This window comes from Ictalurus furcatus, chromosome 5 (assembly GCF_023375685.1).
Source record: "Ictalurus furcatus strain D&B chromosome 5, Billie_1.0, whole genome shotgun sequence".
NCBI classification, from domain to species: domain Eukaryota; kingdom Metazoa; phylum Chordata; class Actinopteri; order Siluriformes; family Ictaluridae; genus Ictalurus; species Ictalurus furcatus.
In genome coordinates, this window is record NC_071259.1 from 21,395,568 (window position 1) to 21,458,414 (window position 62,847).

At 38.3% G+C, this 62,847-nt stretch overlaps 3 protein-coding genes across 4 annotated transcripts in view; 2 read left to right on the plus strand and 1 right to left on the minus strand.

Annotated features, from left to right (window-relative positions):
- Nucleotides 1-2,562: 2,562 nt before the first annotated feature.
- gnai3 (guanine nucleotide binding protein (G protein), alpha inhibiting activity polypeptide 3) lies at nucleotides 2,563-35,582 on the plus strand. Of its 2 annotated transcripts, XM_053625192.1 has the most exons (9): nucleotides 2,567-3,314; nucleotides 17,274-17,316; nucleotides 19,442-19,583; nucleotides 19,662-19,819; nucleotides 25,980-26,108; nucleotides 26,230-26,359; nucleotides 26,826-26,979; nucleotides 28,865-29,077; nucleotides 30,818-35,581. In XM_053625192.1, exons 1-8 carry the CDS (start codon nucleotides 3,197-3,199, stop codon nucleotides 29,053-29,055), a joined length of 1,065 nt encoding a protein of 354 aa, XP_053481167.1. In that variant the 5' UTR covers nucleotides 2,567-3,196; the 3' UTR covers nucleotides 29,056-29,077; nucleotides 30,818-35,581. The 2 variants fall into 2 exon arrangements, with proteins under 2 accessions (XP_053481166.1, XP_053481167.1); XM_053625191.1 differs by having other exon boundaries at nucleotides 2,563-3,314; nucleotides 19,442-19,819; nucleotides 30,818-35,582.
- On the minus strand, nucleotides 34,393-40,754 carry gnat2 (guanine nucleotide binding protein (G protein), alpha transducing activity polypeptide 2). The gene is given in 8 exon segments (XM_053625193.1): nucleotides 34,393-34,583; nucleotides 34,876-35,029; nucleotides 36,482-36,631; nucleotides 36,634-36,871; nucleotides 37,445-37,602; nucleotides 37,834-37,975; nucleotides 38,136-38,178; nucleotides 40,581-40,754. Coding segments are annotated over 8 exon segments (1,194 nt in total). The 5' UTR covers nucleotides 40,699-40,754.
- Nucleotides 40,755-56,798: 16,044 nt separating this feature from the next.
- Nucleotides 56,799-62,847, plus strand: part of ampd2b (adenosine monophosphate deaminase 2b) — a 21,859-nt gene continuing 15,810 nt past the window's right edge. Inside the window, exon 1 of the mRNA XM_053625194.1 lies at nucleotides 56,799-56,884. Within this exon, the coding sequence (XP_053481169.1) occupies nucleotides 56,875-56,884 (10 nt within the window). The 5' untranslated portion in view covers nucleotides 56,799-56,874. The remainder of the gene's footprint in view (nucleotides 56,885-62,847) is intronic.

Genomic DNA, 62,847 nt, shown 5'->3' on the forward strand with positions numbered 1-62,847 from the left:
GGGCAATGCCCTGTGTTTAAAAAGAGGTGCTGTGCCACTGTTAGATAGCTAACTGTCTATCTAACGCAGAACACGTATTCACGTAAATTAACAACAAAACGGTTTAAATAAATATGGCAGTGTGTAGCTACAAATGCATTCATGTGACAGTGCATTATCAGACCCCTTCATTAAATATGTTATTCACTGCAATAATATTTCAAGCATGGACACATCCTTATGAAACAACACAATGTCCCTCATAGAATGTGCCAGGTATCACTCACTAAGGGTAACTAGTTTGAAATTCAGCTGGCTAACTACTTGCACATGTGCATTTCAACAACGGGACTCAGTTAGTGAGCAAAAATGATAAATGTTTGGGTTATCCTTTTAAAAAGTATTCACAAATATTCACTCAACCCAAAAGACGCTGACACGGCAACCAGCCAATGACTAGTAGAATGTGTTTTGGTTTTTCTTAGAATTGTGCAACAGTCAGTTAAGTAAGGAATACAATGGGGTGGTGTGATGCGGACCAATGTGAAGCTGATGTTGAACGATTTTCCAACTGTTACAAATTTGTTTATTTATTAATGAATGGCATGCCATACGTTTTAACCAGTTACATTTAATGTTGTGGAACTTCTGCAAAGAAAAGTTAGTTCCAGTAATCATTTATGTTATAGCATCTATGAACTCACCAGGCTCAGTTTTTTCCCCTCTCTCTTAAGTTTAACAAGACAAATGAAGCAGCTTTTCATATTACCAAGAAACCAGACAGTATGATGACGTGAGAAGACTCTCCTGTACTGGAAAATTTGTGTAAAATAGATGCCAACAAACTTGGCCATATTAAGGATTATATGTTTTATTTTGTTAAATAACATGTTTTTAATCCATTTATTATTAGACTTAGATTATGTAGATTGTCTTCCATGTACATCACTGTCAAAGTTACTGCTGAAATGATCATGTATTACTGAGCACATTAATATAAACCTGTGATTTGAATTATAACTGGCACTATTGTATAAGCTACTGTTATAGAAAATTAATCAACACCTTCTGACCAATCAAAATCAAGACTTCAAGAGTGTGTGGTATAAATTTTCACAAGAATATGAATACATTTAAATCAATATATACAAAAAAAATATTTTATTGTGAAGACTTGTGATAGTAAGGGTTATTCATAAACTGTAGTCATGAAAGAAGTTTTAATTTGGACCTTGATAACATTTCTATAGTCAACATCCATCCATCTATTTTCCATACTGGTTATCCTACACAGGGTCACGGGGGAGCCTGGAGCCTATTGAAGGGATCTCGGGGAACAAGATGTGGAACATCCAGGATGGGGTACCAACCCATCACAAAGCACAATTGCACACATATTCACACGCTACGGACAATTTGGAAATGCCAATCAGCCTACAACACATGTGTTTGGACTAACCCCGATGGTGTGAGGGAAATGTGCTAACAAATAAGCCACATGTTTATAATTAAAATAATATATATTTGTGTTATTTTTCTGTGTGATTTGGTGTTTCAGTATGTAAATGACCGAGAAAACATTTTATTGGGAAAAAAAATCAATTTTAGTCCTGGGTGACTTCTCCAAGCTCTGAGGTTTCCTCCCACAAAAACAAACTAACAAACAAGCATGCGTGGGTGTATTGGTGGCTCTAAATTGCCTAAATTGTGGTAAATGGTCTGCACTTATTTAGTACTTTTTTAACCTTAGCGGTTCTACAAAGCACAGTGTACATTCAACTTTACAATGTTTCTAATTCACCCATTCACACACACTCACACATAGCTGAGAGTTGCCACTGGAGCAACTTGGGGTTGTGTCTTGAACACTTCGGGATGTGGAGACATGTGGGGCACCGAGAATCGAACCATCAACCCTACGATTTGTGGACAAGCTGCTCTACCACCTGAGCCACAGCCACCCCAAAAGTAAGTGTGTGTGTGTGTGTGTGTGTGTGTGTGTGTGTGTAATTAAAAGATCTTTTAATTAAAAGATCTTGTATGGTAACACTACTTGTATTGTTCTCCGCTTGATATATCACGATGCTTATATTCCCTCATTTGTAAGTCACTTTGGATAAAAATTGTCTGCTAAATAAATAAATGTAAATGTAAAATGTAAATGTAAGTGTGTGTGTGTGTGTAGGACTGGCGTTCCATCCAGGATATACAGTATTTCCTCCTTATGCTCAGTGTTCCTAGGAGAGACTCCAGATTCACCACAGGATTAAATGGTTACTCAAGATGACTGAATGAATGGATGAATGAATGCTTGGATGAATTAATGAATTTGAATCTCTACAGTAGAGGGTGCAAATGCACCAATCGCACCGCTTATTAAATCCTATGACCGTTATCATCACCAAGCACACTCTGTCAGCTCCCAAACTGCCATTATGTGGACTTATTCAGACACGTTCATCAGTAAGTCTAATGAGATTAAACGAACAGAAAACGTCTGGCAAATACTTTTTTATTTTTATTTTAAAAAGGCGCTTGACCGCAGGGTAACTACATTTCCCAGCATTCATGTAAAACAGCTACCCTCTCTCATACAGAGCTGCATTTCCCCCAATTCACCACGGCTGAGGACCGAGCGCGCGCTCTCCAGCTTTTCACAATCCTGCCACTAACTTTGCGGAATGTCATTTTACTTATTGCGTATTTTTTCGGCGAGTTGTTTTTAAAGAATACATTTGAAGGATATCCTCACCGTGTGTTTATACTACAGCTCTTTACCGACAGGGTATAACTACTTGTACGCGTTGAACGCTATCAGTGGTCACTTTTTAGTCAAAGAAACCTCTAAACTGAGCTGCTTTCTTTCTCCGAGCACAGCACATGCTATTTAGTCGGAACGCTTGGTCTTGTATATCATTTATAACTAAGCTGTGTGTGTTTTTACAGAGCACTTTTTAGGGGGGCAAGAGTTTGTTGTTTTTAAACGAAGTCGTTTTTCTTTCTCTGGATGGCAATTCGTCTGTTTTCCATGTGAGAATCTGTAGCGATAACCAACGCCTTTGCTGTGAGCCGTAAAGCGTGTGGTGTTGAGCACAAACACCATCAAGCAGAGACAGCTCTGTGCGCCATCACTTCTGGGGTTTGTTTGTTTTTTTTTTTGGTCCAGCGTCGTTTCGGTTGTTTGTTGTTTAAAACAACAAACGGTTTATAGGTGAAGATGGGTTGCACACTAAGCGCTGAGGACAAAGCCGCGATAGAGAGGAGCAAAATAATCGATAGGAACCTGCGGGAAGACGGAGAGAAAGCGTCCAGAGAAGTCAAACTGCTGCTGCTGGGTAAGCGTGTGCGTTTAGGCACAGTGAACGCACGATTTATTTACATATATATATATATATATATATATATATATATATATATATATATATATATATATATATATAAAAATGCGCCTTAAAGAATGGCTGTGTACAGATAACATGTTGGGGCTCTGGCTATTAGTCAGGAAATCCTGTGACTGCTGAGTTTGTGAAGATTTGCATGAGCGGACTGTTGGAGATATAAAGCTTTAACTCGAGGTTTTGGTTTTCAAAACACGTACAGTCTTTCATCTAAATAAAAAGCTAAGCCACTAAAGTACACTGCAATGTGAACACAATGAACCGAAAAAGCATTAGCTGCTTCTGTTGGTTCCTGGTTGGTGGTAACAGTATATTGTTTCCCAAGGTGTTGATTACAGTGTGAAGGGAGCTGATGGTTTAACAGTGACTGGGAGGCATTTGATGGTTATTTTAATGGTGTCTGGAGGGCTGTAATGGTGACTTTTTTTTTAGTATCAGTCCTTTACGAGTCAAAACGACACGTTTTTATTTCTACTTTAGGTAGACATTTTATGTGCTAGACTCATTTTCTCTATTGAACATCAAACAGGATAAATTTACTTGTGGTGCATCTGCTATAACCCCCTTTCATATTTATATTACACATGTTATGTTCAGGTCACTCTAAATGAGAATAAAACACATTATAAGAGTTGTGAGGCAGTGGACTCCAACAACTTTTTACAAAAAAAACAAAGCAAAAACAAAAGGGTGAATTCGCACTATAGCATTACCATTACATTACTATTACACATTTTATATATATAAATATATAAAATCTGTCTCGGCTGTCCAACATCAGTATGACTCGTGAACAGTACATCATTTGCCAAGTAGCGAACAGAAAACAAGGGTTAATGCTGATTTAATGGACCTATTGGACTTCTGTGATATGATCGTGTATCTTTTATGGGCTTTCTGTAAGTAAGTAATAAAATGGTATTCATGGTTATCTGGTGAGAATATACGAGATTGATACGAGTTGATGCTATGACACTGAATATTGAATTAATTTGTAACTAAATCAATAACGAGTCTACATTAAAACAAGTTGATCCCTTTCGAAAACGGATCCCCTTTCTCATTAGGAAGTGTGACAGTATTCCTAATGTTTCTTTTTCAGCAGGGCGTTTGGAAGAATTAAAAATGCCAACTGGACAACTTGCTTGCTTTGATGAGGTGTGCAAGTGAACGAACCTGGTCGTTTTCCAGTTCAAAACAAACAAACAAAAAAAAATTAATGTCAGCTATATGTAATGTTCACAAATGAGTTACACATGGAAAGAAGTAGCTTGCTAAGCCCCAAATTACAACGGAGGACTATTTTGTAGGTCACTCTCCAACACAGACCATCATTTGGAAAACCACAAAGTGGCCTTTGAGTTAAAGCTTAGGAGAAGGAAGATGAAGCCTCTCTCTTAAATCAAGGCCGAAAGCCTGTGAAAACATCCAGAGTTCATTATGTGCATTTTCATTTTAACCATAGGTTCTATGTACATACAGTATGAGATGCATGCAGCACATGGCTTGTGACGCGTTTCTTGTGGTGTCTCTCAACAGTTTCAGCTGTTGTAGGACCTGCAGTGCTTGTTAAACATTCATTCGTTCAGACTTAATGAATCCCATTTAGATCATGTTTAAAATAATAATTTAAACCAAATCCAAGTGGTGGACAAATGATCAGTTTATTAGCTAGAACACCAGGCAAGTGGAAGCTCCAGTGTGCTGTCCGGTCCCATGTTTTGGTTATCCAGAAACCTAACTGGCTTAAACGTTATATCTAACATAACATACCATATGGCCAGCTAGTTGGTTAGTAGAGGGCATTAATATCATTTAAGGGAAGTTAATAAGTATACAAATTCCTGTGGAGAGATCAACTGTGCAGCCATAGTCCTAATTCTCTGCTGATAAAGTTTCGTGTTTGTGTCCACAGCAAAAAGTTGAACGTTTCAGCCATGAGAAGTGGTGCTCTCTCTTTGCATTGCATGTAAAATATATTATTTGAGCAGTGTTTTTCTTATCACATTCACCTGCGAAGTGACTGCATCTAGTAAGCAGCATTTGTGCTGCACTTTATTTTGTTCAGCTTCATCAGTGATTCCTCATACATGCATGTTCCTGCTTCTGAAAAGTTTGTCTGTCATCCATGTAAGCTAGTAAATTTAGTAAAAATCATTCTTAAGTCAACCAGCTTCTCGGCTTATGCGTGAGATTTGAAAGCACATGTTATAATTACAGCATCGGTGTGCGATGCTGTAATTATAAGCTAAAAAGGAAGTTTTTCTTTCTCTGGTTGTTGAAGATACTTGTCCATCTGGCAGCTACTAATAAAAATATTTGGCAGCTACTAATAATAAAAAAATTTTTAAAGGCTTGGCGGTTAAGGCTCTGGGTTACTGATCAGAAGGTCGGCGGTTCAAGCTGCCACTGTTGGGCCCTTGAGCAAGGCCCTTAACCCTCTCTGCTCCAGGGTCGCCGTATCAGGCCTGACCCTGGACTCTGACCCCAAACTCCTAACATGCTGGGATATGCTAAGAAAAAGAGTTTCACTGTGCTGTAATGTATATGTGACCAATAAATAGCTCGTACATAAAATCCTATTTGTCCTCTGCTAAAATCCCTTCAGTATTAGCACCTAAATGCCAACACACACGGGTACAAACCCCCAAAAGCATGTTGTTCAGAGTTAGGCAAACACGCTAACCTACCCTCTACTGCCTGTTGCACACACTGCTGTATTTTATTTATTTATGTATTTATTTATTTATTTAAAACCATTTTCTATTCTTATTAATGAATTATGACATTCTCTGTTACTTTTCTTTCGAATCAAAATGCACTTTTATGAGATCAAGAGTTCCAACGAGTTCAGATTTCTGGAACAGCCTTTAACAGCTCTTAAAATTCCGTAGCTCCAAATTCCCACCTGGTCTGAAAACAGGCTTTTCTTTCTGGATCCTTGTGCTCTTGGCTAAACAGTGCAGCTTACTGGAGCATGGAAGTGCGCTTGGTTTATACTCTGAATGCATAAAGTGGAGTGAGCTATTCAGTGAGGCCAATTTTGCACAGGCTGTTTAGCCCAGTATGCGGTGCATAAAATAAAAGCTTGCACCAAAAGCACAAACATTTATCCTGGGGAAATGGAGGTTTAGCTGGACTAAGATCAGTTCTGTTTCGGTTGAAGTGAGGGGTTTGGATTTGGGAGGCATCCCATTAGCACATTAATTCTTCATTTAGCTCTGGTGTGTTGTTTGAACACTGTTAACACTAGCTAATCTCTACTGACAACAGCACTGAGATGCAAATCAAAGCAGCAGTGATGTTTGTGCAAACTAAATGGATCGAAGCTTGGCCGTTTTTTTGGACTGCATCCATTTGTACAACTTATGGGGGAATGTTTTTGTTCTTTTGTGCAATGCACAGCTCTCCTGACATCAGCAGTTTCAGGATTGCTGCTGCTCCACTATCACCACTGGACTGGAATAAATGCACTATTCTCTGATTGTGTGGCTTTGTACAGCTACGTCCAGCTTTTCAGAAAAACAAAATTAGGAGCCTAAATCAATGACTGCATTCTTAAGAGTTTATTGTTGCTCTTGTGGGTACACAGTAATATTTGCAGAATTTCCAAAACCTACATGTACTTTAACAGAATTTATTCATCTTAAATGTAAACCGCTGTGTCCTTATCTTGAGTAAAACCTGTGGAGGTTTTGCCCACACCAATGACAGGGCAGTTTAAACGCTTGCGGCAGCTTCATCAACGATCGCAAAGCAGATATAGCTTGCCATTCCCACATAGCTGTTCTTACTATAGGTGCTTGCTAAAACAGAGTCTTGGCAACATAGTGAGTAAGCACAAACTAGAAAGTTTAGTCTTCTGTAATAACTTACATGCTTGTACATGTACCATTGTTCTCCTCACTTCCACTTCTCAAACGGAATTTGAATCATCCTTGCTCGTTTAAAATATTAGGAACACATCCCCATTTTAGTTTGATGCACAAATTCTGGTTGTCATTGCTGGATGTTTTAATACAACACTCTGTTTGGTCTCATGCAGCCATTTATTTTTTTGCTATTTTCACTTTAATCATTATCACAGTGTCAACCTGAATTTTTGTCACGTTGAACTGCATCTGCATATAGTACGGTGTGTATATATTGTTCAGCCATAACGTTAAAACCGCTTTCCTAATATTGTGTAGGTCCCCATTGTGCCACCAAAACAGCTCTGACCCACCGAGGCATGGACTCCACAAGACCTCTGAAGGTGTGTTGTGGTATCTGGCACCAAGACATTAACAACAGGTCCCTTAAGTCCTGTAAATTGTGAGGTGAGGCCTCAATGGATCGGATTTGTTTGTCCAGCACATCCCACAGATGCTCGATCGGATTGAGGTCTGGGGAATTTGTAGTCGAAGTCAACACCTTGAACTCTTTGTCATGTTCCTCAAACCATTCCTGAACAATTTTTGCAGTATGCCAGGGCTCATTATCCTGCTGAAAGAGGCACTGTCATTAGAGAATATTGTTGCCAGGAAGGGGTGTATTTGGTCTGCAATAATGTTTAGGTGGGTTGTACATGTCAAAGTAACAGCCACATGAATGCGAGGACACAACGTTTCCCAGCAGAACATTTCTCAGAGCATCATACTGCTTCAGCTGGCTTGCGTTCTTCCCATAGTGCACCCTGGTGAAGAAAACGTGATTCATCAGACCAGGCCACCTTCTTCCATTCCTCCATGGTCCAGTTCTGATGCTCATGTGCTCATTGTAGGCACTTTCAGCAGTGGACTGAGGTCAGCATGGGCACTGTGACTGCTCTGTGGTTATGCAGCCCCATACACAGCAAGCTGTGATGCACTGTTAGTTCTGACACCTTTCTGTCATGGCCAGCATGAACTTTTTCAGCAATTTGTACAACAGTAACTCTTCTGTGGGATCGGAGCAGACGGGATAGACTTCGCTCCCTGTTTGCATCAGTGAGCCTTGGATGCCCATAACCCTGTCACCGGTTCACTGGTTGTCCTTCCTTGGACCACTTTTGGCAGGTACTAACCACTGCATACCAGGAACACCTCACAACACTTGCTGTTTTGGAGATGCTCTGACCCAGTCGTCATTTGGCCCTTGTCAAAGTCACTCATCCTTAAGCTTGCCCATGTTTTCTGCTTTCGACACAACAACTTTGAGAACTGGCTGTTCACTTGCTGCCTAATATATCCCATCCCTTGACAGATGCCATTGTAATGAGATAATCAATGTTATTCACGTCACCTGTCAGTGGTTTTAATTTTATGGCTGATCGGTCTGTGTTGTCCTACTGATCTACCCTGAGCCATTTGTTTTATTTCTTTAAAAGGCTGGAGGAATTGGGCCTGCTTTGCTCCAACATCATCCTCTATCACTGATTTTAAAGAGCATATTAAGGTTTAGTTCCTCTTTTTGGTGAGGTTTTCTTATTATCTCTCTGTTTTGGCTAGTCCATGTGATATGTCTGCCATAAACAGGGCCTGTTTAACACCTGCATTAAACAGACAAACAAAAAAAAAAACACTAAACATCTCATAATACTGCTTTCCCACAGAAGTCTGTTTAGATTTAACAACAGTAACGTGATTAGCCTCTGTGGCTGATGGGAGGTTATTGCACTATCAAGGATGCAGGCTTAAGGCTGTGCTAGGCTGCATTGTGTAATGCTGCAATGTAATAAGTCTCTGTAAATCAAACAGAGCTGAAATCCTCAGCTGATCCTTATAATAGCAGGGACCAGAACCACAATACAAATGCCACCACTGCTAGGCATGTAATTACATGAGCTATGCAGCTATTCACATGCCCATGCAAACCATTTACAGATGTTTATAGAAATTGATATGCAGTGACCACTGTGCTCATTTACAGTAAGGGGACTCTGATTCCTTCCAGGTGTGCCGTGAGCAGGATTTATCTGTCTGTTATTAGCGTCTGTCTGTTATAGACTGCGTTTTAGTCAGTAAAATCTCCAAGTGTTATATTTCGATGATGATGATATTTCTTCAGCATTCAAAGATCATCCTTTATATATGTTACTAAATAAGCTTATTATTATAAATTGGTATGTCATTTATTTCTTTAATGATATTGATGCCAGTTGTCGAAACTACTAATGCTATATATTTGAATATGTAATGCAGGAGCAGGAGCCAGAGACCTTTTGATTCAATCCTCCAATCACATTTGCTTGCTTATGTTTGTTTTCTTCTTGTTACCCCCCAGTATTAGGATCTGATATTGCAGTTTTTTGTTTATCTGAAAACAAGCACATGGGTGTTTTTTGGGATTTGGAAAACAACCGAAAAAGAAAAACGGTCGTCCGCCCACCTCTGGTATCCCAGATACTGCTATGATTGGATTTAACATATTTAAAAAAAAAAATTGTAATTTGTTCCACTGATGTATTTTATGTAATGATGTTAGCTGACATAAGACATAAGATTTTGGACGTTAACGTAAGGTGCAAGTAAAGAATAAAACACGATAGGGTGTGCCGTAATAGGAAAAAAATACACTGGTGGTGTGCAGGTGTAAAGTTTCATCATGTTCTATAGTAATTAAACTTTCCCTGTAGCACCACTATGCTCAAAAACTAGCTTGTCTAGAAGCGGGAAGGAAAACGCTAAACTTTACAGGGCAGTGGGAATCTAGGGCTAAAGTTAAGAACAGCTGTTTTAAGCAATTATTGATACATAACTACTAATGGCATGATGATTGGTGTTTTAGAAGCAGATAGAATATCTAAAATGTCCTCTGTCATCATATAACTGTACTGGCAAGAGAGTTATTTCTCCCCACATTCGTAATATAGTTTGGAATGCCATTTGGGCACCATGGGTATATGCATAGATACAGTGCTCTTCAACTCAATCCTGGGAAGTGTTTATATAACTTGTCTAACTCCTATTTCTGGCATGTGATGCCCTGATGTGGTTCTTTTCCATGACTTGGGACAAAAATGCCTTATGCTTTGGGTTAAACTTAGGGCTAAATGTAATTCCACATTGAAGTAGTGATGGAAAACTTCTGCAGTGTAATAACCTAGTCATTGTGGTTTCGGTTCAGTAGAATTCAAATTTTCCTTAGTGTAGAAAACATATTGACTAGGGTATTTCCCTGCAAGTCTTAATTTCCAGCTGGTTTGAATTTCACAAAAACCATTGCCTTTAGGGATGAGGGGGAAAAATCAATTCTTAAAAATGCATCTTTATTTTATATTCTGCACTGATGCGCAGATCTCCATAATCAATTTTTCAATGTAGTTAAAAAATGGTGTACATCACTAATTGTTTTTTTTTTTAAAACAATACAAATTATTTTGGGCCCATCTAAGTCATGAAATGCAAAAGATAGCAAGTGTGTTATACATAGGGACATGTGAAAAAATAAGTCCACCCCATGGAAATTGGCTTTTTTGACATATTTGGACAAGCAAACATTTGATCCTCTTTGAAATAGTGCCTGTTAATAAAGGTGAAACACTATCATATGATACACAACATTGATTTTTTTGTTTAAATTTTCACAATTTAAATGAGCAAGAAACAGTACAGTCACATGGGAACCCCTACACATACCCCTACATTTATCACTCCTTCAAATCCATAACATTTTAATCAGGTGTTCAAGATTGGGTGCCAGTGATTAGAACTTGTTTAGGGAGTGCACGTGGAACCTGTCTGATTTAAACTCCTCTCATATCTAGTGTCTGGTTTTCCCTTTGCTATTGAGGTGTGTGGTGTCATCATGCCAAGATTTAAAGAGTTCTATAAGGCCTTCAGAAACAAGGTTGTGGATGTCTGTGAGTCAGGCAAGGGATTTTAAAAGATCTCCAAATTATTTGAAATGCATCATTCTACTGTAAGGAAAATAATCTACAAATGGCACAGATTTCAAATGACTACTAATTTGTCCAGGACTGGCTGTCCCAGCAAATTCAGACCAAGAGCAGACAGTCTGGTGCAAAAAGAAGTCTCAGAGAACCCCAAAAATCACAGGATCTGCTAGTAAGTCTTGCAACTGTTGGAGTCAAAGTGCATGCTTCTTCAATCAGAAAAAAGGTTGCACAAATGTGACCTGCATGGGAGACATGCAGGGAAAAAGCCTTTGCAAGACTACAGTTTATCAATGAGCATATAGGCACAGACCAGGCCTTTTGGAATAATGTGCTCTGGACAGACGAATCAAACATAGAGTTGTTTGGCCACAGTAAAAGCAGACATGTTTGGTGCAGACCAAAGACAGCTTTTCAGGAGAAGCACCCCATACCAACTGTGAAGTACGGTGGTGGAAATGTTATGGTTTTGGGTTGCTTTTCTGCCTCAGGGAATGGACACTAATTAATGAATTAAATCATATCAAAGAGTGCTTGAAGATAATGTGAGGCCATCTGTCCAGATATTTAAGTTGAACCGAAAGGGGATAATGATCCAAAGCACACTAGCAAATCCACCAAGGAATTGGTCAAAAAGAAGAAATGGAGGGTTATGGAGTGGCCTAGTTAAATCCTGGATTGAATCCTATTGAAATGGGGGATTTGAAGCAGGCAGTACATACAAGAAAAGCCTCAAACATTTTGCAACTGAAAGAATGTTGCGTGGAAGGCTGGTCAAGAATTCCAACAAGCCTGGTGGACAATAATGCAAAACACCTACAAGAAGTTTAAGGGGACAATACTAGCTTCAAAGGCCAAGGATGTAGTTACTTTTTCCATAGACAAATATCATATCTATTGATATTTCTGTTGAATAAATTATTGATAAAGCTACTTTTCCTTGTGGTTTTCTTCAAGTAATAACTTCATTAATAGGAACGGTTTCAAAGATGATCAAATGTTTGCTTGTCCAAAAAATAAATAAAAAGGCAACCATATCCATGGGGTGTACTTATTTTTTCACATGACTGTATGTTTACACATTGCATTGCCTTTTTGTCACTATTTATTTTACTGTTGCATGTAAGTGAAGCATAAACGGCAAATAAATCCATTAGAATCACACTTTATATACACTGAACTTTATTTAAAGTCATAATCTATAAAGATGCCATGATTGTGCAACCTGTAGTTATTACAAAAAGCTCATTATCATGCACCTTGCAACTATTCATTACAAGTTTGTTAATGTTTTATTTTGGATTTATTATTATTGTTAGTAGAAAGGTATTATTTATTAGAATTATAATAATAAGAATATTTTATTTGTATTTTTTAAAAACTATGACCAGAGGTCCACATTTACATTTTGAGACAAAATGGGCACGGCCCGCGCTGTGCAATATTGTTTTGTTCTGCAAAAAAAATGGGTGACTTGTAGTAGGTCATAGGTCTTAAAATAATTGTTAAAATGTAACGTAAATATAATTATACTTAACCATATAATTAAATCTAACAATTAATTAACTAAAAACCTCGGTTAGGGATGAACACATGACAGACCAGTCTTATGTAATCAAACTGAAGGAGGCTGTCTCTTTTAATGACTAATGCTGTTTACAGGATGCTTGTTGCTTGTGTTCATACATAGTGCTGTTATGTTAACCCTTATATTATGGTTATTTTAAAAAATATATCCATGTTCCTTTGGGGGTTGGGTATTTAAAATTTATTTCAGGATTTACTGTTCTTGACTATTCAAGCAACAGTAAACTTAACACAATTGCACAGTGGTTTTGTAAACATGGTCTGTTTTTTCCCTGATGAAATATATTACTGAGAATAAGCAGTCTATCAACAGCACACACATTCTCACACTATAGATGAAATAAGACATAAGACAGAATATAAACTACTGTGAAAGTGGTTTATTGTCCTTGGTTTATATGTTTGTGAGATATATATATATATATATATATATATATATATATATATATATATATATATATATATATATATAAGGGCTGCAACTAACGATTGTTTTCATAATCGATTATTTTTTCGATTGATCAGATTGGGGGAGCAAACTTCCAGTACCCTTTTTTTCATTTATTTAAAATGAAATATAAACAAATATAAACTTACGACTAAAACTTTACACAACTGTTTGTCCAATTATATGACTGAACGGAACCCAATACACACAGATACACACCAGAATATATATTATTCATTTAGGATTGTAGTTTTTTGCATCTATAAAAAGTAATACATAAATTATATATATATATATATATATATATATATATATATATATATATATATATATATATATATATATATATATATATATATATATATATAATTATAGTATTTATGCATTACTTTTTATGTATGCACAAAAAGCACTAAATTCTACAGTCCTAGCAATCCCTGGTAGACCCTGTAATTCCCCAGGGATCGGTTCAGATACCATTGGTACAATTACCAGGCTCAATTACATTTTATTGTTGGTGTGACATTTAATTTGACTCTCTGAATTATCTTTTGTTTATTTTATATATATATATATATATATATATATATATATATATATATATATATATATATATAAAAAATTATAAACATTTTAAAAACTTTCCTATGGACTTCCTGCAATTACACCACTGACCACTAGGGGTCCGCGGGAACGCTGCACTAGATGGTGGACTACATAGTGCATAGTGTAAGTGTGTAGTACGTTATTTGGGACACAACTTTAGTATTTACTCTCCGAAGCGTGTTTTTGGAACAGAAGTAACGTAATGAGTAAATGTACCACGCGCAGACCAACTAATTGATAATGAAATTCGTTGAGAATGATTTTCATAATTGGTTATTATCGATTTTATCGATTAGTTGTTGCAGCTCTAATCAATATATATAATATATATTAGGTTGCTATGCTGATGATGTGAACAGCTTTTTATTTAAAAATCTTTTTAATTTATTTTAAACATCTAGTTGATTTACTGTTGAGTATGGACTATTAGCGAAATGTAATCATGCAATGCATGATTTTGAAAGAAGCCCTTCATGAGAGCAACCCACAAAATTTTGCACCCAAACTTTGGCAGGTGTCACTGGGACTACAGTTGAAATTTCAAAGTTGGACTTTTGTCACACCCACAATCAGCATGTTTGGCAAAAAAAGGGGACTGCATGCAAAGAGAAGCACCTGAGACCTACTGTAACATACAGCGGCAGAATATTGATGCTTTGTGGCTGTTTTTTGGCTAGTGGATTTAGGTCTCTTATGAAGTCTGACTGCATCATGAACTCGGCTTTAGTTTTAACAAAAACTTTAGTTTTTGGTATCGGATGTTGTTTATTGTCTAGTACCCTGTTGTTTGCATGCTCTTAGCAATTATACTTATTTTTATAAAGAAAACTAATTCCAAAATGTACACTGTATAACAGATGTGTCAATGATACACATGGGACATACATGAGGGTGTACTGGCGCATTGTCCAAGGCACTTTGCTTTGAATAAAAAAGCAGTCTCCCTACATGTGCTTAGTGTCTAAGATTGAACACCAGAGGTCCTAATCTGTACAACCCATAACATAGAGCACGCTGGGCCCGATAGCTCCAGATTACAACTAGCAACATGCGTTATAAGTTACACGGTTGCACAGCCACATTATATCGGCTAAAAAGAGCTCTTCGGTACCTTTTAAACAACACCAGCTCTGCGCTGCTGCGATCTAGAGTGCCCGAGAATGAGACCACTTAACTTTGGCATTTTAGTCAACTTCGAAGCTCTATTTCTGGTTAAAAGGGCACCTCAGGTGCTGCTATGGAGCTCATAATGTTTCAGTTGATCATTTTCCCCTGGTCAGAGACATTGTTTATTGATTCCTTCAATCAAATCTTTGGGAGAATTTATACATTTATTTTTAAGATATGATGAACCTGTAGTACATTTTATTTACAATATTACACCTTTGTAGCAATTTGATTTATTTAGTTTTTTATATTTTTTTACTCGGGTAAAAAGTGGGCAACATGACATCATATCATGATACTTGTAAATGATACACATTATGTATCACAATGTATTAGAGGTGCAACAACTAATTGATAATAATCTATTATGAAAATCGTTGTCAACGAATCTCATTATCGATTAATTTGTCTGCGTGTGGCACGGGGCACATTTACTCTCTACATTATTTCTGTTCCAAAAACACGTTTCAGAGAGTAAATACTAAAGTTCTGTCCCAAATGACGTACTGTACACTTACACTATGTACTATGTACTCTACCGTCTAGTGTATGAATTTTAGAAGGGAAGTATCATCTCAAATGGATAATGAGCGTTTTTTTTACTAACCAGAAGTATAAGCCGTTTCCTAGTCGACGGCGCATGATACGCACGTAATGCGACGCAGCTATCTAGAGTCAACGACAATGACTTTCTTCAGTTTACTGTTTATATACTTAGTTATGTACTTAGTTTATAAATAATATAGTATTTATGCATTTTTTAATGGATGCACAATAAGCACTGAAATTAAACTACAGTCCTAAATGAATAATATATATTCTGGTGTGTGTCTGTGTGTATTGGGTCCTTTTCAGTCTTATATAATTGGACAAACAGTTGTGTAAAGTTTTAATCTGAAGTTTACGTTTGTAACACATTTAATTTTATTTTAAATAAACGGGAAAAAAAGGGTACTGAAAGTTTGCCCCCCAATCCGATTAATCGAAAAAATAATCGACCAACTAATCAATTATGAATATACACTACAATGTATAAGCAACCAGCAAAACAGTGGTTTTGACTTTTAAAAAAAACAGAAAAACTGACAATAATACTTTTAATGTACTACACAAATTGGGCAGTAAATATAAGGGAACATCAAAAAATCTGAACAAAATGTGAACATATTACAATCATAAAGAGTCAATACAAGACCTAATCAGTTGCTTCTAATAAGTGATTTCAATTGTGATAGTAATACTAGTGATGTCTGTAATATCTCAGAAAAGTGTACTGTTGGATTAATAGATCCATTACCATTAACGCTAAAATTCACCTAAGCCTCCAAGTATGTATTGAATGAATGATGACACATTTCAAATTTGCTTTTAATCCATCAATTTAACACTCGGGTGAATGGGGGAGGAAATCTGTAATTACATTTTAGCTTTTCGCAATTTTAAGATTCAATACAAAATTTTATCTTCAGATCTAAGTTTGTAAAAATTGGTATTAAAAGATATAGCAAAACCTGTATTATTTTAAAACAGTGTATTGTGACACATCAATGGTACATCATAGCATTACCCAGTCTTGGTTTGCTGTGCAATGTATTGTACAATGTATTGTAATCTTTATCACAGCATGGAGTTCATGCCATCATGGGGTTTGTATACTCTGCTAAAGGCAGTCAAAGTGTTAAGAAAAAGTAAAATTAAATGACTCTGTTATTTACCAGTGGATGCTCTGTTTATACCTCGATAATGGTAGTTCTACAAATAATCACAGCATGAAGTTGCACATGCCTCCGAGGCTTACAGAATGCCAGGGCACTAAGTCAAAAACACCAGCACATCACCAATTTGCTAAAAGCTTGTTTGTCAAATATAGCCCATCGTCCTCCAGAGAAAATGTGAAATTGGCATTCAGAGTGAGTCATTAGACCTGGTTTCTAAAAAGCATCACTCTATCGCCGGCATATCCTCAGGAACAGCAGGGTTCAGGATCCGAACATCAGAAGAACGTTTCATGTGCCTGGCATTTAATCTTAGTGAATGGCAATCACCCCTTAAAATAGAGCTCCTGCTCATGCTGGGTTTGTGATGTTGCGGGTTGAGCTCAAAGATCATATTCATTCGTGGCAGACCTTATCCTGAGCATGTGATCCATGCCTCTTGGAATTTATCATTTATTGAGCTAGATTTCAAAAACCTTTGCGTGACTTTTTTTCTCTCTCTCTTTCTTATTTTTCAGGTGCTGGTGAATCAGGAAAAAGCACGATAGTTAAGCAGATGAAGTGAGTCCTTTGTTCATGATCAAATATTTATGAATTAGATTTGTGCGATGTAGGGTTTTAATCATCTCTTCACAGTATTACACTGCCACAAAATCCAGTGACATTTACACCAATTATATTATATTAATTTACCAGACCTGCCAACCTTTACACATTTAGCATAGGAGCTCAGCAATTTAGCATTGAAGGATTATATAGAAAGTGTTTTACTGTTTATTCATCTGAGGATTCATCTAAGAGTCACTATCAAGCACCATGTCGATTGTGCCTTCGTCAGTGGATGTTTGTGGACATCAGCTTCTGTTGGTACACAACACTTCCAGTATTTTTGAAATCGTTAATAAGTTTGGCAACTTCCTGTCCATTGCGACAGCCTTGTGACAGCTTCACGATCCAGCCACGAGAATGATTGTTTTTTTATATATATGTATATATATGTATGTATATAATGAAAGTTTTGGAAGTGTCATGTGGAATTTTTCCCATCTCCCAAGTAGGTTCAAGGATAAGCAAGGAAACCAGACTTCTTAGAATCATCAAGAACTTTATTACAAAGTCTCGAGAGCAAACACTGAAGCGTTGATCAGAGTGCATGATCTTAAAAACCCCAAGTGCATGACACATTTTGCCCCTCTAATTGGCTAATTCCAATTTGTCTTACTCACTATAACTCTCTTTATTGCCACCAAATAAGTAATTAATAATAATAATAAAAATAATAATAATAGTCAAATAGGTGATAAGAGAATATATTTCTGATTGTTTTCCACAGAAGACATGTAGCCAAAAAGTACTAATTTCCCTTATATATGGAGACTTTTGTGACACCCTGTATTATTACCAGACAGACTACTACTAGACAGAATTACAGTTTTGATTAGAGTGGAGCAAGAATTTGGTTTTCAACATGAAACTTGACATCTTTGGTTTGGCACCTTTAATAATTTTTTTTCCAGAGTGTTGTCATTTTGAACACCACAAAAGAAATGACTGTTAAAATTACTCAAAAAATGACTGTAAACCTAGTACCAAAAGGTTAGTTTAGTCCCTGTTGCCACCATCATTTCCTCCATCTCTTATACACTCAGTTCTCTGTCTGTTTGCAGAAATATTGTTTATATTGCTACTCATTGCACTGAAAAGAATTCTAATGATATATATGGTAAGACATGTTACAGTTACATTGCTGTAACTCTCAGCTGTAGATCCAAAGTTAAATAAGGACAATATTATAGGGATTGAATCCTTGCTTAAACGTAATGTAAATGGTTTCCAATGACGCTGCGGTGGTGCGGTGTATTAGAGATGGGCAGGAGTGAAGTGTTGTAAAGTGGTGCAGCAGAAATCATCTGCTCCAAAATCTAAACAAGACCAAGGTGATGGTGGTGGATTTTAGAAGGATGAGAACTGCAACCAAGCCCATAAATATCATGGGAGAGGAGGATGGAATTGTCGAGCACTAGAAGAACTTGGGTGCCCACTTGAACAACCGACTGGACTGGAGGGCTGACACTGACAGTGACCAAGAAGTGGATGAGCAGGCTATTTTATGAGGAAGCTCAGATCTTTCAATATATGCACCTGCAGTCTGCTGGGGGAGCAGCATCAGTGTCCGATATGCCAGCAGGATCAATAAACTCATTCGCAAGGCCGAAACCTGGAATCGTTTGAGTCAGTGATGAGTAGGAGGTCACTTAACAAACTTCTGTCCATTGTGGTCAATCCATCTCACCCCCTTCATGACACGCTGCAAAGACAGCAGAGCTCATTTTCCAACGGATTCATTCATCTCTGTTGCCATAGAGAACGGTTTAGGAAATCATTCTTAACTTTCACCATAACACAGTACAACAGCTCATCTCCGTGTGATCGGTGAACACACTACTGCACAGCCATCTGTTGTCACACATATGTTTTTATATGTTATTCATTGCCATTTTTGCACACTTGTTTTTATCACTCCTTTTTTCTTTTATTTATTACTATTACTTTTTGAGGTTGTACATATTTTTATTTAATATTCAGTGTGTGTTTTGTAGATCTGCAATTCTGCTTTTAATTTTGTTATTTTTTTATGCTGCTGTAACAAGTATCTATAAAGTCTATCTATCTATCTATCTATCAGGATCATCCATGAAGATGGCTACTCAGAAGAGGAGTGCAAGCAGTACAAGGTCGTGGTGTACAGCAACACGATCCAGTCAATCATTGCCATCATCAGAGCTATGGGCCGTTTAAAGATTGACTTTGGTGACCCAGCAAGAGCTGTGAGTGTCTCTTCTATTCATAAAAAATTGTTGGCCGCACAGGGTGTATTGCTTTTTGACAACGTGTTTGGTTTCCAGGACGATGCCCGGCAGTTGTTTGTGCTGGCTGGGACAGCGGAAGAAGGGGTTATGACCCCTGAGTTGGCTGGGGTCATCTGCAGGCTGTGGAGGGACAACGGAGTCCAGAGCTGCTTTGTCAGGTCCAGAGAGTATCAGCTCAATGACTCGGCTTCCTAGTAAGAGCACACTCTTAAAGACAGGACAAGCACAAGCACTGCTGTGGTGATCAGTTATATGACTGTGTCAGTTTCTTATCCTGCTATCCTACAGAGCAGGAGTATTCAAGTAAAATGTCTGATGGTCTACCTATATAAAATTGCTAACATAACTGGAAAGAGTTAACTTTTAATGCTTGCCCATGAGCGATTCGTTTGTGGCTGTTAATAAGACGCCTCACTTTGAAGTGGATGTATTTTGTTTCACAGTGGAGCTTCAAATTACCACTTTTGACTAATGCCACAAGCTATGAACATCTGTTTTACACCTGAAGTGGAGAATAAACACACAGTTCTCTGTCCAGTCATCTTTAAACATGGTTTTAAAAACAATGTAATCTCTTCACTGGTTAGACCAGAGAGGTTAAGGAAATATCATATCTATGAATGTCTATGTGAGCTCTTCCCTTTATCAGTGAGCTGACGTTACATACATGCATGTGATTGGCCACAACACAGGATCTGCACAGGAGCTTCATGTTTAGAAAACTGGAATGTCTGAACTGCAGCAGGTTATTTGCGTATGTCAATCAGTTCTCCTTTGGTATTTCTCAGAGTGTTTGGTTTGTCTTAAAGAACGAAACTATTCTTTCTAGCGATGCACCGAAAGGAAAATTCTGGGCCAACACTGAGAATTCAGGATGCACTTCGCCGAAAACCGAAACAAAATGAGCTTTGTATGAATATTTGACTTTTTAATTCATTTCATGAATTTAATGAATCTGAATAGAAAAACTACAAACCAATCAAGTGATCACACTTTTTTATTGAAATTAACCAACCAAAACATAAACAATATTAAATGTTATTCTCCATTCAGTTCTGTATCAATCAAATTTAACAGATTTATTAATCTATTCTGTTTATGTAAACATATTTCCGCATTAATTGAAAATAATTGTGCAAAACAGCAGCAATAGAACTAAAACCAACTGTAAACAATAAGTCTAGCCTCAAGTCAAGAACAGCGTTTGGCAGGGCTACACGAAGGTTAATGTAATCGTGTAGCTGAGCTTGTTGTGGCACTGCTGTGGATCGGGCAATTTCCTGTAGAATCTTGTCAAACGTGTCAGAAAGTGATGGAGTTTGCGCCTCATCACGTGTACACACCTGTTTCTCTGGCACACTTTTCTCGGTGGTGCGCGTCGATCCTTTAGCAGATGCATTCATCACCTCCAGCTCTGCCTGCATCATTTCCCGTGCACGCTGCTTTTTCTCCACGGCAAGGTAATGTTCTTTAAATCGCGCATCTAGTAATGTTGCAGTGCAGCGATAACCGCTGGCGAAACACCGAAACAGGCTATAAACCAGGCTTGGGACGATTTCCGACAGTATTGGGAATCGGAGATGGATCAAGTCAGACGATTTAAATGTCTGTCAGAAAACATGGTGTCTGCAGCTTTAAGATGACAAAGTAAATTGTGTTGTGTCTCGCAATTTCCTTTTCACCCATTTTGTCTCCTGTGTGAACCTTAATAACCTGCTAAGTATCTTTGGAGCAGAGTAACAAAACGTCTTACTTAGTTACAGCTAATGACTCATTGTTTATTTCCAGTTCTGATTTAAATTTTGCAGCATTCCTGACGTTGTTAGTGGCTAAATGAACAACAAAAAAAAAGAGACTAAATGCTAGTGATTGCAACTACAGCTGACTTGTAACCAGCTTCCAGTATTTTTTACTTAACGACACACGTTACATATGTCTGACCACACCCCTTTCTTCCCCCCTCAGAGCCACAGGTGATACTATCGGCAATCAGCAGTAGTTAAGAGGCACAATAGGACTATGGCATATTGCACACGACATTACAAGCGTGATTGGGGCACACAGTTCAAATGCATCCCCACATAGAAGGGGGGACGAAACAGGAAGTCTCAATACACATTCCTTAAGAGTATCAAGGTGTTTTTAAGGTGTATGGCGTTGTAACAGAGTATTAGCGGGGAAATATGCTTTTTTTTTTTTTTCAGAGAGCTTATGTTCACATCCATTTTGGTGCATTAAATTCAGATTTTTCACATGTCCATACTAGTTAACCTTTTTTTTTTTCTTCTGTCTCTAATCTTCAGCCTTGTATAAAGATAACTGTACCTAGAATTTTGATTTGTGTTGCAGTGAACTGTTATCGTGATGTGCTCTTTTTTTTGGTGCATTGTCAGATATAAGATGAAACCTAACCCTTCTCTGTTTTTCTTCCCACCTCGTTCTCTCTTAATTTTTTCCTTTTTCTGCCTCTCACTCGTATGAACCTAGAAAACACTTGACCTTTATTGCTTTTGAAAATGTCAGCATTATGTAGCATTATCATTTAGGTGTGGTTTGTTAATGGTGGACTTGGTTTAGTTAATGAGTGGCTCTCTGTAAAAATGGAAGAATTACAGTGTGTTATATTATGGATTTCTCACTCGAAGAAGGACTTGATGACACTTGGGTGGTTTTGATTGACTGAAATGAGAATCTGGAAGTTTGACTTGTTTACTTGTCGAGACAGGACCCTGTAGTAAGGAGTTCCTCGAGTTGTCTGGGACAAGCTCTGTCTTGCACCTCTGATTCCTGAGTGTATGTTCCTGCATGAATGTCTAAGCTCAGGAAGCTCCAGCTAACTGCTCTGAACTTTCCGAGCTGCATTTCAGGCCTGTTTTCTTTCCCTATCCAGAGTGCTTGTGTGACTCATACTGGTTTGTTCTTCTGGTTTGAAAGTTTCAGTAGTTTCCAGTGATGGTAATTAGAGGAGATCAGGTCTAACCACCAGCTACATTTGATATATTTCTTTATATTTCCAAGCCAAGTTCATCTCAGAAACGTTATTGAAAGTGGATTGTAAAAGCAGGAGCTGTTTTGCACAGCACATTCTTTGCTCTGGCCTCATATCAGCTGTGCTTTGGTCTGTGGTGGCTGGTGAAATGAGGCGTATTGCACTTATGTTATTGCCCAAAGACAAGCAGCCACCTTTCTCTTTTCTGTTTTACATATCAGCCTGGGAATATTTGGACTTTTTTTGGGGTATAGATTTTTACCCATTTGCACCCATTTTGGCTCCCCCCCCCAGTAAATTTTCAAATGACTTTTTCTGGGTTTTTATATGTCGTCTTAGATACTGAGTAAATAATTTTTATCATGGGAAAATGTATTGTTGTATTTATTATTATTATGATTTAATTAATATTTGACAGATATACAGATACTTGAGTAACCTGTCTATGTAGTTGTGAATAAAAGAAGCACTTTAATACTAGGGCTGCAGTGTTTATTCTCAAGATGTCAACTATTGTTTATGGCAGGTATGAAAAACATGGTTTTTATATTTGACTCAGAAATGAGTTACACTAAGACATTTTTGCTTCTTTCTGATGAACACACAGCATGGACCAGCTGATTACACTTGCTTAGATAATAGCAAGCCAGAAACTGTTATGGTTTAGTGTTGTTTGGTGCCAAGTTGATGTAAACATGAACATAAATTTGCATTGGGCATTCTTTACATGCACACATACAAAACCTCTGAAGGAACCGCATATCACAGCAACAAGAGTAGTAGTCGTACTCATAACACTGATAGTTCCACTGAAGAAAGTAAAAGCATGGTACAGTACAATAAAGGCAAAGAGGAGATTTTTTTTTTCTTTCTTCTTCTTAACCAATTCTTTATCAGCTTTCATATTTGTCATTTTAAATTGGCTATTGTTATTGGACACAAGGAATAATCATTAGATTAGTCATAGAGGAGGAAGTCAGTACATGATAAGTTATTCTTTATTTATTTATTTATTATTATTATAGCTATTATTTATTATTAGTTATTATTTATTTTCTTACAGAAAAGAATGAACAGAAATGTAATTCAAGTTACATTTTTATATTCAAGTAAATACTCAACTATGAATCTGAATCTAAGACTTGCACATGCATTGTTTAAAATTGGAAACGGATGCCTTTATTCAATTTAGCGATAACCGCTTTATCTCTTCACTTAACCACATCCTCAGTGTAGATGTTTTCCACTACATGATCTCTCTGAAAGTTTAACTATGAGAGTAAGGAGAGGTACTCAGCATTGGACGTTGAAATGGATGAAGTGATGATTGGGTTTGTAGATACACCTGATTTGTTATACCAGATGCTCTTTCAGTGTAGCTTTTCTTGTCTGAATAAAATGTGTTTCTCGGAATCTCTGAAGTTGTGTAGAGTAGTTTTTGGACCAAGAAAATATGTGCGAGTAAATACAAGATACTGCAATCTTTCTGGGAGCCTTTTGGAATCAGTCCACTACTAGGTGACGTGTGTTATTGTGGTTGTTTGAGCTTGTTGATGGTTGTGCAAGAGCTCCAACAGGCTTTAGCATGAGCAGTGGAATTCCTCTGGACCTGATATTCCATGCGTGATGCGTATTACCCGGCCTGAATAAAATGCTGTATGCTTGTGTGTGGTAATTTTTCCATAGGAAACTTTGTTGCTATATGGCACCATTGTTAAGTGGTCTCAATGCTGCTTGAAGTGTGATGTGAGGTGCCTGTGCTCCAGTTGCATGCCTCTTTGTGGATTGGTGAATTGATGATGTAGTTTTAGGAATAGTGGCACTGTGGCCATGCAGACTGTGTGGGCTGTAAGAGCTTTGATGCACAACAACTTTTGACACACTGTTCTTTCACTGTGTGTTTTTCTTTTTGTTTTTTTGACTTGTAAAGCAACCTTAATTATGAGAAATGCACTATATGAGAGCAATCATAATCATGGGTGGACACATCACTAACTCGGACACCTGAAACAAGCAGATTTTTTGCCTGGGTCGTTAGGTTTTTATTTATAGGTGCCCACCACTACAGAAGCCCTAAGAGGCCATGCATTATTATTTATTCATTTATTTTTTACATAACAATATGTTTTTATTGTTCTGGAGGCAGCAAAAGCTTAGCGCAGTCCCGCAGCATCATGGGTGAACAAATTCGTTTTTGATTTGCGAGCTAAAATAGCTCTATGTCTGTCAGTGATCGACAACTTCCACATTAGTGTCTGACACTTGAGAAGGAGGCTGTCAGTTATTAAATTTATGATTGCCATGGCGGCGACGCCAACATGTATGCAACACCAGTCCCTTGGCGCAAGATTTTCTCGTGATAAAATTCTGTCGTTTCTGTTATGTCAAGATCACAAGAAAACAAGAAAGAAAAAATAATAATAAAAGATACACCGAAAAGACAAACATAAGCACTGCTTCCTCTTAACAAACAAAAGCTTTGATTTAACACGTAAGTTTTATGTTTGTCCATTTCATTGATGTGACGTACCTTGATGTTGTAACTATAGCATGAGCTACTCATTCAGTATCCCACCACCTGCTGCGCTAAACACATCCTCATATAACTCTCCTTCTTAGTACATTTATGGCATTTGACAGATGCCCTTATCCAGGCGACTTACATTTATACATCTGAGCAGTTGAAGGTTAAGGGGCTTGCTCAAGGGCCCAGTAGTGGCAGCTTGGCAGTGCTGGGGTTTGAAATCGCGACCTTCCAATCAGTAGCCCAATGTCTTAAGCACTGCCCAAGCACTGCCCAAGCACTGCCCAAGCACTGCCCAAGCACTGCCCAAGCACTGCCCAAGCACTGCCCAAGCAGTTGTAGTACCTTGTAGTTAAGCAAGTCAAGAGAAAATAAAGACAGTAGCCAGGCTCAAATAATGTCTCTTACATGCAATGCGACGATAAAGAAAAACATTACTCATAGCTGAGATATTCTCAGAAGACTTGCTGACATTTTATTAAGGGCACAAACACAGTGTACTACATTTAAAAACTTTGTTAGAAGAGAGTAATAACGATAAACTTGTTAGTTCCCGTTAACCCGTATTACTTCACTAGCTAACGGTCTCACTTTTACATTATCTGCCATTTTTAACCTAGCCTGTTTCCAAGCAACCAAAACATGGGACTTGCCACATCTTGGGGTAGCTAATAGATTTATGATTTATCCATCCCTGATGATTGTGATGATATAATTGCAGTAGTGCGTAGCTGCGACTTTAAATTTAATGTTATATTTGAATGCATTCCTTTGCTGTCTGACTTTTATATAATGTTTTTTCCTTTTTTTGGAATAAACATGCTTGCTTTGTCTGTCTTAGTTATCTGAATGATCTGGAGAGGATATCCCAACAGAGCTACATGCCCACACAGCAAGATGTGCTAAGGACTCGCGTCAAGACCACAGGCATTGTGGAAACTCACTTTACCTTTAAAGAGCTCTACTTCAAGTTAGTTAATCCTTCCAACCGCTTCTCATAGCTTTTCACTGTAGTGATCACACAAATAGTAACCCTTTTGCAACTTGTATTGCACGTTAACTGATATCTGTACTCGTGTGTTTGTGAACAGGATGTTTGATGTGGGAGGCCAGCGCTCCGAGAGGAAGAAATGGATTCACTGCTTCGAGGGTGTCACAGCTATTATCTTCTGCGTAGCGCTGAGTGATTACGACTTAGTGCTGGCTGAGGATGAAGAGATGGTGCGCTTGCTTCAAACTGTCCTTGTTGTACTTTATACCCACATGATCTAAACTATATACACAAATAACTTTATGCACAAATGGTCTAAAGTACTCTAATTATAACTTCTCATGTGCTTTTAACTTCAAGTAAAGAGCCACCCCATCGGAGTCGATCGATCCCTGATGTTGAATTTAAAATTGATGTGGGAATTAAATCTTGCTCGGTCTTGCACACATGAACTACTCTATGTTGATATGCTCCCTTTGTGGATGTTTTACATAATAATATTTTGTTGCTTCCACAACTAATTGGTCTCTTGAAGATTAGTTTCATCAGTAAAGATTCTACCCTGTTATTCATTTGGCAGCCAAAAAAAAACAGTCTGAACTTAAAGTGGTGCATAATGCAATCATAAATTGTGTAAGAAATTCTTGCAGGAGTTCTTAGCTTGAGTTGTGCAACATCCTGCGTTTGTGTCCGCAGAACCGCATGCATGAGAGCATGAAGCTGTTTGACAGCATCTGCAACAACAAGTGGTTCACCGACACCTCCATCATCCTCTTCCTCAATAAGAAGGACCTGTTTGAGGAGAAGATCAAGAAGAGTCCTCTCACTATCTGTTACCCTGAATACTCTGGTGAGACGAGACATCGGAAACATTTTTATGTTTGTGGGCAGTCATATGAACCAATGTACGAAAACTAATATTAAAACCATTGTAAGTCATAACGGCAAGGTTCAAGTTGGACACAAAACATGGCTGGGAGTGCTGTTGTAGGAAAATAGTCAATGACAGTTGATTGTTTTCACATAACACATCCTGAAGTGTTTTGTTCTTATACTCCAGCAATTTGTTTATTAAAGATTGACATTTTCATTTGACATCTCTTTATAGACGTATTTAATGTCTGTGAAATAGGTTAGTTCCTGCTATCACTATAGCAGTTATAGTTCTAGTTTTTCCTCTCACCAGCCTCCTATATTCTCTGTCTTGAAGGTAAAAAAAAAAAAAACACCCAAAAACAAACAAAATTCGCAGCTTTCCATGTCACAGAGTAACCAGAAAGTACAAAGTCCTCAGTCCTGAAGACTCTTTCGAGCTTGAAAACCCTAGAATCCTTCCATTAATTTTTTTAATAAACGTCTGCTTACAGGCAACTTCACCATCAACAATTATGTTTTTCTTTGTGAATAGCAAAACCTTTTTAATCTGTTCATTATTAGACTTACATGATGTAGTTTGGCTTCCACACAAGTCTCTGTGAATGAGCTGTTGCCATAGAAATGATAACATATTGGAACAAGTGCATTAAAATAAACCTGCCTTTTGAATTATAGCCAGAACTACTGTCAGAGCTGGTGCTGTAGAAAAAAAAGAACATGATGCTTTCTGGCTTAATCAGAATCGAGAATTTAAAAGTGCTGTGGTACAGTGGTGTGTGGTATTGACTTACAAAGGCTCTCAGCAGGTCTCTCCGAGACGATTTTCCTTTTACATGTGCATATTCTTTTGTAATGCAATATATTGTCATGTTTATAATACATTACATTACAAGAGTTTAGGCTCAATTTAAATTTTATACATTTTTTCAGTGGTTTAATCTTTGGTTAATAGTAACTTTTAGTAGACCACCTTCTGTTTAGTTTATAGTTTATATGCCAGATAACCAGTGATACTGGGACTGCATACCTGTGTGTGTGTGTGTGTGTGTGTGTGTGTGTGGGTTGCAGATCAAAGTTTCATAAAGCAAGCTACATTCCAAGTAATCATTTCTGAACTCAAACGGCCACTAGTGGCTGTCTCCAACGATCCTGTCAGAATCCTCATTCTTTTCGCTTTACTGTAATGAACCATTTTAAAAACACTGCTTTTCTGTCAGGAGAGAAGAAATGAAGATTTATAGCTTGCTAGATTTAATAAAACAGAGGGTGGCTATCCATGGTCATGTTTCAACAGTGCGCGTCATTAAATGGTACCGGGGCTTTCACTGTGCTGTGGAAAAATTGCCGTATCTGATACTCATCATCCTTCACCCTAGATTGGAAGTGTGTAAGGGAGATCTTTTAACCTTTCATTTTGTCTTTGTAAACATCGGCGATTTGTTGTAGTTCATTGTAGTCTTGAGTGCATTTTTAAATACACTGTCAAGTTTGGGAAGAGTGACATCATTTAGATAGCTGCCTAAACTTGACTGAGAAAAACATTTGCTTGTGCAAACTAAACATGTTTTGAAATATTTGATTTTGTAATTGTTTCAAACGTTCCATGGTCAGTTTAGCTCAGCATTGGAGTTGTTGTTGGAATAGTAATTAGAGGAATGTTGACGGAAGGAAAGCCAAGACAAACTAAAATATAAACCAGCTGTATTCTACTTGATTCACAAACGTGGCGTTTCTTTGCTCTGCTTCTTCGGTGAAATTATATTCTCTGCAAATATTCCATGCCATTACCCATTGCACCCATTTGCATTATGATGCATTGTCTCTCTCACCATGACACTGACTGGGAACCTATTGTTCAGGTTCTAACACGTATGAAGAGGCCGCGGCTTACATCCAGTGCCAGTTTGAGGATTTAAACAAGCGAAAGGACACCAAGGAGATATATACACACTTCACCTGCGCCACCGACACCAAGAATGTGCAGTTTGTCTTTGATGCAGTCACTGACGTCATCATCAAGAACAACCTGATCGAGTGTGGACTCTACTGAAGCAGCATGTTTGTTTGCCAAGGTAGGCTCAACAGTTAGCTTCAAAGGTGTATGTTTACCACTAATGTGAGTAAATTAATATTAGTAATGTAGTCTATAAACAAAATAAATTGCAACCACAGTTATTTTTTATGCAAAATGAAGTCTGACAATGTTTGGACCTAAACATGCGTTTAAAAAAAAAAAATATATATATATAAAAATATATTTATATATATATATATATATATATATATATATATATATATATATATATATATATATATATATATATATATATATATAATATGTGTGTGTGTGTGTGTGTATATATGTATATATATATATATATGTATGTGTATATATATATATATATATATATATATATATATATATATAAAAATGATTACTTATAAAATAAACTGACATTTTGTTATTGGAACTTTTTCTCTCAAATGTGGCAAAATTATTGCCATCTCTGAAGAATGTTTTAAAAAATCTGCATAGTGGCATAATTTAAAATGCTGCTTTCAGGAACTCTGGAGTTGCACATATTAATATTAGTAGTAATATATTTATTAAAATATTAATATTAGTAATACATATTGCAAAAAGTTCGACTACATATGAAAAGGTTCTGTGTCTGAATAATATTGTGTTTACATAACACTCCTTATTGGTTTAAAGTCAAAATATTGCTTACTGCTAATGTCTTTTATTTTGGCACAGGTTCTTCAAGGGTGCCAATAATTCTGGAGTTGTCTAATTAGAAGCAAAAAGTACAAGCTCAAAGCCAGCAAAATGCAGTTAGCATCTAATCAGAAGTTCAAAATAGCAAGTCGCATATAGCGACCTTGGCGAGGACAAAGCATAAACTAAAAATTACTCTCCCACCTGCTTAAGAATTCTCTCCCATCTGCATACGAGCAAAAACCGCTCTCTCCCACCTGCTTGAGAGTAAAAACCACTCTCTCCCACCTGCATGAGAGTAAAAACCGCTCTCTCCCACCTGCATGAGAGTAAAAACCGCTCTCTCCCACCTGCATGAGAGTAAAAACCGCTCTCTCCCACCTGCATGAGAGTAAAAACCGCTCTCTCCCACCTGCATGAGAGTAAAAACCGCTCTCTCCCACCTGCATGAGAGGTAAAAAACCATTCTCTCCTACCTGCATGAGGTTAAAACCGCGCTCTCCCACCTGCGTGAGAGGTAAAAACCACTCTCTCCCACCTGCGTGAGAGTAAAAACCGCTCTCTCCCACCTGCGTGAGAGGTAAAAAACCGCTATCTCCCACCTGCGTGAGAGGTAAAAACCGCTTTCTCCCACCTGCGTGAGAGGTAAAAACCGCTATCTCCCACCTGCGTGAGGTAAAAACCGCTCTCTCCCACCTGCGTGAGAGGTAAAAAACGCTCTCTCCCACCTGCGTGAGAGTAAAAACTGATCTCTCCCACCTGCGTGAGAGTAAAATTGCTCATTGCTGCCACTATTTGTTTGTTTTTTTGTACACATCTAGCTCAAGATTCTTCTTGCAGTACTTCCAACATTAAATGAGGCTGTTCTACATGATGAACTGTTAAAATGTTAAACAACTTGTAGATTTTACTCTATCTCTGTACTTTATTGCAGTACATGAAGCGTCATCTGAGAATCAGTTACACTGTCTATAGTTTCAGTATAGCTCTCCTAGCCCTGTTGGGACTATACATCTCTACAGGGATATAGAGCTCTTCATCACAGAATTTAAATGACTCTCTCTCCTGTCCTCATTTCTGTCAATCAATGTAGTGGGACTAAGGAGCAATGCCTCTTGGGATGGATCTCATTGTCACTGCCTGTATTGGATTCCAGTCAGTGGGGGAAAATGACGAGACTCACAGTGCTGCTACCACACGCTGTACACCGTAGTTCTTACTGTGCATTTTGGAGAAACTCTTTAACCTTCTTTATTGGCGGTATTATTGTCTGTCTGTCTTTACTTCTCAGACACATTAGAGAGAGGTCAAGATGGATGAATGTTTTCTGTCCATGTTGAAATTACTGTTCATTCTAGTTGCCGAATGACTGATTGGTCATTCTTTTGGCTGTTACAGTAAATAAAGTAGTTCTATGCACACACCAGAATCCTAAAAGGTTGAGATGCATCTTGCCAAAAGGGGAATTTCTGACTATCATCCGCTACATAACTGTGATTTCTTCGGTTTCTCTCATTAGGTTTATAGGTAAGTTATTGATATTCAGTTTCTTTTGAGTTCTTTATCTTTATTTCGGGACCACGGTTTAATGGAAACAAGACAAATGAAGGTGTTCACATAAGTAGAGCATTTTCACTCAACACACCTGTAGCGGTTTAGTTTCAGAGGTATAACATAGATTGTAGTTGTTTTTATAACCAAAAAAGTAAATAGTAGCTAAATACTTCTGCTTATTTCTTCTATCCTTCTCTCGCTCTTTTTTTTTTTAATGTGAACCACTACATAACACACTTTTTGATCATTACACTTGTGTATGAATTATTATTGATTAAATAAATTCATGACTGCATGCTAATGGAACTAATGAGTGGGTCAAGAACATTTTTGTAATAAATGTTGTAGAAATTGTGAAGTTCCTGCATGGAGGCTGAATTTACATTCACTGCTTGATATTCTGAAGGTTTCATTGCTGGGACAAAAAAACCCAAAAAAAAACAACAACAAAAAAAGAACTCGATGGGCGTTAATCTTTATGGCAGGTGTACTTACAGTGTGTAAATATACATGTTTATTTTTTACATAAATCTTTAACTTTTTGAATTAAATGCTCGTTTTCAAAAAATAACCTAGAGTGTCTGAAAACTGCATTAGTGATCTGTGCTTTTAACAGTGACAGACAAACAAAACAGCTGTTTGTCAGGTTGATCTGCTTTAGGTCACACATTTCTACTCTTTATTTGCATTTTAAAACATTTGGAAATGTTGAACTTTTTGAAGTAGTTTTAACTGTTAACTTACAGATAAAGTCTAAAATTTTAATGTAGCCCAGACTGTAATATGTGTAATTCTTGTTAAGATCTTAAGGGCTGTTGGATGTACTATGTTAATCCTGTGGATTTTTGTTTTATAAAACAAACCAACATCATGGAGTGCTTTGTAATTAGTACTGGTTTAATTATCTAACATGTTTCATCATGTTACCCAATTGAGCTTGACTTTTGCATTGCTACAACACAGTGTTATGCAGTGTATAAAAGTATTATTATCCATATCCAGCAATATGGCTCATTTTGTACAGGTCGATTGATGCCTCTCCTCCTTATACAACACTATTTTGTTTCTTGCTTGAAAACAGTTTTTTTTTTAAATCTTTTTTTTTTTTGTCTTCTATTTTCTGTACTGGTTCACTAATATCTATTAAAACACACACAAACTGAATCATAAGCTTGTTTCGAGATTTGTATACCTGTTAGACAAAATACGAAATATATATGTAATTGACCTACCTTGTGGATGATATTAAAATGGAGAGTCATATGCGTGGTAAATGCTGTACTGCTGTAAACTTTGGATGTACATGAAATTTCTAGACACGCTTAATTGTGGAAAATTCTCTCGCATCGTGACCGAATACAAAAGATGGCAAAAGTAGCAATTGATATAAAATAATATACAAATTCTGTCAACTGTATTGGAATACGTAGTAATTGAGGTTTTGATTTCCTGTTGATAAATATAAGATCACACAATATTGCAATGAATTCAAAGTGTTTTAATGTTAAAAGTAATGTTTCATGTACAATGCACTCTTTTCTACCTTGGGAGTTTTTGTCCTCGTTTTTAAACAAATTGATGGTTACTTAAAGACGTTCAATAACCTTATTCTGTGTTTACGAAGATGAGACCAAAAGCCAGTGGAATTGATGCACATCTTTATTTCATGTTCCTACATTTTAGTCCAGAACATCTTCACAGAATTATCAGATCCCAAACCACAAACTGCTAGAGTATCTTGGTATTAATTTTCATAATTAGACATTTGGTTATTTCTTTAAAACATAATATAGAAGCTTCTCTGAAATAGAAATTTACTTGCCTACTCTTATTTACAAAATCAACCGCATACTATATTTTAAACTAGAGGGGAAAAGGGGTTCACATGTTATACAGCATGCTGCTCCCATTGAAAATTAGCTTTTACGAGAAAGTCCTCAACACTGTACATCAAACAAATTAATTACATTCCTAACCAAAGTGTCATGGCTGTCTAACATATTAGCAGAAGAAAAAACAGAAAAACATCTATTCCCAGTCTGTACCAGCAGCTTCAACCTGAAAATAAAATGCCTTCTTTTCAAATGCCAGTTAGAAAGAGAAGTTTGAACTTGAAAGAATAATGTTTAGCTTTATACTGGATAGATTGGAGTCTTGACTGCTTGGATGGAGCCTTCAATGTCCAGTATGTTGATTATTTATGAAGGGCATCTGACCACTCTTTACTTCTTGCAGTAGTGATTACCATCATGCCATCTGCGAGTCTTCAGAATCATTTACAGGGGATAGGGCAAAAGTACTGGACAGAACAGAAGTTTATAATATTGATGTACATTTTCAGTTAGAAGTTGTTTTTATTCTTTATACCACTGTGCTGTAAAATTCTTGATTCTAATTAATCAGAAAGTGTTCATTAATTTTGTATAACAGCAACACACTGACAATAGTGCCACTTATCATGCAAATCACAGGATTATATGCCAATCTGCGCTAGGATGGCTGCTTGTATGGAGAACACTCCACATTAACAGGTTCAAATAAAAAAAAAAAGTGTAATAGTTGATATGGTGAAGTTTTAGGTGAGGTGATGTTTATTTAGTATTTTTCTCCAATGGCAGCACTTTGTAATAGTCAGAGGTAAAGCTGTTCCCTTAAGTTTTCCAAAACAAGAAAGTCTTCAGATCAGAGGAATTTTTCTTCAATATTTTTCAATTTTGTTTTATTAAATTCTTATTTCTAGAGAAAGAAATAAAGAGTGTCTGGTGTTTCATTACAAAAAAAACTAACTTGTATAATGATGTTCATTAAACAATAAACATAACTATAAATGGATAATTATTGTATGTATGATGCACCATTTTTAATTGCTTAAAAATGTCATTGTTGGCAAATTGCTGTGGTATAAATGGATTAAAACACTTTGGCTTGCTAATATTAAAAAAATAATCAACTTTGTGGTGGTAACAGTAACTCTGCTTAGTGATGTTCTACAACTCCATTGTTGATTATTTTCCTGTAACAGCACATCCTATCATGTTTTATTCCTTAAGTATCACAACCACCTACCTGAAAAACGTGGCCTTTTTTTTTTTTTTTTTTTTTTTTTTTTTTTTTTTAGAACAGACCACAATCCTTAAGGTTTTCCTTGATGATGATGTCTGTCACAGCATTGAACACGATTTCCACGTTTTTTGTGTCAGTGGCACAGGTCAGGTGTGAGTAGATTTCTTTTTCACCTTTCTTCATGTTCAGCTCCTCAAACTGCTTCCTGATATAAAGGCTGGCGTCGTCATACGTGTTTGGACCTACAGTGGAAATGAAACGTTGTGACTCAGGAGCTCAGGTGTTTGATTTGGTTGATTGCGGTCACTGTGTTTTTAAGCGAGACGCTAGACTCCAGAAACTCTTGGCCAGACTTGGCTGATGTATGGTGTCTTGTCCAAAACTATTATCTTAATGACAAAATATAAAAAGATCAGTTATATTGCCTATTCCCTAGTATCTGAAATATCTCTGGGTTAAAATGCTGATCAAGCCGAGAACAACAGAGAACGTCACTAATAGAAACCAGCATAGTGCTGAATGGCCTAAACTTACCATTATATTCAGGGAAGCAGATGCTGAGGTGAACTTTCTGGATCTTCTGCTCAAAGAGATCTTTCTTATTGAGGAAAAGCACAATAGAAGTTTTTGCAAAGAACCTGTGGTTGCAGATGCTGTTGAATAGATGAAGACTCTCATGCATGCGATTCTGAAATTTAAGTAATGCAAGAGAAGTTAGTGACATACACTCTCAGTCCACTTTATCAGGGACACCTGTAATCTGCCAATCATCTGGCAGCAGCACAAGGCAAAAACTTATGCAGATACACGTCAAGAGCTTCAGTTAATGTTCACATCAGAATGAAGAAATAGTGTGATCTTTGTGATTTTGATCATGTCATGGATGTTTGTACTAGAAGGGCTGGTTCGAGTATTATATAAATTGCTGATCTCCCACACAGCAGTCTCTAGAGCAGGGGTGTCCAATCTTATCCGCAAAGGGCCGGTGTGGGTGCAGGTTTTCATTCCAACCAAGCAGGAGCCACACCTGATTCCACCTGATTAATCCGATGATCTTGGCTTTCAATAGACTCAGGTGTGACGTCTGCTAGGCTGGAATAAAAACCTGAACCCACACCGGCCCTTTGCAGATAAGATTGGACACCTCTGCTCTAGAGTTTAAACAGAATGGTGCTCAGCATGCACAAAACATCGAACCTTCAGGTGGATAGGCTACAACAGCAGAAGACCACATTGGGTTCCACTCCTGTTAGACAAGAACACTAATCTGAAGCCATCATTAGCACAGACTCATTGAAACTGAACAGTTGAAGATTAAAAAAAAATGGTCTTTTTCCAGTCTTCAACTGTCCAGTTTCTGTGAGTCTGTGCTAATGATAGCTTCAGATTTTTATTCTTGGCTGACAGGAGTGGAACCTGATGTGGTCTTCTGCTGTTGTAAGTCATCCATCTCAAGGTTTGATGTGCTGTGTGTTCTGAGATGCTTTTCTGCTCGCCACAGCTACTATAGACTTCCTGTTAGCTCAAACCCGTCTTGTCATTATCCGCTGGTCTCTCTCATCGACAAGGTTTTTCAGCCTGCAGACCCTCTCCACACAGGATGTTTTGTTTTGTTTTTTTGCACCATTCTGTCTAAAGTCTAGAGACTGTGAAAATCCCAGGAGATCAGTAAGCCAGCCCATCTGGTACCAGCAACCATTCCACGGTTAAAGTCACTGAGATCACACTTATTCTTCATTCTGATGGTTGATGTGAACATTACCTGAAGCTCTTGACCTGTATCTGCATAATTTTATGCATTTTGCTGCTGCCACATGATTGGTTGATTAGATAACTGCATAAATGAGCAGGTGTACATGTGTTCCTAATAAAGTGGACGTTGGGTGTAAGTGATATTTTTCCCCGTAAACCTTTTTCAGGTGGAAACTTTTCACTTGCACAGGTTGTCCACTGTGTGAGCACATGTGACAGTGATGGCTGCCTAAAGTGTGATGAGGGACTGAATCGGCCCAGCTTAATCAACTCCCTGAAATAGGTTGCTTTGGGCTGCTTCCGAGCTAATTTTACTTTACTTATAGTGTGTAATAATTGATGCATTCACTAACACCCTGTCCTGAGATATGGAGCAAAATGTACTCACCACTTCATCATCCTCTACCAACACCATGTCATAAGCACTCAGAGCTCCACAAAAGATAATGCAGGTCACACCCTCAAAACAATGGATCCATTTCTTCCTCTCTGACCTTTGGCCCCCCACATCGAACATCCTGAAGTGGAAAGAAGACAGGTGTTGAATTCACTAGCAGAAAGATTTTTGGAACTTGACAATCTGTGTCTTAAAAATGGTGGTCTTAAGAACATGAAGTAGGAATCGCTGATCAGGAGTTGACTGGCTTACCTAAAGTGCAGCTCTTTGCAGCCAAACTGTTCTTCAATGATACCAGTGGTTTTGACTCGAGACCTCAGCACATCCTGCTCTGTTGGGATGTAATCAGCACCACAGATTCTGTCCATGTCACTCAGGTAACTGTGAAATGTACATCTGGGTTAAATGAAAAAGCAATTTATTCTACCCTATTCATCACTGCCATCTTGTGAATTCTTCTACATATTAGATTACGTTCTGTGTTGCCAAATAAAGAGGGTGGTGATGGTGATCCCTATCCCCACTATAAAGTCTCAAAAATCCACTTGACTTGATCCACAGTGTTGACCCTAGTGAACAAGGAGAAATGAAGCATTCATGTCACACAGCTCAGTGCTCGCCAAACTGATCTTATGTATGGAAGCTTTTCTGACATTTCATGGCAACATGCTCTCTATTTTATCCACCTGGCTTGGTTATACTGGTCTGTGTCCTCACATCTGCCATCGTTATGCTCACTATGTTATTGCATGGGTCATGTTTACACCCTTTGTGAGGATGATTGTTGATGAATGTTTCAGTACAGTCTTATAAAATATCAATAATAGATGCACTAATGTGACTAGGCATTAGTTTGAACTGGATTGACAATAACATAAATCTTAACCAACAGTTTTAAATGCATTTGATCTAAATAAGGATATATGACTGAAAACCACAATGTATTGTACTTACTAGCCAGCAGAGTCGTTGAGCTGATACTCGGCTGCTCTCTCATAGGCGGCCTGCACGCCCGAGTCCTTCCACAATCTTTTAATGATATCTGCCAGCTCCTTGGGCAACGTGCCATCCTCGGTTGAGTCCGCTAGGTTCTGCAGCTTCTGACCGTCTTCCTGTATGGTGCGAGGAAAGAGGGAAGTACAGTTTCATGAAGTCATTTTATGCAGAATCAGTACCATAAGGTTATGCATTGTTTGACCTTTTAAACCTTTTCTTATTAAACTTTGATTCATTTAGGAGACAACTGAAACAGGATACAATTCAAGCATAAAGTTGTGATCATTTGAGGGTTAAGAGTCTTGCTTAACAGCGCTCTATCTGCATGTTTGGGTTGAGATGCAAACCTGTGCTGCTGGTGCTCCGTAGGTAATACCAAGCATTTCCATGCCTCTGATGAGGGCCAGTGCAGACTGTAGGATGTTACCATAGATGATGCTTTTAAATGCAATTTGTTCTTCCTTAGTGTAACCACCTTGATGGAGAATTCTGTGGAAGATCAAATACGAGCATGACCTTGCTGTCAAGTGGAAAGTGGCATCAGACTGTTATGTGTCTGACACAAGCCTAGTCTTACTGCCGTCTGATGGTCACAACTATATTATTCAGGCTCTGCATGCAAATACAATGTCTCGGTGTTTGTACTTACTTCATTTGCTTTACAATAGTGCTCTTCCCTGATTCACCAGCACCTACAAGCAGAAAAACACATTTATTTAAAAAAAAAAAAAAACACACACACCTTTAGTACATTTATACATATATTATGTCTTGTAATGAAGCATAAGTCGTGACTTTTTAAAGCTCATAAACAATATATTATGATTTGACTTTCGTGTCAATGATAGCGTTTCTTTTTGTCATGAAATATTTTTTTAAAAAGAAGTCATAATAGACAATGACAGTTTGAAGGTCACCATTAACTTAAGCATTAAATCTGTAAATGAAGTGCCTATAGTTTGCTAATAGTGTTTTGGTCAGGAGGAAGTCTTGCTAACCTGCTTTAATAATTGACCTAATTGGATTTGTGCTCTGAAAATCTGCTCAGGAGAGACCACTGACATTTTGATTCTTTTGCGTTCAGTTCAGGTTAGTGACAGCATTTGCTGTCAAACGGTAAACAAAAGTCATGACCTGAAAACCTGCGTCATTGCTGGTACCGATCAAATTGCTCCAAATGGCTCATTGGCTTGGTTTACTATACAGTTTAGCAAGGGAATAGCTTCCAAATACCTGATTTGCACGCACAATTTCTTAACAAGGAATGCAAAAATAATCAAATCGTTTATCTTTATGGCTAAAATGCCAAGCAATTATTTACCTAATGTGGCCAATTATTAGTTATTGCAACTTGCTGAAAAGGCCTAGTTGAATACAGCCAATCCATTGGTCCAGTTTGACCGAAAGAAAACAATGACTTGCACACAAATACTGTAGAAATTTTTAGTTTAAATTCATGTCACTTGTACTGGGACAGTTCAATCATATTGGTGCTTTCCTCTTTGTGCATCAAGGGTTTGACATCTACAAGCCATAGTCATAACCACAGACAGTCAAATGGACCTTAAAGTGGAACCCAGGTAAATAATTTCAGACCAATAAAAATAACCATTGGACATTGTGTTAATGAACTAACAAGCAGTTTATATTTGTCAGTTTTTCAGAAAGACATTTAATTCTGGGTCATAATGCAAAATATATTTAACATTTGTTTCTTGCTTTATACAAGATTCTTAAGAGAAAGGCTAACCAAAAGCTTAAGAAGATCTTGGCTTAAATCATCAGAGTAATTGGATTCTGTTCTTACTGCTAGCATGCCTAGGGCCTTCAGGATGTGATCTCTTAAGCTGAGCTCCATATACAGCACTTAGAAAGACCAAAAAGAAACGACAGCACCACATTTTCTAACTACAGTCAACCGATTACAATCCTTAAAATCATAGGACAAATACATAAATAGTTCAAAATACTCTTAAATAACTGTTGGTGCAGTTTTATGGACTTAAGGAGGACAACCATAATTTGACTATATCATACTAAAACTAACTAAATCTTTAATTATGATCATTTTTACGCTCTTACTTTAACAGTTGCCGCTTTCCCTCAGAGCGATAGATAAAAGATCATACATATTTCAGAAGTATAGAACCATAATGTTCAAAATAATTATAATAATGTATAAAATAAAATAAACTAACTAACATATGGTTGTTATTTAAACCTCACTGAAAGCAGATTGGATTGCTTACAAATCATTTAAGCCCCAATCTGTGTCAGTGGAGCATCATTTGGCCAGGTTTCAAGAAGGCAAAAATGGCAAGTATGCTTGTTTTTAGTTGTTCTTCATTGAAACTCTTACATAAACCAGGACTGAAGATGAGGCTTGTACGAAGAATAATGACATACTCTTTATGGAAGAGTAAAGTTTTTCTGAACAATTAATTCCATGTTTTGTAAAAGGTGATGTGTTCTTTTTAATTTAATCAGGCTAAACCAGGGATGTCCAGTCTCATCGGCAAAGGGCCGGTGTGGGTGCAGGTTTTCATTCCAACAAAGCAGGAGCTACACCTGATTCCACCTCTTTAATCAGTTGATCTTGGCTTTCAATAGACTCAGGTCTGGCTTCTGCTTGGTTGGAATGAAAACCTGCATTCACACCAGCCCTTTCCGGATAAGATTTGACACCCCTGGGCTAAACCATTAAGTTCGTCATAGAACTGTTCTCCTTGTAAATATTTCAGTTTATCAATTATTAGGTTCAACACAACACTGGCTTCACAGTTCAGCTTTTACTTCATTGCTTCATTGCTCTTATGTGGAAATGTTACATGATGTTAGATAGTGTCTCAACAATGTCATGTTTCAAAGTCTCGCTGAGAAGATATCGAGCTAATTTTTTTTACAAGCGTGAAAATGACTTGAGCTTCCTGTCAGTGTGGATTATTTTTTAAATCTTAAAATCTGTTAGCGACTGTGAAGTAAAGTTTCTGATCTCTTACAGCAGTGGCTTCCCGAGGGATTTTCTAATCACAGACTTAATGGAAATTAAAGTGACATAGTCTTGTTGTTTACTACCCAAGTGTAAAGCCCTTACCAAGCAGCAGCAGCTTGACTGTCCTCGATTCCTTATCTGCATCTTCCTGTAGCTGCTTTTCCAGCTCTTTGGACCTTTTGGCCATTTCCTTGTCCTCAGCACTTGCTCCACTGCCCATGTCTCTTCCTCTTTCCCTTCCCTGTCAAACTCCTGAAGGTGAGAAATTTTGCCAAATTCTTCTGTGTTTTGTGGACAGCGAAATGGATAAAAATCCTCTTGATCACCTGTCAAAGAGAAGATCCTGCAAAGTGTTTGTAACCTGCTGTAGGTGTGGTTGACTGTCCCTGACTGTCCTAAGGGTAGATGATCAGCTGACAAGTGCTGAAAGCCCAAAGAGAACTGGAGGTCTATACGTGCTAATTCTTCTCTGTCGGGCCTAATGCTTTAGTTCAGGATTGGGGAGGGTTTTACTGACCTTTCCCTCTGAACCAGCCAATCCAATTAGCTTGGTAAATAGGACAAGGCTTTAAAACCAAGGAAAACTGTGATACTATGGGACACCTTGTGCCCAAAATCTTGTGTTTTGTTAAAAAAAAACAAAAAAACATTCTAATGGTTTTGGGTTTATTTTAGTAAGCATATAACCACCATCTACTTTAATAGGAGCACCTGTACCCATGCTCATTCATTCAGTTATACCATTTCTGTGAACCAACCTTTGCACACGGTGGCTTCAGATTCCAGTTCTTGGCATACATGAGTAGAACCCAGTGTGGTCTTCCGCTGTTGTAGTCCATCCGCCTCAAGACTCAACATGTTGTGCATTGTAAGATGCCTTTCTGCTTACCATGTTTGTAAAGAGTTTATATTTGAGTTGCTAGAGACTTCCTGGCAGCTCAAACCAGTCTGGTCAGTCTCCTGGGTCGTGACCTGTAGTCTCAACAAGGCATTTACACCCTCAGAACATCTGCTCACTGGATGTTTTTGTTGTTGTTGTTGTTTGCACCATTCTGTGTAAAGTCTAGAGACTTTTGTGAGTTAAATTCCCATGAAATCAGCAGTTTCTGAAATATTCAAACCAGCCCATCTGGCACCAACAAACATGCCAAGGTAAAAGTCACTGAGATCACATTTTTTGATCATGAAATGTGAAGGTTGTGTGGAGGTTTGTATGAGAGTATCACAACATCCTGGGAAATCTGAGGATGAGAAGGTAGGGTTTTTTACATGGATAATATTGAGAAGACGGAACCATTGTCCTAATAACTGAATTGACCAATACAGTGGTAAAGAAGTCATGTCCTGGATATCCTCACCCCATCCTTCTCGTGTGAGCTAAAGCAGATTAAACCTTAAAGTACTTTGTGTTGTATAAGAAAGGCAGTGTTAAATACAGGGAATGCTCTCTTCCTAGAGACAGACAAACCAGCCAATCAACATTAGTTTTGTTCTAGTACTATAATTTGTGTCACTTGTAGCCCTTAAAAACTTGATTGCCCTGATTAAAGCCTTATCCATCTTAGCTTAGCTTTGATTAAAAAAAAATGGGTCAAGGTGAAGGAATGAGAGGTAGCTGATGTATATGCAGCTCATTCCTTGTAAATCAATACACAGACTGCAATCATGACCTGCATCAATTAATCAAAATTCAAGGTTTGGCAATGTTGGACATCAGCTCTGACATTTAATAATTTAAATCCACCAACTTCTTATCCCTGACCTGACCATTCATTGTGTGAACCTATATCACACCAAGATCAGATACCAATCCAAACCACAGAAAGTAATCAACTCTGGAGTAAAACAGTAGAATCTTCAGTGGATGGTCCAAACACACTTATTAACGAATACGAAAGTCTGAGACTAGCTCCTCCAAATTCAGTTCTCAGCAATGAAAGTTCATTCTTTTCAGAACCTACATGAATATCGATTGTTTGAAGGGCAGCAATATCTCTTGGAGTAAAAGAAAGAATAGAAGCTTCTTTCCGTTTTTTGATATGGACTAATGTATGCTAACAGATAAACTACACAGTTTATTCATTCATTCATCTTCATTAACCGCTTTATGGTTGCAGTAGCTCTGGAGTCTGTCTCAGGAACACTGGGCTTGAGGCGGGAATGCACGCTGGATGGGATGCCAGTGTACTGCAGTAGGCATCTTACCCATGCATTCACACCTTCACACACTCATCTACACCTATGAGAAATTTAGAGTACTCAAATCATCTACTAGAATGTTTTATGAGGTAGGGAAACCTGTGCAGACATAGGGAGAACTTGTAAAACTCCGGACAGACAGTAACCGAGCTCAAAATCGAACCAGGTACGCTGGAACTGTAAGACAGTAATGCTACCCACTGCAACAAACACATCACACAGATCATCTTTCTTCAGTCTGTACTGAATTAGTGATAGTACAGCGCATTGCAATTACTCAGCTAAAACTTTGAAAACCAGAACTAAACCGTGCAACATCCAAATGATGAGCTGTGACTTCTATTGTCTGATAGTGGTGGAGAGCATAGACTGGCGTGGATAATCCAAACATTTCAGGCATCATTCTTACTCTTCCTAGTTTTCATTCAAATTTGCAAAAATGAGAAATCTGAAGCAGGTTGAAAGTTTTATGTGCAATATTAATATAGCTCAAATCTGACCTGGTTACCATCTGAAACATTCATTTGATTTTTAGCTGTGGCTTCCTAAATCAATAATATTGCATTTTGACACCCATGTGATAGCAGGCTCAAAAAGCAATTGAAAGTTTTGGCTAGGAATATTTTTTAGTTGACTATCTAACTTTCCATAGCTATGTATTATTATGGTATTATAATAATTATTATGTAATATGTATTATATGTCTGTAGCAATATTTGGTGCATTTCCTCCAAAATGTCTGTTAATCGGAAACTGTCCTTATTTACACTATGGAGTATTTGATGGAGAGAAAAAAAACATCTCCTGATAGTGAAGCTTTAATTTCATAAGGTCTAAAAGTAAAAGAGCAAATTGAATCTGGGTGCGGCTTTTCCCTTGATGTCCCCTTGAAGTCATTCATCTTCTTCCTCTAAGAAGCACCTTGAAGTATTTTGCTCTGAGAGCATCATTTAAAGCAGCATCACTTTCTATTACCAGGTAGTCTTATTGCTTGGGACTCAAATCCCTAAATGTTTTCCAGAGAAATATAGCAAACTAACCAGGGTATTCTTCTCTCTTCACAGCAAATCTTGTTAAGGTTTGTCCGTCCCAGCACTGTCTCATGCACCACATCATGCCTGCTGAGCTGTTGACAAGATTATCTGCCAGGTTCCATACAAGGGAAGGGAGAGACAGAGAGGCTAATTATGGTGGCAGATGGTTCTTTGCAAACCTTCCTCATCTACAGACCTCCATGGTATTAAGCAGAGAGGGTCTTTTGTTTTCTGGAGAACATACATGTAAATGGACCAAATATATGCAACTCTACTTTTATCCATTTAATTCAATTCAGCATTTGCGCTTTGGCCAGCTTAAACACAGACAATGTACTTGTGCAAGCAGAGAAGAAGAAGAATGAAAGTTAGAAAATGGCAGTGCAGATGGAGAACACAAAATCACAGAGTTCATTAAATGAACTAGTGCAGAGTTCAATGTAGGAGTTTCAGTATATTGAGAAAGATTACATGTGTTTATTCACAGCATGTCCCATTGTTGGTTAACCAAGATTCAAGACTTTCTAAGTCTTTTGTTTGTTTTTTACTCACTGCTATAGTGACAGACAAAACTGTTTCTTACTCACTGCTATAGTGACAGACAAAACTAAGTTTCAAATTATAATTGTAATGGAAACGGTTTTTGACTGCATCAAATCATGGAAAATCAGGATATTATTGCTTACAATGCCACTACATAAAGTCTTGAACATATCCAGTGTGCAATATCCAGCGACCACAAATCTAGCTGTTTTTTTCTGTGTCAATCCTAGTGAGTGTTTGACTGGCTGGTAGCGTGTGATCGCTGCAGATGTAGGAGGCCAAAGCAGGGCAATAGATAACGTAGACGTAGGCACTAATGTACTGTGAGGCAATCTGCTCCCAGCTGTGTTCCATAGGTTGTGTTCCACAAGTCAATATTCTCTGAAGCCTCTACTTAGTATTCAGAGTAGTGCTGAGTAAAAACTGTGTAATGCTTTACAACTCTCAACACTAGTTCCTCCATTCAGAATTTTACATTTTAATGATAATGAGTCTTTATTGGTTACATATACATTAAAGCACAGTGAAATTCTTTTCTTCTCATACCCCAGCATGTTAGGAGGCTGAGGTCAGAGTGCAGGGTCAGCCATGATTCAGTGCCTCTGGAGCAAAGAGGTTTAAGGGCCTCGCTTCAAGGGCCCCAACAGTGGTGGCTTGGCAAAGCCGCCACTGCCCCAATGTAATGTAGTGATCTCTGATGTGTCTTTCAGTAGAAATATACGGAATTTGAAATTAAGAATGAATTGTATCTCATTTTGTTCACTTACATCATACACCCGCAAAGGAGTGCAGTGTGTTCAGACAAGGTGTGGACTCTGAACGTTCTCAATACAAGTGCTCTGTGTTAATTAGTGTAGTGAAAGCTGCGCAAGGCTCAAAATTTTCATATTAAGAATTTTAACACCAGTATGCTTTACAACTGAAAACATATAGATTGCAAATCATTTGTTTATTTTCAGTAACTGATTTATTCGCATAACCAGGAGAATATGAGATACTCCACATAGACAGTAACCAGAGTTCAGGACTGAAACCCTGGATGCCGGATCTGTGAGGCACCAGCACTCTCTGCTGCACCGCCATGTCTCCCCTTATAGATTCTATATACAGTGAGGGAAAAAAGTATTTGATCCCCTGCTGATTTTGTATGTTTACCCACTGACAAAGAAATGATCAGTCTATAACTTTAATGGTAGATTTATTTGAACAGTGAGAGACAGAATAACAACAAAAAAATCCAGAAAAACGCACATCAAAAATGTTATAAATTGATTTGCATTTTAATGAGGGAAATAAGTATTTGACCCCTCTGCAAAACATGACTTAGTACTTGGTTTAAAAACCCTTGTTGGCAATCACAGAGGTCAGACGTTTCTTGTAGTTGGCCACCAGGTTTGCACACATCTCAGGAGGGATTTTGTCCCACTCGTCTTTGCAGATCTTCTCCAAATCATTAAGGTTTCGAGGCTGACGTTTGGCAACTCGAACCTTCAGCTCTCTCCACAGATTTTCTATGGGATTAAGGTCTGGAGACTGCCTAGGTCACTCCAGGACCTTAATGTGCTTCTTCCCGAGCCACTCCTTTGTTGCCTTGGCCATGTGTTTTGGGTCATTGTCATGCTGGAATATCCATCCACGACCCATTTTCAATGCCCTGGCTGAGGGAAGGAGGTTTTCACCCAAGATTTGACGGTACATGGCCCCGTCCATCGTCCCTTTGATGCGGTGAAGTTGTCCTGTCCCCTTAGCAGAAAAAAAACCCCAAAGCATAATGTTTCCACCTCCATGTTTGACGGTGGGGATGGTGTTCCAGGGGTCATAGGCAGCATTCCTCCTCCTCCAAACACGGCGAGTTGAGTTGATGCCAAAGAGCTCCATTTTGGTCTCATCTGACCTCAACGCTTTCACCCAGTTGTCCTCAGAATCATTCAGATGTTCATTGGCAAACTTCAGACGGGCATGTATATGTGTTTTCTTGAGCAGCGGACCTTGCGCGCGCTGCAGGATTTCAGTCCTTCACGGCGTAGTGTGTTACCAATTGTTTTCTTGGTGACTATGGTCCCAGCTGCCTTGAGATCATTGACAAGATCCTCCCGTGTAGTTCTGGGCTGATTCCTCACTGTTCTCATGATCAATGCAACTCCACGAGGTGAGATCTTGCATGGAGCCCCAGGCCGAGGGAGATTGACAGTTCTTTTGTGCTTCTTCCATTTGCGAATAATCGCACCAACTGTTGTCCCCTTCTCACCAGTATGCTTGGCAATGGTCTTGTAGCCCATTCCAGACTTGTGTAGGTCTACAGTCTTGTCCCTGACATCCTTGGAGAGCTCTTTGGTCTTGGCCATGGTGGAGAGTTTGGAATATGACTGATTGATTGCTTCTGTGGACAGGTGTCTTTTATACAGGTAACAAACTGATATTAGGAGCACTCCTTTTAAGAGTGTGCTCCTAATCTCAGCTCGTTACCTGTATAAAAGACACCTGGGAGCCAGAAATCTTTCTGATTGAGAGGGGGTCAAATACTTTTTTCCCTCATTAAAATGCAAATTAATTTATAAAATTTTTGACATGCGTTTTTCTGGATTTTTTTGTTGTTATTCTGTCTCTCACTGTTCAAATACAACTACCATTAAAATTATAGACTGATCATTTCTTTGTCAGTGGGCAAACGTACAAAATCAGCAGGGGATCAAATACTTTTTTCCCTCACTGTACTGTATGTTATAATTTTATTAGTTTTAAATCTCTGGAGAGGTTACTGCATAATGCTGATCTTCATGATAAGCTTCAACAGTTTACTAAGTCTAAAAGTTTTTGAATAGGTGATAGCATGGACTCATAAGACTTCACCATTTCATTAGACTACATAAGACTTCTCCATAAGACGTTAGGTGTGATGTGGCCTGACAGAAAGTGGAGAGCTGTTACCACCCCAGAGTTGTCTTGGACTGTTTTGTATCTCTTATATCACAGCAACATGTGTTAATGTACCAACATTAACTTTTTTTATATTAAAGAAAGACACATCATATTATTTTTTTTAGCAGTTTATAGCTACAGTTAATGTGGAACATCTGCAACACAGGTTAATTCCTGTTACATTCCTGTCTTTCCTTCACCAGGCTCTCTTTTTTCTCTCATTTAGTTAATAAGACAAAGAAAATGCAGCTTGCCGTAAGACTGAGAAACGACTCAGTACTCCTTCCTGAAGACTTTCACCTGTCAGACAAAAATGTGAGATAAAAATCCCCTCACAGAAAACTTCAGCATATCAATATATTTTTTTTTGTATCTGCTATATAAGTCCATGTGTACGTTATTATACAACCCCAATTCTAAAAAAGTTGGGACAGTATGGAAAACGTTAATAAAAACAAAGAGGATTGTATTTAAACAAAAAACGTATAAAGACAAGGTATTTGATGTTTTGCCTAACCAACTGCATCGTTTTTGAAGGTAAACGTTTATTTGAAATTGATGCATGTGACACAATTTCAATTTCACAAAAGGCAATTTAGGACAATTTGTCAAGTTGAAATAAGAAGGTGATGTGAATCAGGTGAGGCAATCATCTAATCATAGTATATAAGGAGCCTCAAAAAAAAGGTCTAGACCTTCAAGAGCAAGGATGGTTCGAAGCTCACCAACCTGCCAACAGATGCGTCAGTGAATAATCCAACAATTTGAAAACAACATTCCCCAAAGACAAATCGGTAGGATTTTGGGCATTTCACCTTCTACAGTGCACAATATAATTAAAAGGAAATATAATATAAATATAATCAAGGAATCCGGTCAAATCTCAGTGCATAAAGGGCAAGGCCAAAAACCACTTCTGAATGCACATGATCTCCGATCCCTCAGATGTCACTGTCTTAAAAACCATCATGAGTCTGTAATGGACATCCTGACATGGGCTTGGGAATACTTTGGTAAAACTTTGTTAGTCAACATCATTCGCCGCTGCATCCACAGATGCAAGTTAAGGCTTTACTGTGCAAAGCAGAAGCCACACATCAACACTGTCCAGAAGCACCGAGACTCTGGTCTCGGTCTCATCTGAGATGGACAGCAGCACAGTGGAATCGTGTTGTGTGGTCCGATGAGTCAACATGTCAAATAGTTTTTGGACAAAACAGCCGTCGTGTTCTCCGGGCCAAAGAGGAAAAGAACCATCCAAGCTGTTATTAGCGTCAGGTCCAAAAGCCAGCGTCTGTCATGGTATGAGGGTTTGTCAGTGCCCATGGCATGGGTAACCTGCACATCCGTGAGGGCACCATTAATGCAGAAAGATATGTACACATTTTGAGCAACATATGCTGCCATCCAGAGCAGGACAACGCCAAACCACATTCTGCCCAGATTACAAGCGCATGGTTGGGTAAGCAGAGAGTGCGGGTGCTAGCATGCCCTGCCTGCAGTCCTGACCTGTCTCCAGTTGAGAATATGTGGTGCATTATGAAGTGCAAGATAAGGAAATGAAGGCCCGGTACAGTTGCACAGCTGAAGAAATGCACAAAGGAAGAATAGGGGGAAAATTCCGCTTGCTAAACTTAACCAAATGGTGTCTTCAGTGCCCAAACGCTTAATAAGTGTTATTAAAAGAAAAGGTGATGTTACACAGTGGTAAACAGTCGACTGTCCCAACTTTTGGAGTGTGTTGCAGTCATCAGATTTGTAATGAGTGTATATTTTCAAAAATAAATTAAATTCACAAAGTAAAACATCAAATAATGTGTTAATAATGTGTGTTCAGTATAGTACCGGGTTCACCTTCTGATCAGAAATACAGTATATCATACAAGATATGTTTCATGATATTTGTGTCAAGAAAAATTAGATACAATACATCTGGTTCTTTTTGTACTATACGTGCTGTCTGTTTTGTAACCCCCCTAGCCTATTTGCTTTAGACTCTTCAGCTGCTGAATAACAGTGAATCAGGCATTGTTATAAGTACTAAGATACTTTTAGAAATGCATATTGTGACATAATTTGCTTTGATAATATTTTGTTATAGCACCTGACAAAACCTTCAAGACAAACCTTATAGGGAAACACTCTACGGTTTTACTTAGAACGTCTAAGGATTCTCTCAGAAAGTCAACTGAAGAACCCTCAAGTGCTTTAGACTAATAATTTATATCCTTCTTTTCCCTAAATGCGTAGTCTATGGGGAAAATGAGAGAGCAGAAGAAATGATCCTTTCGTGTCTCTTTTTCATTTCTTTTCATAATACTACCCACAAGAGGGAGCCACATCTTCAAAATCATTGGCGGTTTATAATGCAAACATATTGTTATTCTCAGTGAAAAAGACCTTGGGTGTAAAGTGTCTCAGAAGGCCACAGGACAAACTTATTTACTTTAACACCTTACTAGTTCTTCACTTTGCCTCTTTGCAGGAACCTTTTCCCGTTCAATGTAGGACCCTTCTACAGAACCCGTAAGGAAGCCTTCTCCCTAAGAGTACGAATATATTTGATTTGAGATGATTTTGTTTATAAAAATTATAATGTTTATAAGATTATAGCTGTCTTGCAGCTGAGGTGCTATACTGTACGTCACACAGAGGCCTGGAATCGCTATACCTGCTTATTAGTAAGATTAGGGCTGTCTATTTTAGAACAGCCCACAGTTTACTTTTCCATGTCTGCAGTTTGTCCAGTACAGCTTGCATATCACTAGGCTTTTTTATTTTTTAATTTACTTCAGCATACGGAGATGTCTCTGGAGGTGAATTCTCTTGCAATACACACACTGGCCACTTTAATAGGAACAGCTGTTCGTTTGTGCAGTTACCCAATCAAACATCACGTGGTCTTTTTCCAATCTTCAACTGTCCAGTTTCGTTGAGGCAGATGTAGTCTTCTGCTGTTGTTGCCCATTCACCTCATGGTTTCATGTGTTGTGTGTTCCAAGGAGATCACCAGTTTCTGAAATATTCAACCCAGGTCATCTGGCTTTAACAACCATACTCTTTACCTGTATCGGCATGATTTTATGCATTGTCCTGCTGTAATAAGATTGGCTGATTGGATAATTGCAGGAATGTGCAGGTGTACAGGTGTTCCTATTCAAGTGTCTGGTGTGTGTATGTCCCTGTCACATGAAATGGTAGTGACTTTCCCTCAGTTAACATTTACATTTACAACATTTGCAATTTAGGTGGTGCATTTATCCATAGTGACTTACAGAAGTGCATTGAATTCTCTTGAAAAGTATTTGGTGGTATGAATATGTTAAACCATAAGGTTAAACCCTGTTTTATAGGAGTTAATGTGAAAGTTAGTAGAGCAGAAGCTTCAGGGTTCAGCCCTTAACTGCCTACATATCAAAAACCCTTTCCCAAAACACTGTCTCCTAGGCCCTGGCAAACTCATTCCAGTGCACAATATATGCCTAGCGAAGAGGTTTGGATTAACACATGAGTTTTGAGAAATGTTTAACATGTTCCAGTAAGCTATAAGGAAAAATCATTACTATTCTTCATGTCAAGATGGAGAAACCTGCATGGTTCAAGGAAGCAATATGCGTGTAGATTAATAGCTGGTTGTCCAGACCTACACCAAGTGTTCATGCATCAATTGCGTATTCTTATATCCTTAATTTTTGCAGGATTTTGGCTTGCAGAATTTAGTGTTGATCACTGATCTATGGTTAGAATTCTTAACATTTGCAGAATTGTTGTAAAACTATTTTTTGTAATTATCTTATCGTACAGTACGTAGACAAATGCATCACATTGCTAGACTATCACATTGATTCCTGGTTCCCTTTATGTCCATATGTCCTGGTGCCTGTATATGTTTGATCATTTCCCTTATAAGCCACAGCACAAAAACACGAACAGTATTATTATTTGTCTTAGTCATTTCTGGTTTTTTTGTGCATAGGCTAGAAATTTTGGATTAGACACCCAAGAGGTCTGCACATAAAACCAGTTCTAGTTTGGCAGAGTGCGTCTGTTTTTGTCAGCTTGAAATTTAATCAAGAACACCTATGCCAGTTACAGCACAGACCCAATGAGTCAGACTGTGTGTGCTCGATGACTAATTTCTGTATTCAGCTTCATGCCAGGCTCTGCTCTTGTGCCTGCAGTGTGGGCAATGTTCACCGTCACGTCTTCTTGCGTGACTGTTGTGTCCTTTTCTTGCCCTGGTACTCTCTTTGCGCCATCACTGAGAGCAATACCTTCATATGACACTCTTACTCCTCAAAAGCCAGTCCCATCATTACCATCAATAGCAAACCAATTCAGGGCCATTAATACAACCGGTTCAGTGGTTGCCTGGGAAACAGAGGAGTGACAGCATATACTAGCATCTGATTGGCTGAGGGTAGGCAGAGGTGGAGCCTGTGCCTTCTCCGCAATACTGGAATAGGGGAATTCTCACTCCTAAATGCCCCCACAATCATCACAGCCCCCTTTGTTGCACTGACATCCCCTGCAGACTCTTGTCTCTTTCTCTGTTTCTCTCTGCATCCATCCCTCTCACACCGAGGATTCCGCTGTGCCTATTGGCCAACTCTTCCTCTTTCTTCATATCAGCACAGGGCAAAATGTCTTCCAAGCTGCCAGCAGGTAAACAGAAACCCACATCCCCCTTTAGGAAGAGAGGAAGCCTGCAGTACGCTGCCAGCACAGGTAAGAGCCGCTGTTTATGATCCAACTACAACATGTCATGTTTTATAATAGTTCACAAGATTATACATGAATGCACTTTATATACATATACAGATAATTATTGCAGTGTCATCTTATCTATTTTTGTTTGGGTTTTTTTTCTTTTTTTTTTTTCTTTTTGGACAATTACAAATGCACCGTATGCTGCTTTAGAAATGCACCAGACCCTCTGTAGGTTATCAAGACCTCTTAAATAGAGTGAAAGATGAGAATGAAAGTGATCTGACTGATTATGCATGCATCTTAAAACTAAACCTGCTGAGAAAAATCACACCATGAATAAACAATCCCTCGAACGCAATAGCTCATATAGTGTGCCATAAATGATCTAAGAGAGCATACAAAGGGCATCAGGGAGGTAGACGTGTAATAATATAATTCAGTAGTTCCTGTTTTTTTTTTTTTTTTTTAATCAGACACTGTCAGGTGGTGAAAAGACATGGTTCTGTTCACAAAACAAGTACTTGTGCTAAACTTACTGCACTGACGTGCTGTATATGACTGCCAAAATCAAAGTCTGCCATGTGTGAGCTGCCACAGCAGGGGGCTATGATTGTACTTAACACATTTATAAGAGATATTTCCACCATAGCCAATAAACATTACATAAGGTTTACACAAGACTTCTGACTGGTTTCTGAGCAACCAACTCTTTTAATTATTGACTACTCTCTTCTTTTAAATAAATAAATAAACAACATGTGGTTCTATCCACAGGTTAAGTCAGAAAAGAGCATTAAATAACCATAAAGTTCTGCATCATATATTTCTCTAACGTGTTCATGTACATGACTGAAATTTTTTCAGCTCCAGGTGTGAATTTTGTGGCCTTGTTGCAGAGCTGCTAAAGAGGTAGAATAATTATCTATGCAATAAAACAGAGCAGATGGCTTGTTTTTGCACTCCCCAGGAGATTACATCTGCTGATCAAAGAACATAAACATCATAATTAATAATGAGGGATGACACTTGCATATGACTTATTCTGCTTATTGAGAATGAAAATACAGAGTAAATATGACGTTAAATCTTACGATACAGTTGGTGCTCGTGTCAGTGTGATTCTTACAGAGAACTATTGAAACAAGCTAAAAAGCTTTCATAATAGTTTCACCCGAAATGACAAATGTACTTAAGTGTAAACATCACTAGAAATTGTTTTGAGAAGCACTCAGGCCCACAGCACCCACTCCACGATAACAAACGAGGCAGTAATTAGTGTGTGGGTGGCTCCTAACCAGTGTCTGATCACAGAATGGCGAGCCTGACAGTCTAAATACAAAAAAACCACAAAGTGGAACACACACCACCATGAGGAAGAAATTGCATAAAATGGAGGCTTTTAATTAGGCACTGACTGGCTGCATCAGTGGAGCTTTCAGATTGCTCTCTAAGTGCGCAACAGTAAAGCAACTTGGTTAACAATGCTAATGTAATTTTAGTCAAATCAGAAAGATATACTCATATATAGTACTGTATTAGAGGCAGTGAATATAATGAATAAAAATGTTTATGGTGAATGATTAAGGCTTTGCTGAGTCCAAAACATACATTTCCTAACTTGATTTTTTATTATGGTTCCATAACTATTTCCAGTCATTATCTACTGATAGGTCAGTCATCAACAGATAGCCATCCATTTGCTAATCCACGTTCCTCAGCTAATCAGAACATCACCAATGAGGGGAAATCTATCCACCAATCTATATCTTCCTTGATGACCTTTGGACGTTTTTTGGACCCCTGAGGGAGTGAATGGGTAGGTGCTATCACTATTGGCTCCATTGTGCTACTGTAGGGCTGCAATAACTTTATGCTCTTCACAAACTACCACCAGCTTTCAAACCACTTCCGCATTAAATTCTCTCATCTTAATCTACATACTCCATGTCTATCAGTTCTAAAGAAACATCTGGACTGTCAATACAATCTAGGAAGGGAAAAATGAACGTTAATTATTTGCGTGTAGAATTTTTTCATACATCTTCAAGACTTAGCTCAGGTGCATTTATTATGATTGAACCTATTATGAAATATGTGTGAATAAATCAGTCATAGTGGTTGTGTAAACATACTTAGTGATATCCACAAGGTGGAGCTGAAAGCACAGCCATTTTAATAGGGATGCCTGTAAAACAGGCCAATTTCTCAGCCTCCCTCTACTCCATCCTTCAGTAGGTAGATGGACCACCACAGACTGAATGTTGACCAGACATTATTTGGGTGGGGGACACTCTTAGCACAGCAGACATGACCAAATAATAAAATCGAGCCAACAGCAGCCCTATGGTCAGAAACTGACACTGATGAAGGGCTAGAAAACAATTAACACACATGGTGCATTGAAAAAGATGACCCATAGTCTCTAACCAGAAGGTACACCAACACTGCAGGAGTGTGTATTACAGTGACCAGAAAGAATATGCAGGGCTTAAAAACCCCACCGGTCTCTAATTCTGATAAGAGGTGGCCCTATGGTGATCTGTTTCAATTGAAAGACAGGATAAAGTCTGTATGTACAAAAAAACATGCTTTAATGTGGTTGGTTTGGTTTGCTTATTTATGAATATCAAGGTAGCTGTTTCCCTCAACATAGTAGTCATAGTAGTACTCCGGTTGATATCTCTGTTCTTTCTGTAACATTCTGAAGGTCCCAGCTATAAGTTACAGCTTTTTAAGGACACACTGGCAACCTCATCAGAAGTATTTCACAGTCTGTCTGTATCTCTGCCTTTTTTCTTTTAATATATACAGGCTACAGTGCCTATTGTTCCCTCTGATTAGATTCTAAACAGGATGATTTTCCATCAAAAGAATACATTTTTTACAAATTCCATAATATTGAATGTGTTCATACCAGCTAATCTTAAAAAGCAGATGACAGTACAAACACATGACTTGAACCAATTTCTGACATCCAATGACCTTAATCTCTGTCGGCAAAAATGCATCGTTCATTCATTCATGCTCTTTTTGAAGAGGAAGATGTCTTTCTTGAAAACATTCCCAGTAGGTAGTGTAGAAAAGGTAGTGTTTACATGCGCCCGTTTTCATCAATCCAAATGAATTCAATCCGATTGCAGACTTCGAAAGTACTGTTTATATGTACCCCAATCATTGCAATCTGATTCAACTATTCATTTACATGTGCATTATATATATTCCGAACAAAACCTCTGTGCAAGCGCAGAGCGTCTGTCCTTGCGTTCTAATGCACTGCACATGTGCGCAAGGTATTTTTTAATCCGATTGAGAAAATAGTTGGATTCAAGTGTTTACATGGCTATTTTTTCCCTATTTACTAGAATATTTCAGATCTACACCACCTTTTCAATCCGATCAAAATTTCATTTGGATCGAGCTCAATCACATCGATTGAGGCGTTTACATGAAGGTTTTTCTCTTCAAGCTATCAATCCGATTACTAACGGATTATTTGGTTGCATGTAAATGTACCTAGTGAATGAATGAATCAGTTATAGAACAGCAGTTATAATGAGATATACACACAAATCTATAAAGTACTCCAGCAGTTACGATGAGACACCTTTCTGAGGTTTCTGTTATCTGCTATATGCCTTGTATTATATATTTCCAGTGATGGTAGTATCACTGGAGGAGAACTGAACCATAGCAGGTTTCCATGTCACATTTCAACCATATACAGCTAACACATTACAAAGTGTAGTAAAACAACATTCCTCCAGGACCAACAACATTCCTACATAAACCAACACAGAAAAACTACACAGAGCGAAATAGGACCTACACATTTCTACATAAAGTGCTCGAGCAAACGTGTGAGCAAACATCACAAGACAAAACAATAACTACTAAAACAAAATACACACTCAGAATACACAACACACCAAACCTTGAGCTGGATGGGCTACATCAGCAGACGACCATATCAGCTTCCACTCCTGTCAGCCAAGAACAAGAATCTGAGGCTATCATGGGCACAGACTCAACGACACTGGACAGATGAAGACTGGAAGAAGACCAGGTGATATTTTTTTCTAATCTTCAACTGTCCAGTTTCTGTGAGTCTGTGCCCATGATAGCCTATTAGACTGCTGAGTGTGAAAATCCCAGGAGATCAGCATTTTATCAAACCCACCCATCTGGCACCAACAAACATGTCACGATTTAAGCCTTCATTCTGATGTTTGATGTGAACATTAACTGAAGCTCTTAACCTGTATCTGCATGAGTTTTTGCATTGAGCTACTGCCACATGATTGGCTGATTAGATAACTGCATGAATGTCCAGGTGTACCGGTGTTCCTAATAAAGTAGACAATGAGTGTATATATGACTAGTGCAGAATTTATTCAAGCTAAGCCTAATATACTGTATATCAAGGTTTGTATTTGTTATACAACACAGTTGAGTGCAAAATGTGTAAATTATTTATTATTATTATAATTATTAATGGATAAGATGATTAATACTTAAAATGCATTATTTGAGATTTGTTTCATCCTATTAATAGTAATACTAGACTATGGTCTAGTATTTCTATTGACATTATGCTCCCATATAAAACGTGGCTGCATCTCTGCACTAGGCACTAGGACACACACACCCTCTGTTTTTGCGTGTGTGTGAAAAACCCAACCAGAAGAATCTTTACATGCAATGCGGTCCTCATACTGCGTCACCGGCGTGTACTAAAGGGGGAATGAAGCAGAGGCCCTATTAACCACAGTGGCAGCAGGGATGCTGCTGAGTCTCCCCACCCCCCCGGTCCTGCACGTAGGTGGTACAGTCCGGCTGTGTGTCAGAGATATTTAAATAAGCAGGGGAATGACAGAGGCTGCCTCAGACAGCTGGCACAAACCAGGAAGAGGAGAGAGAGGGGGGAGTGGATCCATCGTCCCATCGGCTGAGTTTACTGTATGTATGGTTGAGTTAGAGAAACAGCAACAAGCATGCGGATGAGTGAGTGAATGGGCTCTAATGCTGTAGATTTGTGTTGCTGCAGAGTGCCTGTGTGGTCTGACTGCCCCCAACCCCCACCTCTCTCTCTCTCTCTCTCTCTCTCTCTGTCTCTCCTTCTGTCTCTCTCCCTGTATGTGTAATAGAGAAACAACAGTCATCCCTAAACCGGTAGTCCATCTCCATATCTCTCCTCAGATGGATCATCCAGCTCTTAAGGAGACGCCTGTTTTCTAATAGCCTCTCTCCACCCCTGTGTTTATCTCTCTCCTGCTTCTCTCTCCCTCCATTCTTAAACCCTCAGCTGTTCTGCTGTCAGCTCACGCTTTTCCCCTGGGAAACACTACATCTGTGTGTATGTGTCTGTTTGGGTGTGTGTGTGTGTAGAACGAAGCTATTTCAGTGCTGTTTATTGAGTGTCTGCAGCTCTGCTCTTCAGTGTAGAGTGCCACATTAAAAGGAAAGGGCCTCAACAGAGAGAGTGCTGTCTTGTTTTGACAAAGTGTGCATCTGTGTATGCACGTGTATAGTTTTTTTTTGCACTTTTCATGCGCTTTCCAAACAGCGGGTGCAAAAGGCAGAGCAAGAGCGAGATGATGTAAATAATAGGCTAACATATAGCCTAAGGCAACATCAGCACTGCCTATGCAAATACACTGATTATCTATAACATTAAAACCACTGACAGGTGATGTGAATAACTGATTATCATGTTATAATGGCAGCTGTCAAGGGGTGGGATATATTAGGCAGCAAGTGAATAGTCAGTTCAAGTTGATGTGTTGGAAGCAGGAAAAATGGGCAAGCGTAAGGATCTGAGCGACTTTGTGATGGTTAGACGACTGGGTCAGAGCTTTTCCAACACAGCAGGTCTTGTGAGGTGCTCCTGGTATACAGTGGTTAGTACCTACCAAAAGTGGTCCAAGGAAGGACAACCGGTGAACCAGGGACAGGGTCATGGGCATCCAAGGTTCATTGATGCAAATAGGGAGCGAAGGCTAGCCCGTCTGGTCCGATCCAACAGAAGAGCTACCATAGCATAAATTGCTGAATAAGTTAATGCTGGCTATGATCAAAAGGTGTCAAAACAGAGGGTATTGCAGCGTGCTGTGTATAGGGTTGTGTAGCTGTAGAGGAGTCAGAGTGCCCATGATGACCCCTGTCCACCAATGAAAGTGCCTACAATGGACACACTGCAAAAAAATTGTTCAGGAATGGTTTGATTAACATGACTACAAGAGTTCAAATTGTTGACTTGGCTTCCAAATTCCCCAGCTCTCAATTTGATTGAGTATCTGTGGGATGTGCTGGACAAACAAGTCCGATCCACGGAGGCCTAACCTCGCAACTTACAGGACTTACATGATCTGCTGTTAATGTCTTGGTGACAGATTCCACAGCAGACCTTCAGAGGTCTTGTGGAGTTCATGCCTCGACGGGCCAGAGCTGTTTTGGCGGCACAAGGGGGACCTACACAATATTAGGCAGCTGGTTTTAATGTTATGACTGATTGGTGTATAAAGGCACCGTACTGCAACTCCATCAATGCATCATTCTAAAATTAAAATAAAATAAACTGATCATATACACACAAGTTAATTACAGTGTATATCAAGCATGTTTTAATGTAGTCAGAGCAGTCGAAAAATGATAGACGGGTTAGATTTTTTAAAAACAGGGTAATTTAAACACACACACAGACATGATTTTATAGGCGATGGAAGTGTAATGAGCGGATTAGCAACCACTGTTGTCTGTATTAGAGGTGATTTTCAAATAATTGTTTCCAGGTGGGTTTTTGCCATTTGTCAGTGCATTATATGACTAAATAATTGAAAATACACTGTAAAAAATGACTGCAAATTTGGTTTTACAGCAATTTACTGGTAATTGTGCCATTTTTTACAGTTTAGTGTGTGTGTGTGTGTATGTGTGTGTGTGTCAGATAAAGATAGAAGGTGCCATATGTCTAGAGACTTAACCCTCAAAACTCCAGCGGCCGTCGATGGGTCCACATTTAAATCCCTACACACATTTTCTATAGTTTCTCTGTAGTTACTGAATAATTCATGTTAGTTACTAAATAATAAGACAATAAAACAACAATGCCTTAAAAATAACCTGTATAAATCTGGACTTAATCTGGAATAAAATCATTTATGTATACACCTCAGTTAGAATAGGTGTGTCTGAATCACAGTAAGCTTTTGGTTGGAAAAAAATGGGCCTGTGAGGAAACACTGTTCCTGCTACACTTTATTACAGTGTTATACTATATTTCATGGTGTCCCATCTTATTCTACTCAAAATTGTTGCAAGGTTTGACAGGCGGCTTCATGAACAGGGATATTTCTTGTGCAGCTCCCAGACAGTGGCTTTTAATGTTGGTAACACTGCAAGATAAGTCAGGTAAAATGCGAAAGGCTCAGCAATTTGCCTGCCGTCACAAAGTCTTCTTCTTACTTTCCCTTTAGTAATAACATTCGGATTATGTTTTACTGAGACAGAAATCATTTAAAATGCTTCTTAAATACAAGCAGCTGAATGCACTGACTTGACTCACACACTCCTCGTTGTTATGGTAACGTTGACACTACATCCCGCTCCTTGCATGTGTGTCGCTTACGAACAATGTGTATATAAAAGTAGATTGTTTACTGACAGACAATTCATTTAGAAACTGAAGTCTAACACATTCAGATGGGTAAAAAAAAAAAAAAAAAAAACAAAACAAAAAAAATCACATATAAGCATAGCCTGTGTTGTAGATTTGACTGATTTGAAACAGTTTTCATGGTATAATGTTAATGCATATCAATAGAAATTATTCCTATTTATTACTCTTAGGAATAAATGCTTTGTTTTAGTCCCTTTATATGCAGACCAGTCTGCACATTCATTTCATGCTGCCTGCATTGGTGCCTGCAAAGCTAACATATGCAGCAGGTGAAGATTGCCGAGGCAACAATGGACACTTTTTCCACAGTAACACCTTGAGTGATAGCCAAATGATGACCCACACTCACCACTTCATCTAGCCCACATACTGTTGCGATAAAGCTGAATCTCGCTGACAAAACACAGCCATAACTTACAGCCTTGAAAATATTGCATGCTTACAGCTGAGCCACTTTCAGCTCATAAGAGAAAAGTATTTGTTGCATTTCAAGCTGTCCATTAGACCATTTTCTTACCATCGGGCCAATTTTAGCCTGCAATACACTTGCCGTTGCCATAACTGGTCCTTATGTGTCTAAACCTTGTCATATTTGTCTCAGATTTCCCTGCTGTCTGGGTTTAGAGATTTGCACTTCATGGGCAGACACAAGAGCCAAATGTCATCTATTCATCCTTGCTAATGATGAACTGATATGCAGTTAATCAATACACCACTTTTAGTAGCCAATGTCAACTGCAATCCTGAGGTCAGACAATCTGTGGGTTTTTTTTGTTTTTTTTCTGGTAAACATACCAAAAATTTAATGGCAAGTTCAATTAAGACTGAAAGTAAATTCTGGCACATTTAAAATAGTTTAGACTGTTCTTTCTTTTGGGTAATTGCAGATATAATATCTTAGTGCTTTCTCCATCCATGTATAAAATAAGATCAAGGGCCAGTATTGTGACATGTTCCAACCATACGTATTCTAAGTGATTAAATTTATTCAAAGTGATAATAATATACTCGTATCTCTTACCTTATGGATGGTGAAGTTACTATGGTTTTTTTGTTTGTTTTTTTTATTTTTAATTTTTTTTTTGCATAATGGACTTTGTAGTGTGTTTACTAACCCAGCGTAGGGTTTTGTGGCTAGCCTTGTCTGAGATATCCCTTTCTAAATGAAAGACCCAAAAACAGGGTGCTATTTAGGGAGTCTCCTGAGTGTGAGATATTGTTGGAAGTAGGAAATATAGGCTAAAATATAGTGGGAATTCTTTTAAGGAACTTAAATTTAGGTGCACTGCAGGAACATCTGTCAGTAATTTGCCATGTTTTCACAACTAAAACTTTTTCAGGAATTGAGAAAATGTTGGGTGTGTTTCACTACAGGAACCTTTTCAGTAACCCAGAATCTATTTTCAGGGACTTAAGCCATCTTTCCAACACTGGAACCCTTTCAGAGAGTCTTTTAAAGAAATTTAGGTGCATTGCCACTGCAGGAACCTTCTCAGTAATTCAGGAACTTACAATCCTCTAGGGATCAGAGCTGATTTTAGTTCCTGGGCAGAAATTTTTGATGTTCCTGCTCCAGAGGTACAAAATTGAGCCAGAAACTCTTATGGCAGAAATCGCTTTACTAAACATTGCTTATGCAAGCATCATAGAATGACCGACTGTCATTTGCAATAATAATAATAAAAAAAATACATAAAAGTCTTTGGCTAACAAGCAATGATGCCAAAAATGATAGTGTGTGTAGGCTATTTTGTGCTTGCCTCTAGTGTAGCAAAGCAAATGCAATAAATCATGACACAATTTCAGGCTCAACCTTCTCCATGTTCACTGTATTATTTTACATAAATGTTGCCTGGGGTTGACATTCCTTGTACAGGAACCGTGTAGTTCTCATTCAGACTGTTTCATAAACCCTTTAGTTTCTGAAAAGGTTCCAGAACCTCAGTGGAACAGTTCCTTACTGTGCTGCAGTATTATTTATTTGATTGACAAACGAAGGGTTTGGGGTAGACCACAATTTACTGTCCTGTTGAAAAAAAAAAATTCTTATTAAGATGTAATGAGTCTGACATTTGACCTTGCCCTGTCTTAACAGTTGAATTGCTTGTGCATTTGTAAACAAACATTTGTGGCCACACAGTTGTGTCATCCCTGTCACAGTTTGAACTGTGGGCGGCACAGTGTCTCAGCGGGTAGCACTGCTGCCTGACAGAATCCCTCATCTAATCCTGAGCTTGGGTTCCTGTCTGTGCATGTTCTCCCTATGCCTGTGTGGGTTTCCTCTGGGATCTCAGGTTTCCTCCCACCTCCCAAAACATGCTGGGAGGTAGCTTGGCTATGATAAATTGTGTGTGAATGTGTGTATGCATGATGCCTTCGATGCACTGGCTTCCCATTCAGGATATGTCCTCGTTCCACACCCAGTGTTCCTGCAGTAGGCTCTAGATCTACCACAACCCTGACCAGGATAAAGCATTTATTGAATGTGAGTGAGTAAGTGAGTGAGTGCGTGTGAACTATTCCAACACTAGCAACATTGTTTAGCAACCTGAGGCTGGAGGCAGGGAGTTATTTCGGAACTATATACCAATCCAAGACTACAGGCTTTTCATGATTACTTGCGAATCAGACCAAAGAGCATGTTAGTTGAAGCTCATAAATTGAAAAATAAGGTCAGGAGCTTTTAAGATTTATTTGAGATCAGTGGGTAATTGTATTATTGCTAAAAGTTCTTTGTGTTTAGCCCTGTAACATTGAAATTATGCCATATTAAAACGTGCACTGCTTGTTTATTTGTATGCTGGTTAAATGGTATATGTAATTTTAAAAAAAAATGATGGTATAAATCCCCAAACACTACAGGGGCTTGTGCTCCAGTGCTAAAGTAGAAATCCATTTCTTGTCATCTACAGCTTGTGGGAATGAAATGAGTGAAATGGGTTTTGTGGAGACAAGAGAATGGGTGTTACATAACCGTGGAGACTGCAGCTCCAAATATAACCTTTATTAAGAGATTAGTAGCTAACATGTTTGCCTGTGTGTCTGTAGAGCTGGACTTCCACTTGGTTACAGCCGTACTAACACACATACATTATTCTCCCACTGCACCGTGTCCCATTGTGAATGTAATGAGTGTTTTATAACCATATGCAAAAGTACGCTTGGGACATAATAATAGGCTTTTGTTATAATTACATGGTTAGCCTGTGGAAAGGAGTAGGGAAGTGACTGAAAAAGCAAGATGAGAGAAAGAAGAGAGCTACAGAGAGTAAGAGAACTAATCTTTGTG

What these genes read in the sequence shown, in the direction of transcription:
- gnai3 (XM_053625191.1), top strand. Translation starts at nt 3,197, where the DNA reads ATGGGTTGCACACTAAGCGCTGAGGACAAAGCCGCGATAGAGAGGAGC. An exon ending in ACGATAGTTAAGCAGATGAA is followed by an intron (nt 17,317 to 19,441) that starts GTGAGTCCTTTG and finishes TCTATCTATCAG; the next exon opens with GATCATCCATGAAGATGGCT. An exon ending in TTTAAAGAGCTCTACTTCAA is followed by an intron (nt 26,109 to 26,229) that starts GTTAGTTAATCC and finishes GTTTGTGAACAG; the next exon opens with GATGTTTGATGTGGGAGGCC.